The 72089-nt window shown below is 42.6% G+C and overlaps 1 protein-coding gene, 1 long non-coding RNA gene and 1 pseudogene across 2 annotated transcripts; all 3 read right to left on the bottom strand.

Annotated features, from left to right (window-relative positions):
• Positions 1-39516: 39516 nt before the first annotated feature.
• Positions 39517-41588, bottom strand: LOC129641133 (melanoma-associated antigen B2-like). The gene is made up of 3 exons (XM_055565922.1): positions 41321-41588; positions 40514-41275; positions 39517-40393 (listed from the first exon to the last, which is right to left on the bottom strand). Exons 1-3 carry the CDS (start codon positions 41586-41588, stop codon positions 40155-40157), a joined length of 1269 nt encoding a protein of 422 aa, XP_055421897.1. The 3' UTR covers positions 39517-40154.
• Positions 41589-48932: 7344 nt separating this feature from the next.
• LOC129641117 (uncharacterized) lies at positions 48933-50737 on the bottom strand. Its single transcript, XR_008709089.1, has 2 exons — positions 50478-50737; positions 48933-49594 (listed from the first exon to the last, which is right to left on the bottom strand). It is a non-coding gene; the product is annotated as an uncharacterized LOC129641117 (long non-coding RNA).
• Positions 50738-56800: 6063 nt separating this feature from the next.
• LOC129641126 (melanoma-associated antigen B3-like) lies at positions 56801-69434 on the bottom strand (annotated as a pseudogene).
• Positions 69435-72089: the final 2655 nt, after the last annotated feature.

Below are 72089 nucleotides of genomic sequence, written 5' to 3'. Positions count from 1 at the left end.
AAGCAGACAAAAAGAAAGACCATGAGAAAATACTTGAGGAGAAAATAGCTGAAAAATTCCCTAAAATAGGGAAGGAAATAGTCACCCAAGTCCAAGAAACCCAGAGAGTCCCAAACAGGATAAACCCAAGGCAAAACACCCCAAGACATATTTATCACACTAACAAAGATCAAACGCAAAGAACAAATAATAAAAGCAGCAAGGGAAAAGCAACAAATAACACACAAGGGGATTCCCATAAGGATAACAGCTGATCTTTCAGTAGAAACTCTTCAGGCCAGAAGGGAATGGCAGGACATACTTAAAGTGATGAAAGTGAAAAACCTACATCCTGGATTACTGTACCCAGCAAGGATCTCATTCAAATATGAAGGAGAAATCACAAGCTTTACAGACAAGCAAAAGCTGAGAAAATTCAGCACCACCAAACCAGCTCTTCAACAACTGCTAAAGGAGATTCTCTAGACAGGAAACACAGAACAGGTGTATAAACTCGAACCCAAAACAACAAAGTAAATGGCAATGGGATCATACTTATCACTAATTACCTTAAATGTAAAAGGGTTGAAAGCCCCAACCAAAAGACAAAGTTTGGCTAAATGGATACAAAAACAAGACCCCTATATATGTTGTCTACAAGAGGCCCACCTCGAAACAAGGGACACATACAGACTGAAAGAGAAGGGCTGGAAAAAGATATTCCACACAAATAGAGACCAAAAGAAAGCAGGAGTAGCAATACTCATACCAGATAAAATAGACTTTAAAATAAAGGCTGTGAAAAGAGACAAAGAAGGACACTACATAATGACCAAAGGATCAAACCAAGAAGAAGATATAACAATTATAAATATATATGCACCCAACGTAAGAGCACTGCAATATGTAAGACAAATGCTAACAAGTATGAAAGGGGAAATTAACAATAACACAATAATAGTGGGAGACTTTAATACCTCACTTACATCTATGGATAGATCAACTAAACAGAAAATTAACAAGGAAACACAAACTTGAAATGATACAATAGACCAGTTAGACCTAATTGATATCTATAGGACATTTCACCCCAAAACAATGAATTTCAACTTTTTCTCAAGGGCACATGGAACCTTATCCAGGACAGATCACATCCTGGGCCATAAATCTAGCCTTAGTAAATTCAAAAAAATTGAAATCAGTCCAAGCATCTTTTCTGACCACAATGCAGTAAGATTAGATGTCAATTACAGGAGAAAAACTATTAAAACTTCCAACATATGCAGGCTGAACAACACGCTGCTGAGTAACCAAAAAATCACAGAAGAAATCAAAAAAGAAATCAAAATATGCATAGAAATGAATGAAAATGAAAACACAGCAACACAAAACCTATGGGACACTGTAAAAGCAGTGCTAAGGGGAAGGTGCATAGCAATACAGGCTTACCTCAAGAAACAAGAAAAAAGTCAAACAAATAACCTAACTCTACATCTCAAGCAACTAGAAAAGGAAGAAATGAAGAACCCCAGAGTTAGTAGAAGGGAAGAAATCTTAAAAATTAGGGCAGAAATAAATGCAAAAGAAACAAAGAGACCATAGCCAAAATCAACATAGCCAAAAGCTCGTTCTTTGAGAAGATAAATAAAAGTGACAAACCATTAGCCAGACTCATCAAGAAACAAAGGGAGAAGAATCAAATCAACAAAACTAGAAATGAAAATGGAGAGATCACAACAGACAACACAGAAATACAAAGGATCATAAGAGACGACTATCAGCAACTATATGCCAATAAAGTGGACAACTTGGAAGAAATGGACACATTCTTAGGAAAGTACAACTTTCCAAAACTGAACCAGGAAGAAATAGAAAATCTTAATAGACCCATCACAAGCCTGGAAATTGAAACTGTAATCAGAAATCTTCCAGCAAACAAAAGCCCAGGACCAGACGGCTTCACAGCTGAATTCTACCAAAAATTTAGAGAAGAGCTAACACCTATCCTACTCAAACTCTTCCAGAAAATTGCAGAGGAAGGTAGACTTCCAAACTCATTCTATGAGGCCACCATCCCCCTAATACCAAAACTAGACAAAGATGCCACACAAAAAAAGAAAACTACAGGCCAATATCACTGATGAACATAGATGCAAAAATCCTTAACAAAATTCTAGCAAACAGAATCCAACAACATATTAAAAAGATCATATATCATGACCAAGTGGGCTTTATCCCAGGGATGCAAGGATTCTTCAATATCAGCAAATCAATCAACGTAATATACCACTTTAACAAATTGAAAGATAAAAACTATATGATTATCTCAATGCATGCAGAGAAAGCCTTTGACAAAATTCAACATCCATTTATGATTAAAAAAAAAACAGGACTAGAAGGAACATACCTCAACATAATAAAAGCTATATATGACAAACCTACAGCAAACATCATCCTCAATGGTGAAAAATTGCAAGGATTTCCCCTAAAGTCATGAACAAGACAAGGGTGGCCACTCTCACCACTACTATTCAACATAGTTTTGGAAGTTTTGGCCACAGCAGTCAGAGCAGAGAAAGAAATAAAAGGAATCCAGATTGGAAAAGAAGAAGTAAAACTCTCACTGTCTGCAGATGACATGATCCTCTCCATAGATAACCCTAAAGATGCCACCAGAAAATTACTAGAGCTAATCAATGAATATAGTAAAGTTGCAGGATATAGAACTAACACATAGAAATCCCTTGCATTCCTAGACACTAACAATGAGAAAACAGAAAGAGAAATTAAGGGAACAATTCCATTCACCATTGCAAAAGAATAAAATACTTAGGAATATATCTACCCAAAGAAACAAAAGACCTATAGATGGAACACTATAAAACACTGGTGAAAGAAATCAAACAGGACATGCACAGATGGAGAAATATACCATGTTCATGGATTGGAAGAATCAATATAGTGAAAATGATTATACTACCCAAAACAATCTATAGATTCAATGCAATCCCTATCAAGCTACCAACAGTATTTTCCCAAAACCAGAACAAAGAATTTCACAATTTGTATGGAAATACAAAAAACCTCGAATAGCCAAAGTGATCTTGAGAAAGAAGAATGGAACTGGAGGAATCAACCTGCCTGACTTCAGGCTCTACTACAAAGCCACAGTCATCAAGACAGTATGGTACTGGCACAAAGACAGAAATATAGATCAATGGAACAAAATAGGAAGCCCAGAGATAAATCCATGCACCTATGGACACCTTATCTTTGACAAAGGAGGCAAGAACATACAGTGGAGAAAAGACAATCTCTTTAACAAGTGGTGCTAGGAAAACTGCTCAACCACTTGTAAAAGAATGAAACTAACACACTTTCTAACACCATACACAAAAATAAACTCAAAATGGATTAAAAGTCTAAACATAAGACCAGAAACTATAAAACTCCTAGAGGAAAACACAGGCAAAACACTCTCCAACATAAATCACAGCAGGGTCCTCTATGATCCACCTCCCAGGGTATTGGAAATAAAAGCAAAAATAAACAAATGGGACCTAATTAAAACTTAAAAGCTTTTGCACAACAAAGGAAATTTTAAGCAAGGTCAAAAGACAGCCTTCAGAATGAGAGAAAATAATAGCAAATGAAGCAACGGACAAAGAATTAATCTCAAAAATATACAAGCAACTCCTGCAGCAGCTCAATTCCAGAAAAATAAACAACCCAATCAAAAAATGGGCCAAAGAACTAAACAGACATTTCTCCAGATAAGACATACAGATGGCTAACAAACACATGAAAAGATGCTCAACATCACTCATTATCAGAGAAATGCAAATCAACACCCCAATGAGGTACCATGTCACGCCAGTCAGAATGGCTGCTATCCAAAAGTCTACAAGCAATAAATGCTGGAGAGGGTGTGGAGAAAAGGGAACCCTCTTACACTGTTGGTGGGAATGCAAACTAGTACAGCCACTATGGAGAACAGTGTGGAGATTCCTTAAAAAACTGGAAATAGAACTGCCATATGACCCAGCAATCCCACTACTTGGCATACACATCGAGGAAACCAGAACTGAAAGAGATATGTATACCGCAATGTTCATTGTAGCACTGTTTACAATAGCCAGGACATGGAAGCAACCTTGATGTCCATCAGCAGATGAATGGATAAGAAAGCTGTGGCACATATACACAATGGAATGTGACTCAGCCATTAAAAAGAATACGTTTGAATCAGTTCTAATGAGGTGGATGAAACTGGAGCCTGTTATACAGAGTGAAGTAAGCCAGAAAGAAATATACCAATACAGCATGCTGCTGCTGCTGCTAAGTCGCTTCAGTCGTGTCCGAATCTGTGTGACCCCATGGCAGCTCAGCAGGCTTCCCCGTCCTGGGATTCTCCAGGCAAGAACACTGGAGTGGGTTGCCATTTCCTTCTCCAATGCATGAAAGTGAAAAGGGAAAGTGAAAGTGAAGTCGTGTCCAACTCTTAGCGACCCCATGGACTGCAGCTTACCAGACTCCTCCATCCATGGGATTTTCCAGGCAAGAGTACTGGAGTGGGTTTGCCATTGCCTTCACCAATACAGTATACTAATGCATATATATGGGATTTAGAAAGATGTTAATGATAACCCTGTATGTGAGACAGCAAATGAGACACAGATGTATAGAACAGTCTTTTGGACTCTGGGAGAGGGCAAGGGTGGGATGATTTGGGAGAATGGCATTGAAACCTGTACATTATCATATGTGAAACAGATCGTCAGTCTGGGTTCGATGCATGGGACAGGGTCCTCAGGAGTGGTGCACTGGGATGACCCAGAGGGATGGGATGGGGAGGGAGGTTGAAGGGGGGTTCATGATGGGGAACACATGTACACCCATGGCTTATTCATGTCAATGTATGGCAAAACCACTACAATATTGTAAAGTAATTAGTCTCCAATTAAAATAAATAAATTTATATTTAAAAAAGATGTTTCACATAGCAATCAATCAATCAACAAAATACCATCATAGGAAAAAGTGATGGGCATCCATGAAAGAAATAATTGATGAGCTAGATTTCATTCCCGTTAAATGTCTGCTCTGTAAAAATATACCATCAAGAGAACAAGAAGATGAGCCATAGTCTGGGAGAAAATATTAGCAAAAGACGTATCTGATGAAGACTCTAACTTAAAATATACAAAGAACTCTTAAAATTAATAAGAAGAAAACTCACATCTAATAAAACATGGACAAAAGACATGAATAGATACCTCCCCAAGGAAGATACACAGATGGAAACAAGCATATGAAAAGATGATCCACATCATATACCATTAGGGAACTGCAAATTAAAAACAAACAAACAAACAAACAAAAAAACCAAGCAGATATCAAAACATACCTTTTAGAATGGCCAGCATCCAAAGGACTGACAACACCAAATGCTGGTATGGATGTGAATCAACAAGAATTCTCATTCCTTAGTGGTGGTGATGCAAAATGTTAGAACCACTTTGGAAGACAGTCTGCAAGTTTCTTAGTAAACTATATGTATTCAACAATGCTGGTAGGAATGTAAATTGGTACACCCACTATGGAAAACAGTATTGAGGTTCCTCAAAAAATCAAAAATAACACATAATATTCTCTGCAATTCCACTACTATCCAAAGGAATTGAAATCAGGACCTCGAAGAGAACTCTGCACTTCCACATTCATTGCAGGGCTACTCACAATAGCCAAGAGAGGGAAGTAGCCTAAGTGTCCAGGGACAGATGAATGGATAAAGAAGATGTAAAATATACATACAATGGAATATCATTCAGCCTTACAAAGAAGCTAACCTCTCCAGTTATGACAGCATGGATATAACTAGAGGACATTATGTTATAGTGAAATAAGCCAGACACAGAAGGACAAATACTACATGACATTTATATGAGCAATCCAAAATGGTCAAAGTCAAAGAAGCAGAGAATAGAGTGGTGGTTGCCGGAGGCTATGGGAGGGTGGATGGGAAGGAACTGTAGATTTAAAAAACATTCACAACCTAAAAGTTGACAGTTATGTTCTATTTGGTAGAAACCTTTAGGACTTCTACCCTGGAGGCAGCATCTCAAGTAACCCTGAGGGTTCGAACTGCTCCAGGCAAGGGAGGGAGGGGAGGAGCCAGGTCATATAGAAGTTTTGCAACAAAGGGCGGGTAGTATGAATATCAAAAGATTATCATAAATGAAGGAAAACCAGATAACCCAAGTTAAGGAAGTTAGCACTCTTCCTTGTATGGGAAGATGCAAGAATCTGGGCTCACTGAAATCATTCCTTTGATATGCACCTCACCTATCTGTATCCCATAGTTTTACATCTTGTGTTCCCTCAAGGCTCACCATCTGTGGGGGCTGCAACTATTGATAACTGACAATGTTCTTTCACTGATATTGCAGACAGTATTCCAATTCTCAGTATTAATCAAAAGTTACAAAGTTTAATTATACAAAATGAATAAGTTCTAGGAAACTACTATATAATATAGAGCTTATAGTTAAGAATACTATATTGTACACTCTCTAAGAGGGCAAATACTATGGTACGTGTTCTTATCACACACAGAAAACATAAAGGATGAGAAGGCAACTCTTAGAATGGCTATGATCAAAAAAGCTACAAACAATAAATGCTGGAGAGGGTGTACTGAAAAGGGAACATTCTTGCACTGTTGGTGGGAATGTAAATTGATACAGCCCCTATGGAGAACAGTATAGAAATTCCTTAAAAATTAGGAATAAAACTACCACATGATCTAACAATCCCAGGATTGGGCATATACCCTTAAGAAGCCATAACTGAATAAGACACATGTACTTCAATGTTAATTGCAGCACTATTTACAATAGCTAGGACATGGAAGCCACTTAGATGTCCATTGATAGATGAATAGATAAAGAAGCTGTGGTATATATATATATATATATATATATATATATATATATATACAACAGAAAACTACTAAGCAATAAAAAGGAAAACATTTGAGTCAGTTCTAATGTGCTGGATGAACCTTGAGCCAATTGTACAGAGTGAAGTAAGTCAGAAGGAGAAATATAAATATTGTATACTGACGCATACATGTGGAATCTTGAGAGATAGTACTCTTAAAGGTATTTGCAGGTCAGGAATGGAGACGCAGATGTAGGGCTCAAACCACTGCTCTGTGATAACCAAGAGGGGTGAGAAGGAGTAGGAGGTGGGAGGGAGGTTCAAGTGGAAGGGGAAATATGTATACCTATTGTTGATTCGTGTTGATGTATGGCAGAAACCAACACAATACTGTAAAGGAACTATACTCCAATCAAAAATAAACTTTAAAAAGAGTGAGAGGGAAATTTTGGAGGTAATGGATATGTTTATGGCATAAACTGTGGTGGTAGTTTCACAGTAGACTTAACTCCAAACTCATCAATTTGTATACATTAAATATGTACAGGTTATTGTATGTCAATCATACCTTAATAAATTGTTTTTTTTTTTTTAACAAACTAAACATATTCTTGGGCTTCCAAGGTGGCTCAATGGTAAAGAATCCATCTGCATTGCAGGAGATATGGGTTCGATCCCTGAGTTGGGAAGATTCCCTGGAAAAGGAAATGGTAACCCACTCCAGTATTCATGCCTGGGAAATCCCATGGATAGAGGAGCCTGGTGGGCTATAGTCCATGAGGTTGCAAAGAGTCAGACATGACTGAGCGACTAAACAACAAACATACTCTTACCCTACGATCGTGGTCATGCTCCTTGGTGTTTAGCCAGACGAGCTGGAAACTTACATCCACACAAAACCTGCATGCAGTTCTTTATAGCAGCTTAACTCATATTTTCCAAAACTTAAAAAAAGCAACAATGGTGTCCTTTAGCAGGATAAGTAATGGAATACTGTTCAGTGCGAAAAATGAGTAAGTTTCCAAACCCTGAAGAGACATGGAGGAAACTTAGATGTGTATTACTAAGTGAAAGAAACTAATGTGAAAAGGCTACACACTGCGTGATTCCAACTACATGACTCTTGGAAAAAGCAGAACTGTAGAAACAGTAAAAAGACCAATGGTTGCCTGGGACTGGGTGCGGATGGGCAGAGGGAGGGATGAACAAAGCACAGAGAGGTTTTACTGTTGTGAAACTGCTTTGTATGACCTATAGGGGTGGATGCTGTTGTTTAGTCACTCAGTCATGTGCGATTCTTTGCGACCTCACAGATTGTAGCCTGCCAGGCTCCTCTGTTTATGGGATTTCTCAGGCAAGAACACTGGGGTGAGTTGCCTCTTTCTTCTCCAGGGGATCTTCCCATCCAGGGATTGAACCCATGTCTCCTGCATGAGCAGGTGGATTCTTTACCACTGACTCACCAGGGAAGCCCATAAGGCTGGATACAAGTCATCATCCATTTGTCTATATTCACAGTGGGTACAATACCAAGAATGAAGGTAATGCAAGTAAGCAAGTAAGTGTGCTAGGTCAGGACTGTTTGCTAAAGTAGCTTCCTAGATTGTAGCAAACAGCCCACTCTACTGGGGGCCACTGACAGTGGGGGAGGCTGTACACGTGTCCAGGAAGAACACATATGGGAACTCTCTGTACTTTCTGCTCCATTTTGCTGTCAATCTAAAACTGCTTTAAAAAAGGAAACTTAAAAAAATCTTTGGGGCCTGGGGTGGTGGCTCAGTCCCACACCCTTCTCTCAGGATCTCAGTCTTGAGTGCAGGGCCAGGCCCTCTTACCCTTCTATCCAAAAGTGGGTGGGCCCCTCAATCCTCAGTTAGCTTGATTTGGATGCAGGCAGGACCCGAAGCTCCCCTCTTTGTGGATCTGAGAACATTTCTGCAGAGAAAGGCTCTCACTTCCTGAGATCCAAAAGGATGTGAGGGTGGCTTGCTTGACCACACCTGTCATGCCATGAGTGACAACTGCATCAGGCAGGTTGGGAACGCATATGATGGTGATCCCACTGGGGGTGCTGACTCCATACCCTAAATCTGACTCAGGTGAAGGCCTCAGAGTTCCCCGTCTGCTGACCTGAGACCTCCATCTCAAATCAAGCTCATCACTTTTCTGTTACCCCTGAGAAGGATATGAGAACATCTCTTTCTGACATTTACAAGGATCTGCCATGGCAACCGCAGAAGGAAATGGCACCCCACTCCAGTACTTTTGCCTGGAAAATGCCATGGATGGAGGAGCCTGGTAGGCTGCGGTCCATCGGGTCGCTAGATTCGGACACAACTGAGCAACTACACTTTGACCCATTGGAGAAGGAAATGGCAAATCACTCCAGTGTTCTTGCCTGGAAAATCCCAGGGACCGGGGAGCCTGGTGGGCTGCCATCTATGGGGTCGCACAGAGTTGGACACGACTGAAGCGACTTAGCAGCAGTAGCAGCAGCATCCATGGCAACAGAGAGGAATCCATGAGATCTCTGCTGATATGGGCTTGGCACGGCTGCTCTCCTTCCTCCTGGCACCCCTTAGACATATTTCTCTCTACTGAACTGAGCTGGCCAACCTGTGCTGACCTGGGAACCCTCCTAGGTAGCAGTCACAAGTCCCTGAGAACCCTCAACCTTAAGTGAGCAATTGCTCAGGCTGAGAACTTTGCTTGGGGCATGTTACCCTCCCCAGCCCACCTAAGGGCCTCTTCCTTTTGGCTCCTGTTTCTTTTTTTTTTTTTAATTTAAATTTATTCTTTTAATTGGAGGCTAATTACTATACAATATTGCATTGGTTCTGCCACACATTAAAAGGCTTCCTGGGCAAGGCCACATCCTGGCAACCTCGACCCATTTCCCTATTGAAAACACTTCAGAGACTGCGTTCCCGTCCCTGGAGTGATGTGAAATAGGGAAGTTGTATGTCAAGGCAGAATGGATGTGTTGGCAAAGGATAAAACACTTTCATCTACCCCTTCTCTTTACTAGCCACACTTCACCTTTTGTATAACTTCTCTTTAAACAGTTTTAACTTCCAAATGCAAGGGGCTGTCCAGCATGATTTTCAGGGCCCCTGATCATTTGGGTTCTCTGACTTGGGATATGTAGATAACTGACCTAGAGCCAGACATCCTGGAATGTGAAGTCAAGTGGCCCTTAGAAAGCATCTCTATGAACAAAGCTAGTGGAGGTGATAGAATTCCAGTTGAGCTATTCCAAATCCTGAAAGATGATGCTGTGAAAGTGCTGCACTCAATATGCCAGCAAATATGGGAAACTCAGCAGTGGCCACAGGACTGGAAAAGATCAGTTTTCATTCCAATCCCAAAGAAAGGCAATGCCAAAGAATGCTCAAACTACTGCACAATTGCACTCATCTCACATGCTAGTAAAGTAATGCTCAAAATTTCCAAGCCAGGTTTCAGCAATATGTGAACCGTGAACTTCCTGATGTTCAAGGTGGTTTTAGAAAAGGCAGAGATATTTGGCAAAACTAATACAATTATGTAAAGTTTAAAAATAAAATAAAATTAAAAAAAAAAAAGAAAAGGCAGAGGAACCAGAGATCAAATTGCCAACATCTGCTGGATCATGGAAAAAGCAAGAGAGTTCCACAAAAACATCTATTTCTGCTTTATTGACTATGCCAAAGCCTTTGACTGTGTGGATCACAATAAACTGTGGAAAATTCTGAAAGACATGGGAATATCAGACCACCTGATCTGCCTCTTGAGAAATCTGTATGCAGGTCAGGAAGCAACAGTTAGAACTGGACATGGAACAACAGACTGGTTCCAAATAGGAAAAGGAGTATGTCAAGGCTGTATATTGTCACCCTGTTTATTTAACTTCTATGCAGAGTACATCATGAGAAACGCTGGACTGGAAGAAACACAAGCTGGAATCAAGATTGCCGGGAGAAATATCAATAACCTCAGATATGCAGATGACACCACCCTTATGGCAGAAAGTGAAGAGGAACTAAAAAGCCTCTTGATGAAAGTGAAAGTAGAGAGTGAAAAAGTTGGCTTAAAGCTCAACATTCAGAAAACGAAGATCATGGCATCCGGTCCCATCACTTCATGGGAAATAGATGGGGAAACAGTGTCAGACTTTATTTTTCTGGGCTCCCAAATCACTGCAGATGGTGACTGAAGCCATGAAATTAAAAGACGCTTACTCCTTGGAAGGAAAGTTATGACCAACCTAGATAGCATATTCAAAAGCAGAGACATTACTTTGCCAACAAAGTTTCGTCTAGTCAGGGCTATGGTTTTTCCTGTGGTCATGTATGGATGTGAGAGTTGGACTGTGAAGGAGGCTGAGCGCCGAAGAATTGATGCTTTTGAACTGTAGTGATGGAGAAGACTCTTGAGAGTCCCTTGGACTGCAAGGAGATTAGCCCTGGGATTTCTTTGCAAGGAATGATGCTGAAGCTGAAACTCCAGTACTTTGGCCACCTCATGCGAAGAGTTGACTCACTGGAAAAGACTCTGATGCTGGGAGGGATTGGGGGCAAGAGGAGAAGGGGACGACAGAGGATGAGATGGCTGGATGGCATCACTGACTCGATGGACGTGAGTCTGTGTGAACTCCGGGAGTTGGTGATGGACAGGGAGGCCTGCCGTGCTGATTCACGGGGTTGCAAAGGGTCGGACATGACTGAGCGACTGATCTGATCTGATCTGATCTGATATTGTCACTAAATATTACCTTTCTCTGCTTTATTCAGACTTCTCAATTATTTTGATGTGCTTATTGCTGTGGTTACATATTTCCATGCAGTGTTTTGGGCACAGAGTTCTCCTTTTTATCACCTGACATACATGCTGGACCAGTCGATCAGAAGGAAGGCAAATGAAAGAACACAAAGTTGGCATCAGGCGAGGAGGAATGGCAAAGTGTGGGCGTCAGACTTATTTAGGCCAGGAGTCTACTTCCAATCCTGTCATTTAAGAACTGTGTGAAACTGAATACCTTACTAAACTCTGTGAGCCTCAATTTCTTCATCTGTGAAATGGGTTTCAGAAGGTCTGTCTTGGGTACTGAGAATAATGCCTGTAAAATGCCTGGCCCGTTGCCGGGCCTGTCCTGAGACTGTCAAGGATGCCAGTCCTTACTGTGATCAATTGTCCCTGGAGATTCAACCCACTACACTGTGATTCAATTTTCAACCCAAGAGATGTCAAAGAATAAGCAGGGGTCTGGAAAATCCCATGGACGGAGAAGCCTGGTGGGCTGCAGTCCATGGGTCGTTAAGAGTCAGACACGACTGAGCGACTTCACTTTCACTTTTCATTTTCATGTTTTGGAGAAGGAAATGGCAACCCACTCCAGTGTTCTTGGCTGGAGAATCCCAGGGATGGTGGAGCCTGGTGGGTTACCATCTATGGGGTGGCACAGAGTCGGACACGACTGAAGCAACAGCAGCAGCAGCAGGGCAGAGAACCCTCTATCAGAAAAATCCTGGTTAGCAAGGAAAACTAGCATATCCCAGTTAAGAGTATGCCACTGAAGGTCACCATGAGGTAGACATCCTCAGTGGATGTAACACAAAGCTCCCAAATATTTCAAGGGCCCCAAACTTACCTATCTCTCACTTGCCCTTTTTCATAAACCACTCCCACTTTCATTCATTTAACCACCCACAAGTGTCTATTCCTTCCCTATTGTTTGCCAAATTACAGTCAAGATAACTTGATTTCAATTATTATTATTTTTTTAGTGGCGTGGGCCCTGGCTCCCCCACCCCAAGGGCAGAGTGCGCCAGTCCAGCGGCTTCAAGGCATCATCCCACCTCAGGGGAGTGCCACCCTGATTTCTGGGAAACTCCATAGACAGAAGACAACATTAATAAACTTTCTAATTTCCACAGGGTTTCCCTGTACTGGAATAGGAGCACAGGACACATTCCATGGCAGCTTCACATGATTTCTCTCTGATTTACTCACAATCACAAAGCACAGGCAGACTCAGAAAATACTGCAGGTTTGGGTCTCAACCCCGAAAGGAAAGTCCACATCACAATTGAGTCATATGAATTTTTTGGTTTCCCAGTGCTTTCATAAAATTTATGTTTATGCTATACTATAGGCTATTAAGTGGGCAATAGCATTATGCCTAAGGACAATATAGATATCTTAAATAAAAACACCTCTTTGCTAAAAGAAAAAAGATGCTAACCATTATGTGAGCCTTCACTGAGTCCATTATTTTTGCTGCTGAGGGTGTGAACATTGCAAGAGGTATCAACGTGACACACAGACATGAAGTGAGCAAACGGTATTGGAAACATGGAGCCGAAAGACTTGCTGGAAGCAAGGCTGACTGACACAAACTTTTAATTTGGTAAAGAAAAGAACAAAGAAAAGAAAAGCAGTACCTGTGAAATACAATAAAGCAACGTGCAACAAAGTGAAGTGTGTCTGTAACTGTTAAGGGCAGTTTCCCATCCCAGGCTTTGTCTTTAAACTATGCAGCCCACCATGTGAGAACCTGGTCCCTGGTCATGATTAGGACATCCTCATCCAGCCCACCATGCACTCAACTTAAAATTACTTCCCACCGGAAGACTTATACTTTCCCAAGGCCCACCACTACCTTGCATCAGGGAATTCACATTTGGCTGCTGTCATGTCACCATTTCCTTTACATGACAGCTGCTTCTCGACTCTATAATTTTATGGTCAGTGGCTACATCTTTTTCTTAGCTCTCCAAGTACTAGCATGGAGTCTTCTATGAGCAGAGGCTCAATTACTGTTTAGGGAATAAGTGAGCCTGTGAGCATGAGGATGAATTTTTAGAATTTAATTTTACATTTTTGAATTAACGAAGAATACATTGTCATTTATAATTTTGCAAAACACAGACTATAAAATATGAGGAAACAAAATCCCGTCCATCTTACTTTCCCTCTATTTCTTGATCCCACATATTGCACTGCTTAATTTTTTCATACTGTCAAAGAAAGAACATATTGTAATGCCAGGTTATCTTGCACCAGCTTACTAAATAACATGGAAGCTTTCCCACTTCTTTTACACAACAAAAACTCTTATCCTTAAGACCAATAAACAACAGTAAGTGTGACTGATGTCATTCATACACTTAGATTATAAGCTTTCATTAAGGAGCAACCTTTGAAAAGTAGCAAGAACATAAAAACACATATTTATCTCTAAGTTCCTCATACAGAACACAAACCCCAAGGAATTATACACTGGGCACCCTCTGGGATGCCCCATTCTATACTTCTTATAGAACACTGAATGCTATCTTCAGCCACAAAGTACAGAATTTGGCTCAGCTTCATTAGGTGTGGGAAGAATTGCTGGAGGAACACTGGGACGTCCGCTGGCTTGGGCCCTCTCTTCCTCACCTCTCAAAGCTGTGATACCCAGGATCTCTGATAGCTGACAGAAGGGGTGGGGTTGGCGGGGGGGAAGAATCCTGGCGGGGTGTTCTACAGTCCTCATTCAGAGTCCCCATCTTCATATCTCTCAGAGTCTGACACTCCTCCCTTTCCCGAACTGCGTCCACAAGCCTCCAAACAAAGTTTCACCTCTTAGAGTTCGGCAGGGGAGAAGTCCGGGAATTAAGTGCATGGGTGCCTCTTTGTGTCGCTATCTTTACTGCCCCATGCCTCGTTCGCACTCGGCGCTCTCCCGGTGACTGGAGTTAGGGACTAGGTTTCCTTCATTTACAGAATCAAGTAATCGCTTACCTTACAAAATATCTTAGATCAAGATATACCGAAGAAATCGGCCTAAGGGAGTTGTAGAACCGTCCCCTGCCGATCACAGAGATGAGACTTTGGGAGTTATCTTTGTTACAGGACGGGGGAATGGTCCCTGGAGTCCACATTCAGGTCCTCACCTTGCCTTCAGATCAGTCCTGGGAATCCACTCTTAGCCACACGAACACACTGAACATCAGTCCGAGCTCTTCACCACCAGCACGGAAGTTTTGCAGAGACATTTCCGGCTATGGCTGCCCTGTGCATGATCTCTGAGTGATGATGGAAGGGGCGGGGTTCTGTGGGGACCCCGACATTCAGTGTTCAGCAGTCCCTGGGTCATCCCTTAGGGTCCTCACCATGCCATCTGTCAGAGCCCAGGACCTTTCTCACTACGGACTGGAGGCCTCCTGCCACCAAACCAAGCCCTCACCTCTCCAAGTCCCTAGTGGGGAGTCAGGGCGCATCTCTGAGCATCTCTCCTCGACAGGGGGAGCGCCACTCAGTGAGCATTCCTCCTTGGTGGGAGAGACCCTCTCATTAGCACCGATGGTCCTCATCTTCCCAGTGGTGATGGCCAAGATGCCACCCTCCTAAGAACTGGGGTTCCATCCATTCCCTCGCTGAGACCAGATAGAAATGAAGAGGCTTCTCATCCGTATAACTCTGCCTGGAGCCTCTGGGGTTAGGAATAGGGGCAGGGGTCTGTAAAGCCTCCGCATTTGTGGGTCTAGTGATACTTCTTCAATCAGGGACCTCACCATGGTCCTGGCCAGTCCTGGGACCTGACCCTCCAACCTGAGATTCTCCCTCTACTGAACTGAGGCCATTCTTCTTAGAATGAGACTTTGACCTCACAGAGAACTACAAGGCTTACAAGAGGGAATGTCCTGTCTGGGCATTCTAGGCCTGAGAGCAAGTTTGGGCAGGTCTCTCAGTGACCTGTATTTTACGATGGTTGTCTCTCCAGTCCCCACTTCAGATCAGAGCAGTTGCTCAGTCGTGTCCAACTCTTTGCGACCCCATGAATCGCAGTACGCCAGGCCTCCCTGTCCATCTCCAACTCCCGGAGTTCACTCAGACTCACGTCCATCGAGTCAGTGATGCCATCCAACCATCTCATCCTCTGTCGTCCCCTTCTCCTCCTGCCCCCAATCCCTCCCAGCATCAGAGTCTTTTCCAGTGAGTCAACTCTTTGCATGAGGTGGCCAAAGTACTAGAGCTTCAGCTTTAGCATCATTCCTTCCAAAGAAATCCCAGGGCTGATCTCCTTCAGAATGGACTGGTTGGACCTCCTTGCAGTCCAAAGGACTCTCAAGAGTCTTCTCCAATACCACAGTTCAAAAGCATCAATTCTTCGGGGCTCAGCCTTCTTCACAGTCCAACTCTCACATCCATACATGACCACAGGAAAAACCATAGCCTTGACTAGACGAAACTTTGTTGGCAAAGTAATGTCTCTGCTTTTGAATATGCTATCTAGGTTGGTCATAACTTTCCTTCCAAGGAGTAAGCATCTTTTAATTTCATGGCTGCTGTCACCATCTGTAGTGATTTTGGAGCCCAGAAAAATAAAGTCTGACACTTTCCACTGTTTCCCCATCTATTTCCCATGAAGTGATAGGACCGGATGCCATGATCTTCGTTTTCTGAATGTTGAGTTTAAGCCAACTTTTTCACTCTCTATTTTCACTTTCATCAAGAAGCTTTTTAGTTCCTCTTCACTTTCTGCCATAAGGGTGGTGTCATCTGCATATCTGAGGTTGTTGATATTTCTCCCGGCAATCTTGATTCCAGCTTGTGTTTCTTCCAGTCCAGCGTTTCTCATGATGTACTCTGCATAGAAGTTAAATAAACAGGGTGACAATATACAGCCTTGACATACTCCTTTTCCTATTTGGAACCAGTCTGTTGTTCCATGTCCAGTTCTAACTGTTGCTTCCTGACCTGCATACAGATTTCTCAAGAGGCAGATCAGGTGGTCTGATATTCCCATGTCTTTCAGAATTTTCCACAGATTGTGATCCACACAGTCAAAGGCTTTGGCATAGTCAATAAAGCAGAAATAGATGCTTTTCTGGAACTCTCTTGCTTTGTCCATGATCCAGCAGATGTTGGCAATTTGATCTCTGGTTCCTCTGCCTTTTCTAAAACCAGCTTGAACATCAGGAAGTTCGCGGTTCACATATTGCTGAAGCCTGGCTGGAGAATTTTGAGCATTACTTTACTAGTGTGTGAGATGAGTGCAATTGTGCAGTAGTTTGAACATTCTTTGGCATTTGCCTTTTTTGGGATTGCCCCACTTATGGGGGCCCAAATTTTGTCTAGCTCTTGGATTAAAAGATTCCTGGGGAACACCACATGCCAGCAAACTCTTGAGCAGTGCCCCTAATGCAAACCTTACAGTTTCATGTCCCAGACTTGACCTGAGATGGGGAAAATAACACAGAAGGCAGGGGGCAGAATGGGGTGTGCTCCCAGAGAAAAATGCTGCTCCATCCTTTTGAAAAGCCAGAGTCAGGATGGGGAACACATATATACCTGTGGCTGATTCATTTTTTTTAATTTAATTTTATTTTTAAACTTTACATAATTGTATTAGTTTTGCCAAATATCAAAATGAATCCGCCACAGGTTTGGCAAAACTAATACAATTTTGTAAAGTTTAAAAATAAAATAAAATTTAAAAGAAAAAAAAAAAAAAAGAAAAGCCAGAGTCAGTCTCTACTCATGACTTGTTTTAATTGATTGACAGGCATACTTTTCAAACATTCTACTGCATGTAATCATGCTTCACAAATACTGTGTTTCGTTACAAACTGAAAGTTTATGGTAACTATGCATTGAACATGTCCATGGCATCATTTCCCAACATCATGTATTCACTTGGTGTCCCTGTTTCACATATTGTTAATTCTTTAAACATTTTAAACTCTTTCCTTATTTTATTTCTTATGGTGCTCTGATCAGTGGTCTTTGTTACTATTGTAACACATTTGTAAATTAAGCTATGTGCATTTTTTAGACATCTTCTAGTAAGTGTACAATAGGATTAACAACTTTTATAAGCACTGGGAATCCCCCAAATTCCTAATGATTTACTCTATGGCAATTTTCACTTTATGGCAGTGATCTAGAACCCAAGTCACCATATCTGAGATATGAGTACAATTCTAAAGGAAAAAAGCCATCCAAGATGGTTTTGTGCTATTCTGATTGAGGTTATTGGACACTGCACAGAGAGACGATCTTACTGTCCCTATCATCTGTTTCTCTTCTTTATTCCTGTCATTTATTGATGTAGCCTTCAAGGCTTTGTGCCTGAAGAAGTGTATTGGAATATATCCAGAGTCCTTGCTTTTATCCCAGGATATATTTGAGTGTTAAGGAACACAAGCTCTGCTTTAGGGCAAGAGGAATATAACAGCGTTGGATCTAGAGGAATTCAGAGAGGAATCTAATTCCAGGCCTGTCAGTTGCTAGTGTTCCCCAGTAAGGGCTCACTGCCTGATGCACATAGAGGCCAACACTGTGGAACAGGCTTTTGAGAGACAAACTTTAATCCAAGGTGGACTAGCAAGAGGACAGGAAGTGGGGCTCTCAAATCTGTCTCCTCAATCCAGAGTTTGAGGTAAAATGAAAGGGTTTAGGGGAACTGCAAACTTGGAAGCTAATTGGCTAGTCTTGAATTAGTTCATGTAAGCTATTCATGCTGCTAGAAGCCAGATTTTCCGTATTGAAGGACTTCATACAGTTCTTCCGTGGCAACATTCCTACTCTGAGAGTTCCACAGATTGAACCCTCTTGGTTCTACAGTCATCCTGGAAACGTAGGCTCCTTTTTGGCACATGCATAGTGCTGCCTCTAAAAATAACTCAAGGTTTGATTAATCAACAACCTGTTTTAAGGAGGCAAACCACTTTAAACTGGTCAATGCTTTATGCTTCAATTCCCCCATTTCTCTTTGTACATTCTTCAAGCTTGTGGGAAATCATCCTCAATTTGGTTAACGAGTCTCAAATTCTGTAAAAAATGATAATCCCAGGTCCCAAATTTTTGTACCAACAGGACTGGAGTGTTACATAAGGATTGACAAGGTTGGATTAATTGGTATTTAAGAAAGGTGATTATCAGAGGCTTTGTTTCCTTCACATGTCTCTTTACAGGCTACTGCTTTAAAGTTGGTGTTTTGGTGCCTGAATGGAATTTATTACTATTGGGTCAGCTGTCTTGGCTCTTCCTGGCCACTCATCAGCCCAAACTGAGCTCTGCAGTTGACTGACCAATTTATTCCACTGTAGTGCTCAAAAATTACAGAGGAAGGAACACTCCCAAGCTCATTCTATGAGGCCACCATCACACTGAGAGCAAAACGAGATAGATAAGCACACACACACACACACAAAAAAAAAAAAAAAAAAAAAAAAAAAAAACAAAGAAAAGAAAAGAAAACGACAGGCCAATATCACTGAAGACCACAGATGGAAAAATCCTGGACAAAATACTAGTGAACCAAAAAAGCCAGTCTCTTCAGTAAATGGTACCTTGAAAACTGGACAGTTACATGTAAAGTAATGAATTTAGAATATGCTATAACACCATACATAAAAATAAACTCAAAATGGATCAAAGACCAAAATGTAAAGCTAGACACTATAAAACTCTCAGAGGAAAACCTAGGCAGAACACTGTTTGACATAAGTTGCAGCAGTATTTTTTTCTTTTAGTAAAATGGTTTTTGATCCACTTCCTGGAGTAATGAAAATAAAAACAAACAAAAAAAAAAACAGGTGACCTTTAATTGAAGTCAAAAGCTTCCATACAGCAAAAGAAACCATAAACAAAAAGACAACTCACAGAATGAGAGGAAATATTTGCAAACAAAGCAAACAACAGCAGAATAATCTCCAAAATATATAAATAGCTCATGCACCTCTGTGTCAAATAAACAATCCCATAAAAAAGTAGGCAGAGTGTATAAACAAACATTCCTTCAAAGAGACATACAGATGACCAAAAAGCATATGAAAAGATGCTCAACATCACTAATTATCAGAGAAATGCAAATGATAAGTACACCAGCCAGGATGGTCATCATCCCCAAATCTGCAAACAATAAATGATGGAGTGTAGAGAACAGTCACTATGGAGAACATTATGGAAGTTCCATGACAAACTAAAAATAGAGTTACCATATGATCCAGCAATCCCACTCCTGGCACATATCCAGAGAAACCTATGATTCATAAATACACATGTACCCAATCTTCATTATAACACTACAACACTCATATCAACACTCATATGTAGAATCCAATTTTTAAAAATGACACAAATGAACTTATTTACAACATAGAAAGAGACTTTTGGATACCTAAAACAAGCTTATGGTCACCATTGGAGAAATGTTGAGGGAGGGATACATTAGGAGCTTGAGATAAACATATACAACTGTCGTGTTGGACTCTTTGTGACTCCATGGACTGTAGTCCAACAGGCTCCTCTGTCCATGGAATTTCCAGGCCAGAATACTGGAGTGAGTTTCCATTTCCTACTCTAGGGGATCTTCCCGATCAGGGGACCGAACGTGCTTCTCTTGTGTCTCCTCCATTGGCAGGTGGATTCCTTACCATTGCACCACCCGGGAAGTCCACATACACAACTATATATACTAGAGATAACCAAAAAGGACCTACTGTATAGCAGAGAGAACTCTACTCAATATTCTGTAATAAACTGTATGAGAAAAGAATCTGAAAATGAAGGAATACATGTGTATGTATAACTGAGTCACTTTGTTATACACCTGAAACTAACACAACACTGTAAATCACTTATACTCCAGGAAAATAAGACAAAAAAATAATACCACCATAATATTCAGCAATCCCACTCCCGGGAATATATCCAGAGAAAATCATAATTCGAAACAGGTACAGCACCCAATGTTCATTGCAGCATTATTTACAATACCTATGACATGGAAGCAACCTAAATGTCCATCAACAGAGGAGTAGATAAAGATGTGGTCTGTAAATACAAAGGAGTACTACTCAGCCATAACAAAGAATGAAAGAATGCCATCTGCAGCAACATGGGTGTCCCTAGGGATTGTAACACTAAGCGAATCAGTCAGACAAAGACAAATATATCCCTCATATGTGCAATCTAATTTTAGAAAATGATAAAATGAACTTTTTTACAAAACAGAAAGACAGATGATGAAAACAAACTTATGGTTACTAAAGGGGAAACGTAGTGAGGGAGGGAGAAATCAGCAGCTTGGGATGAACATACACACACCATTATATATGAAATAGATAACCAACAAGGACCTCCTACGTAGCACAGGAAACTCTAATCAATATTCTGTGATAACCTATATGAAAAAAGAAACTGAAAATTAATGAATGTACATATATGTATAACTGAATCACGTTGCCATATACCTGAAATTAACACAATATTGTAAATCAACTGTACTCCAATAACATTTAAAAAATAGACTACCTGGGCATATATCTGAAGAAAACCATAATTCGAGTAGGTACAAGCACACCCATGGTCACTGCAGCACTGTTTACAATAGCCAAGACATGGAAACTACCTACAGGTCCATGAATAAAAATGTGATACGTAAATACAATGGAATCATACTCAGCCATAAAAAAGAATGAAATAATGTCATTTGCAGCACCGGATGGACTTAAGAGATTTTCATAATGAATGAAGTAAGTCAGACAAAGACAAATACCATATTATATCACTCAAAGGTACTACCTAATTTTAAAAAATGACACAAATGTACTTATTTAAAATACAGAAACAGACTCTCACATTCTGAAAACAGACTTATGATTACTAAAGGGGAAACATGGGGGATGGATACATTAGAAATTGGGATGAATATACACAAACCAGCAATATATAAAATAGATAGCTGAAAAGGACCTCCTATATAGCATAGGCACTCTACTCAATATTCTGTAATAATCTATATGGTAAAGAATCTGGAAAAGATTGAATATATATGTAACTGAATCACTTTGCTGTGCACCTGAAACACAAGATTGTAAATCAATAATTCTCCAGTAAAGGTATTTTTTTTTTTTTTGAAAAAGGATATCCATCTGTAACAATATCTACAGGCAATCACCTTCAGTTCAGTTCAGTCACTCAGTCATGTCTGATTCTTTGTGACCCCATCAACCGCAGCACGCCAGGCCTCCCTGTCCATCACCAACTGCCAGAGTCCACCCAAACCCATGTCCATTGAGTCGGTGATGCCATCCAACCATCTCATCCTCTGTCGCCCCCTCTCGTCCTGCCCTCAATCTTTCCCAGCATCAGGGTCTTTTCAAATGAGTCAGCTCTTCGCATCAGGTGGCCAAAAGCATGAGTAAAAAACTCCATCACCTCCATAAAGCAAGGTTTCCAGTCCAGGAGCAAGGCGTTTATCTCCCGATTCAGAGGACCCTCATTAATAACAGGTTTAATAAAAATTTTGTCACAGTCATCCAATAGCCAACTTCCTATTAGCCAATCCTGACACATATAACAGTCAGACATAGTTAAACATAGGCAAATAAATCCAAAGACCTGGGACCTTAACGTAGTGTTCGGGGCTCTAACCCAATCCTTGAATACCTCAGCAGCTCTAACTTCTTGCACTGTCCCCTCAGGAGGGTCCATAACCAACCCCTCATCCTAGCCTCTGGATTTTATCCAGATGGAAGAAACTCCACTAGGCGGGACCCTAACCCACAGTGTCGTCATTGTTCAGTTGCTCAGGTGTGTCTGACTCTTTGCCACCCCATGGACTATAACATGCCAGGCTTCCCTGTCCTTCACTATCTCCTGGGGTTTGCTCAAACTCCTTTCCATTGAGTCAGTGATGCCATCCAGCAGTCCAGTCCTCTCTAACCCACAGTCCTGATGAGATTATTAGACTACTGATGCTGCTGCTAAGTCGATTCAGTTGTGTCCGACTCTGTGCGACTCCATAGACGTCAGCCCACCAGGCTCTGCCGTCCCTGAGATTCTCAAGGCAAGAACACTGGAGTGGGTTGCCATTTCCTTCTCCAATGCAGCAAAGTGAAAAGTGAAAGTGAAGTCGCTCAGTCGTGTATGACTTTTAGTGACCCCATGGACTGTAGCCCACCAGGCTCCTCCATCCATGGGGTTTTCAAGGCAAGAGTACTGGAGTGGGGTGCCATTGCCTTCTCTGTTATTAGACGACAGGCACATACTAACTACATATAGCACATTTAGCTATAGGAACATTATAATGAGGTTACTCACCCCAAAGACATATGATCCAGGAGCTATTCCTTTTCTTAAAAGGAAAGGAGCCAAAGAAGCCCAAGGAGCCCAGAGTGCCATGGCTGGGAAACAGGAACCTGAGAGCCAACTTTCTAGACAAACTCAGTCGAGGTGGCTACCCAGGGTTGGTGTTGAGAACCAACAGGGGCTAAGTGCATCAAGCAGATGGTCACAAGTCCTAAATTTCAACTAGGCTGCCCAAACTCACTGAACATGGGCTCACTGACAGATGTGCACAGAAGCCAATACTTATGGCAAGAGCTTTTGAGAAAAGAGCTTTACTGCAAGGCCGACCAAAGCAGGAGGCAAGGTATCAAATCTCTCTTCAATCCAGCAGCCTGGGTGAAATCTAAGGGGTCACGGGAATTTCTAACTTGGAAGCTAATTGGCTAGTTTTAAATTAGTCCATCAGCTACTCAGGTTACAGGAAGCCAGGCTTTCCTTATTGAAGGACTTCTCATTTTGCAATGGCCCTTGGGGCAACATTTGTATTCTCTGAGTTCCCCCAAATTGAGGATCTTGGCTCCAGGGTCATCCTGAGGTCATGGGTTCCTTCTTGGACACATGCAGTTCTTTCTTTGTAAAATGACTCAAGGTGTGATTAATCAACCATCTCTTTGAGGAGGCAAAAGCAGTTTAAGCTGGTCAATTGTTTCACATGCTGTTTCACTAGCCTTCTGAACTCCAGCACATTAACCAAACTCCAAGACAAAGAAAATCACAGTGAATTAAAATGTTGCCAATCATGTAATAATCACAGCAGAGGATCTAACATAGAATGTGCTTGAGGTCGAATCTTTCCCAGTTGCAAACAACTCAAAGTTCTTAGAATTTTTGTCATTGACCAGTATCTTCCCTCCTAGCTCCCCTTTCATCTAAATTACCAATATTTCCACGTATCTAAGTACCAACAAAAAATCTAGAACTTGCCTAGAATTTGCCCAATTACACACAAGATAAAAATAATCGAGTATCTTCTTAATGGAAACGTCTCTGGCTCCCTCAACCCAGGGTAAATGTCACCAGTGCAGGAGTCTCTGGACTCTCTGAGGCCCTCCATCTGAGAATCTGGCCATGCCCACCACTCCCACTGTCTCTCTAGCCCACGAGACAACTTCACTTAATATGACTTCTCACTGAAGGCTCTGCATTTTCCTAAGGCTCCAAACCTAGACATTGAATTAATAAACAGAGACATCATTTTGCTGACAAAGGTACCTATATCTATGGTTTTTCCAGTAGTCATGTACAAATGTGAGAGTTGGCCTATAAAGAAAGCTGCATCGAAGAATTGATGCTTTCTGACTGTGGTCTTGGAGAAGACTCTTGAGAGTCCCTTGGACAGCAAGGAGATCAAGCCAGTCCATCCTCAAGGAATCAACCCTGAATATTCATTGGAAGGACTGATGCTGAAGTCGAAGCTCCAATACTTTGGCCACCTGATGCAAAGAGCCAACTCATTGGAAAAGACCCTGATGCTAGGAAAGAAAGATTTGGGGTAGGAGGAGAAGGGGGCAGCAGAGGACAAGATGGTTCAATGGCATCACTGACAATGCACTTGAGTTTCAGAAAACTCTGGGAGATAGTGAAGGGCAGGGCGGCCTGGTGAGCTGCAGTCCATGGGGTCACAAAGAGTGGGACATGACTTAATGACTGAACAACAACAAGGCTCCAAACTGCCTCACCGCAGGCCATTTACACTTGCTTTCAACTCCAACTGCCTGCCCTCCTTACCCCTGCTTTTGACTTGCTCTTTCAGCAGTCCCCAACCTTTTTGGCACCAGGGACTGGTTTTGTAGAAGACAGTTTTTCCACAGACTGGGAATGGGGCATGGTTTTGGGATAATTCAAACACATTACATTTATTGTGAATTTTATTTCTAATCTAAATGCTGCTGCTGATCTCACAGGAGGTGCTGGTTGGAGGCCTGAAGTTTGGAGAACCCTGCTTTTGGTCATAGAGAGCATCTCACCATCTTTTCATATAATAGTACCTCCTAGACTCTAAAATTCAATGCACAGGATCTTGTTTTGGAGGTTGCTGTTGTTCCAGTTTTTTAAAAAGCATCCACAGTACTAGTAAGCCTACCAAAAAGTTCATTCTCAGAACTTCTCTGTTGGTCCACTGTTTATGACTCCCTGCTCCCAATGCAGGGGCATGGGTGGGTTCGATCCCTGGTTGGGGATGGTCCAGCATGCTTCACAGCCAACAGAAAAAATAAAGAGATCCTTCTCAAATAATAATTGGGAAATAAACAAGAAAATAAGCATGCAGCCTAATCCATTAGAATTTATCTTACATTCCTAAATAATATAAGCAAATACAAGCATGTAACTTTAATTTTTAGAAGAAAAAGCACAAGAAGGATTTAGGTAAACCAAAAATTAACAGTCTTTTCCTTATTTATACTCTTTCTTTCTGCTTTCATTGATTAAATATAAAGTGCCTACTGTACACTTTGCAGATGGCACCCCACTCCAGTACTCTTGCCTGGAAAATCCCATGGATGGAGGAGCCTGGTGGGCTACAGTCCATGGGGTCGCACAGAGTCAGACAGGACTGAGCAAATTAACTTTCACTTTTCACCTTCATGCACTGGAGAAGGAAATGGCAACCCACTCCAGTGTTCTTGCCTGGAGAATCCCAGGGACGGGGAGCCTGCTGGGCCGCCGTCTATGGGGTTGCACAGAGTCGGACACGACTGAAGTGACTTAGCAGCAGCAGCAGCAGCACACTTTGCATTATGCTCAGACTACAACCCCAAATAAGACCAAATATCTGCTGTTTTTTTAAAAAAACACTTTATTGAGATATGATTATCATATTAAAAAACTGTACTCATTTAATGTGTACAACTCGATGTTTGGAAATAAATAAACACTTCTGAGAATGAAATGGCTGGATGGCATCACTTACTCGATGGACATGAGTCTCAGTGAACTCCGGGAGTTGGTGATGGACAGGGAGGCCTGGCGTGCTGCAATTCATGAGGTCACAAAGAGTTGGACACGACTGAGCGACTGATCTGATCTGATCTGATCTGATCTGATACACTTCTGAACCACCGCTACAATCTATGCCATAAACATGTTCATTACCTCCAAAAGTTTCCTCCTATACTCTTTATTGATTTACTCATTTATTTTTGTGGAGGTGAGGAGGAGCAAGGACAATTAACAATCCTTTTAGCAAAACTTTATGTATCCAATATGGAATTGTTAATTATAGGCTCTATGCTACACATTACATTTCTAGAAATTATTCATCGTGTATAACTGAAAATCTGTGTTCTTTTATCAATCACTTCCACATTACGCCTCCTCCCAGGCCCTGGCAATCACCATCCTACCCTGCTTCTATCAGTTTGCCTGTTTTAGATTCCTCATTTAAGTGGTATCATGTATTTGTCATTCTGTGTCTGGCTTATTTCACTTAGCACAATGTCTTCTAGGTCATCTCTGTTATTGCAAATGAAAAAGTTTCCTTCTTTTTAAGGTTGAATAATACTCCATTATGGGCTTCCCAGTTAGCTCAGTGGTAAATAATCCACCTGCCATTGCAGGACACACAGGAGACTCAGGTTCAATCCCTGGATTGGGAAGATCCTCTGGAGGAGGAAATAGCAACCTGCTCTAGTATTCTTGCCTGGAAAATCCCATGGTCAGAGGAGCTTGGCAGGCTACCTTCCATGGGGTCGAAAAAGAGTAAGACACAACTGAGTGACTGAGGACACACACACACAACACTCCATTTTACATATATATATAGCATATATTTATCCATTCATTCATCAAAGGACATTTAGGCTGTTTCCCTGTATTGGTTATTGTGAATAATGTTGCAACAAATATGGGAATGCTGATACCTCTTGGAGAGTCTAATTTTAACTCCTTTGGATAGATACCCAGAAGTGGATTTGCTGAATCATATCATAATTCGATTTTTAATTTTTGAGAAACCTCAATACTGTTTTCCACAGTGGTTTCACCCATTGACATTCTCATTAACAGCATAAAAGAGTTCTGTTTTCTAAATGGTTGAGCTTACTCAGCTTACTCTCTACTGGAGAGAGAGCAAAACAATCATCTTGTCAAATTATTGTTGTGGCAAAAACATTTAACATCAAATCTACTCTCAAAATTTTAGGCACACAATACAGTACTGTTAAATACAGGCACAATGGTGCACAGCAGATTTCTGGAATTTATTCAGTGCATAACTGAAACATTATATCAAGTGAAAAGCAACTAGCCATTTCTCCCTCCCGTGGCCCCTCTGTGTTTCTATGTGTTTAAAAACTTTAGATACCTCATATAAGTGAAACCATGCAGCATTTGTCCTTCTGAGACTGGCTTATTTCATTTAGAATAATGTCCCTGTGGTTTCTCCATGTTGTCCCATATAACAACATTTCTTTCCTTTTTAAGGTGAAATTATATCCCATCGTCTGCATCTACCACATGTTCTTTATCCATTTATCTGTTGGTAGATGTTGGGGTGTTACCAAATCTTGGCTATTGTAAATAATGGTGCAATGAACACAGGAGTGAAGATGTCTCTTTGAGATACTGACTTCACTTCCTTTGGATGTACAATTGACCCTTGAACCATGTGGAGTTTAGAAGTACCAACTCCCATGCAGTCAAAATCCCTGTATAATTTTGACTCTGCCCAAACGTAACTAATAATAACCTACTGTTGACTGGAAGCCTTACTGATAAACAGTCAATGCATATTTTGTATGCTATAAGTATTTTCTACTGTATTCTTATGATAAAGTAAGCTAGAGAAAAAATATTATTAAGAAAATTATAAGAGAAAATACATTCACAGGACTGTATTTATCAACATTGTAAGTTTACAGCATCCATTTATAAGAAAAATTGGCTCCAAGTCATCTATATTGTCTTATATGACACAAAAGACTATACATATGAGACACTACATATCAAACATGAAAAAATAATATGAAAAGAAATTCATATTTATTTACAGGTATAATGACTCAAGCTTTAATAATGAAGCAGCAATATGACTGCTTTATAGTAGCCTAGTGTAATCGATAGGATTGCTTCATGGTAGCGGAGCATATACAGTAATGAATGAATAGCTAAAACTTTTTATAGCATACACTATTTTGGCAATACTTAAAATACAGTACTGAAAACATTGTTACTTTAAGAGAAAACACTTACCTGTGATGACAGGCTGATAGGCAGTTTATCCATTGACAAGAGAGAGCTGGGACAGTGTGCAATAATACAAATCTTTGAAACTAAAGTTATAAAACAATAATAAAATGAAACATTATTAATTTTATATTAAATATCACTCACCTTCTGCTTATGCAATGGTAGGCTATCCATTTCAGTACAAGTCTTGCATGCAAATTCTTCATGATGAATACTTAGCTGGTGGTGATGATGAAGATGATGCCACAGAAACATCTCATACAGTCCTTGCCTACAGTTATTAGCTCTTAGAACAAAGACACTCACACACATACTCAACAGATAAGTTGATTACCCATACGGCACAATGATTATTTACTACTCATTGACTGGAAGTGGCTCATCATGAAGGTCTTCATTCCTGACACCTTCTTGCTGAGTAGGCTGAAGAGCAGGAGGAAGAGGAGGGGTTGACCTTGATGAGTGGCAGAGATGGAAGAGTGGAGGAGGTGGAAGGGGAGGCAGGGGAAGCAGGCACACTCAGTGTATCTTTATGGAAATACATTGTAATTTCTGTCTGAAGATTTTGCGTTTTCATTTCTCTAAAAATGTTTCTGTGTGTTATCAGTCCTCCTTCCACCATTTGCTTTCTTTTCAGTGCCTTTATCATAGAAGGGTCCATGCCATACAAGAGTCAAAAGCAGTCTTGAGTCCTCAGAACGCTTCTGCCAGATTGTCTAATGTCAATTTGTTCTTGGCACTGCTTCTTCTACATCTTGTTCCTCATCATCCAGCTCTGGTTCGGAACCATTCATCTCCATCCAGTCGTATTTTGTTAATTCCTCTGCTGTAGGGTCTGTTAGCTCTTGGGTTTTTCCAAGATCTGTATTTTGGGACTCTGCACCCCCTCCCACCCTTTCATGTCTTATCCACAGTCTCTTTCTTGATTTCCTTGACTGACTCTGTCACAAATCCTATGAAGGCATGCAAAACACCTGGAGAGTTTTCTTTAGCAAGAATTTATTGTTTGGGCTTTCATGGTCTTTGTGTGTGTGTATGTGTGTGTGTGTGTCTGACAACAGTTGCATCTTCAGTTGTGTAATCCTTCCAGACTTCATGATATTCTATCAGGGTTCTCTTCCATAGTATTGATGATCATTTTCATAGAGTACCGTGTGTAATGACCCTTAAAGGTCCCTTTGACCCTCTGATCTATAGGCTGACTTGGAGATGTTGTGTTTAGGGGAAAGGAGACACTTTGACGCCTTCAGTGTTGAACTCATGGGGTTCTGGGTGGCCAAGGGCATTGTCCAATATCAAAAGAATTTTAAAAGGCAGTCAATAACCCCCAAGGTACTTCCTGAATTCAGGGATGAAGCACTGATGACACCAATCCCCACAAAGGTTCCTGTCTTCCAGCCTTCTCGTTGTACAATCAAAAGACTGACAGATGGTGTCTATCGTTTCCCTTGAAGGCTCAGGGTTAGCAGCCCTATAGGTTAGGGGAGTCCTGATCATTTGTACAAAAACCTGACAGCATTTGCACAAAATCACAGAAGTAGCCTCTTTCTGTCACAAATCCTGGAGTTCACTTCCCTTCTTTACCAATGTATGTACTTTGTGGCAAATCCCCCACAATAGGGCACTTTCATCTGCATTAAAACCTGTCCGGACAGATCTGTTTTCTCCTCAGTGATTTTTTTTTTTTTAATTTCTTGGAATACAGTTGATTTACAATGTTGTATAAGTTTCAGGTGTACTACAAAGTGATTCAGTTATACCTATACATATATCCATTCTTTTAAAGAATATTTTGTCATACAAGTTATCACAGAATATTGAGTTTCCTGCTCTATAGAGTAGATACTTGTTGGCCATCTACCTTATATACAGTATGTGTATATACCCATATATGTTCATCTCAAGCTTCTGATTTATTGCTCCCTGCCCCATTTGCTCTTTGGTAACCATAAGTTCATTTTGTATACCTGTTCAGTCTGTTTCTACTTTTAAAATAAGTTCCTTTGTATCATTTTTAAAAATTATATTCCACATATGAGTGATATTTGTCTTTGTCTGACTTCACTTAATATGAAAATCTCAAGGATGTCCATTGTCTCCACTTTTACTCAACATGATTTTAGAAGCCCTAGCTGTGGCAATCAGAGTAGAGAAGATATGAAAGGAATCCAAGTTGAAAAAGAAGTAAAACGCACTGTTTGCAGATGACATGAAACTATCACATCATGACAAACAGATGGGGAAGCGATGGAAACAGTGAGAGATATTTTTTTTTTTTTTTTGGCCTCCAAAATCACTGCAGATGGTGACTGCAGCCATGAAATTAAAAGATGCTTGCTCCTTGGAAGAAAAGCTTTGATCAACCTAGACAGCCACAGGACTGAAGAGGTCAGTTTTTATTCCAAATCCCAAAGAAAGGCAATGCCAAAGAATGCTCAAACGACCGCACAATTGCACTCATCTCACACGCTAGTAAAGTAATGCTCAAAATTCTCCAAGCCAGGCTTCAACAATACGGGAACCATGAACTTCCAGATGTTCAAGCTGGTTTTAGAAAAGGCAGAGGAAGCAGAGATCAAATTGCCAACATCCATTGGATTATCAAAAAAGCAAGAGAGTTCCAGGAAAACATCTATTTCTGCTTTATTGACTATGCCAAAGCCTTTGACTGTGTGAATCACCACAAACTGTGGAAAATTCTTAAAGAGATGAGAATACCAGACCACCTGACCTGCCTCTTGAGAAATCTGTATGCAGGTCAGGAAGCAACAGTTAGAACTGGACATGGAACAACAGACTGGTTCCAAATAGGGAAAAGAATATGCAGTCATGGTGGCAACTATGACAGCAGACCCGAAGTGTGGTACACAACAAGTAATTCAACTTTTTCATATAATGTCATGACTTCTGTTTCTTGAGAGCACTTCCAGCACCACTAGCAGCACTTCATATGAGTTCAACGGTGTTATTCAGGGTTACGGTCTGGTACTAAACACAATGAGAAATACCTGAGAACCACTGGTGATCACTTTTTTTGAGATCACAGTTTACTACAGAAACTGCTCATCAGAGATGAATAGTGCTATTCATGGTCCATAAGTGTGTGTGTGTGTCTGTGTGTGCACAACTTTTGATAAATTTAACCTTTTCATATTTGTGTATATTTTATGGCAGTAAGTGATAAAATAGACTAGTATCTATATAAATTTTATGCATTCATGACACTTTTCCCTTAATTTTTTATATTTCTAGGCTATGCGTGTCACCTGTGAGTTTTTTCAGGTTATCTCAAATCTCGGAATAGTTTTCCAATGTATTTATTGAAAAAAAATTCATCTATAAGTGGACCTGCACAGTTCAATCTTGTGTTGTTCAAGGGTCAACTGCATACTCAGAAGTAGAAATGTTGAGTCGTACGATAGTTACAGTTGTGATTTTCTGAGGAACCTCCACACTGTTTTCCATAGTGGCTGTGCCAATTTATATTCCCAGCAACTGTGTGCAAAGGTTCCCTTTTCTCAACACTCTTGCCAACACTTCTTATCACTTGGCTTTTTGATAATAGCTCTCCCAACAGGTATGAGGTGACATGTTATTGTGGTCTGGATTACCATCTCACTGATGATTAGTGATGCTGAGCCCCTGTTCACATAGCTGTTGGCCATTTCTATGTCTTCCTTAGAAAATATTTAGGTTTTTTGCTCGTTTTTTAGTTATTCTTAATTAATTAGTCTGTAATTGAGTTGAATGAGTTCCTTTTATAATTTAGATATTAACTTATCAGATATATGGCTTGCAAAGTTTTTCTATTTCACCTTTTCATTTTGTTGATTGTTTCCATTGCTCTACAGAATCTTTTTAATTTGATGTAGCCCCACTGATTTTTCTTTTTCTTGTCTGTGTTTCTGTTGTCAAATTAAAAACAAAAAAACACAAAACACTGCCATGACCAATGACAAGGAGCTTTCCCCTATGTTTTCTTCTAAGAATTTTATGATTTCTGGCCTCATTTTAAAGTCTTGAATCCACTTTTTGGAGTATGATGTAAGATAAGACTCTAGTTTTACTCTTTCAGGCAGATTTTCCATTTTTTCAACACTATTTGTTGATTGAGGATACATTTTTTTTTCCTTTTGTATTCTTAGTGCCGTTGTTAAGGATTACTTGCCTATATATGTGTGGGTTTATACATGGCTGTATTCTGTTCCGTTGGTCTGTGTGTCTATGTTTATCCTGGTATCACACTGTCTTGTACTATAATTTAAAATCAAGAGGCACCGTACTTACACCTTTGCTCCTCTTTGTCAAGATTACTTTATCTATTCAAGGTCTTTTGAGGTGTCATATGAATTTTAGCGTATTACTCTGGAAAAATCCTCTGGAATTATGACACCATTACATTAAATCTGTAAGTCACTTTGGGTAGTATTAATATTTTAACAATGTGAATTCTTCCAATCCGTATACTTGGGACATCATTTTATTTGTGTCTTTTCCACTTTCTTCAATCAATGCCTCCTTGTTTTCAGAGTATAGATCTTTTACTTCCTTGGTTAAATTTATTTCTAAGTTTTTTATTTTTTTTTGACGTTTTTGAAATAGAACTGTTTTCTTAATTTTTTTTCAGATAGTTTGTTGTTAATGTTTACAAACTCAACTGATTTTTGCGTGTTATTTTGTGTCCTGCAGCTTTCTTGAATTCATTTCTTAGTTCTAACATTTTCCTGGACACTTGGAACATTCACCCCACTCTCACTTTCCCCCACCAAGAAAGGTCACCATCTCTCTTGGTACTGAACTGTGCCAGCCTGAGACAAGGGCTAATGCCAATAAAGTCAAATTGCTGTTCTTACCCATTTCAAGTACAGCTGATCTAAGCTATATGCTTACCTGTGGTAATGCAATTTCTTAATTGCATTCTGGACCTTCTATAAAGGTATTTTGTTACTTATACAATGTTAAAATCTGGGCTGCTGAGGGGACACAGGGGCTGGGAATTCCCATTCCACTGTATTACAGATGCCACTCAGCCAGGACCGTTTTCTTTATTTCCTGATACCAACAATTTTTCTGTGTTCATTCACATTGGCAAGCAAATGCCAGTTCTCTTGACATGTTATCTTGTTCTGAAACACAAAGGGAGATTCAAGGACTTGACTCATTATACAAAATACCAATACCTTTATACTTACACTGAAATACAGCAATAAGTGGGATATACTTTGTTCATAAACACAGATATGGAAGTCAAATAAACTTTCAATTACAAGGAAAAGTATTTTAAAAGTACCAAAAAAGAAAAAGAAAGCCCTAAACAGAAAAAGATACATCTCCCAGTTACTGAGGTCAAGTAAGAACAAAAGAAGACATGAAATACGTTCCTTTCAGCTCCATCTTGCACTCAATTACTTGGAATACTTTTCTTTTCAATCACAAGATGAAGGAGATGCCCTGGATGTCGCTATGCGGGAGGAGCTGGAGGACTTGGTTCTGGAACGTGCCCTGCCCATGGCAGTAGTGCTCTGTCTTTCTCAGCTCTCAAGGCCTCTCTCTTCCTCATCCTATGATGGAATTCAGGACCTCTCAGGGCTGATATCATAAATGGACGCTACAGAACCCCCATGGTGCTGGGTGGCTATTTCTTTCACTTCTTTTGAAGGGGCTTTACATATATATCTGACAATTCCTTCTCTGACCTGAGATCGCCTTCCTTAGACCAAAGGTCTCAAGCCCCTGACAACTGTACTGTGAGCGAGATATTCAGCTTGAGAGCTCTGCCTGGAGCCTTCTTATACCTAATATTCTGGGGGTGTTGCTTTCCTCAGTCCAGATGCATGGCTATCTTCCTATAGGCCCTTGCTCCTTTGATAAATGGCTTCTTGGGAAATGTCACATCCCTGAAAAGCCCCAAGCAGTTTCCCTACTGCAAGTGTTGCAGAGAAGGAGACCCTGTCCTAGGAGTGAGGAGAGATGGGAAATCCATGGCATAAGTAAGGGGGCCCAGGTAGAGACCCGTGAGAGAAACAAACATGGTAACCTGTGTCGGGAGCCGTGTTAGGCATTACTGACAAAATGGAGGCATGGCCCCAACCCCCTCTCCTCATCCCACAGGCACAGTCCTGGGATGAAGGGGTTAGGTTTTGTGATTCTGACTTGTTCTTTCTTCGGTTGAGTTGGCTGGAAAGAACGTTAAGGTGCTTATTGTTCTTCAGAGAACTATGAGAAAGCACAAAGCCTTCTGCAGTTGTGCCCAGAAAATAATCTATAAAGTAACCACTGGCATTTGTTCAAGGATTTTTACAAAGAATGTCCCAGGGTGAGCATGTAGGCCGCAGCTTGAGGCCATGGGAAGGATTGTTATCTGAGACCTGTTTGTGAGGGAAATGTTGATGGCAAAGGAAGTTTGCTGAGTTTAGGGTTTAGGAATAATTAAGAATAGCTAGAAGCCTTTTTAGGAGACAGTAAGCTTAGGATACTAGGGGCAAGCAGGATTTCGAAACGTAAGAAATAAACTGAGGGATGTGGTATGCAGCCCAGACATAAGCATGAGTTACAATGTAATCACAAGTAAACACCATTCTGAGAGAATCGCTGAAACAGGAACTCTGCTTAAAGGGCAACAATGAGACAATAATTCTGGGTGAGGGGGAACTGAAAAATGTCAAACCTCTGACCTAATGCTTTTCTCAAAGTATAAAAGAAGACCTGATGCTTGAAATAAACATGTAGTCCCCTACCTCGAGCCAGAGGCTACATCATTCTTGGCCGGCACCGCTCATCCCTTCAGGCTGATTCCCTGGCTGCTGGAGCTGGACTCCGGCAAACCTGTCCCTTCTCTCCTTCAGCCAGACTTCACAGGGAACTTATGTTCAAATACATAAACTTTATATTTTATGTCTAATAGATATTTCTTTATACAAAGAAATGGCTCTGAGATGACTTGTTTTTGAATCCTGATCTTTGGAGCTTATGTGTAACTGTAAAGCTTTCAGATCTTTTAAGCTTATCTGAGACTTCATATATATGGACAGATGATCCTATTGTCAGCAAACATCATTGCTTTGTTTCTTCTCTTCATATGTCACATTTATTTTAGTTTTATTATTATTATTGCTCTAGCTATGTATTACAATATAATAGTTTGACCTGAGAGTCCTTCTTCTTATTGCTTCTGATACATTTCACAGTAATGAAAATAAAAGGGGAATTAAGGGCACAAGGTCAGCTCAGGCTTGCAGGAGTGAGAGGGTGAGCTTTAGACTAACTCAACTCAAGGGCCTACGACCATCCTTGCCACTTACCAGCCATGGGAAGTTTGTCAGGTCATTAAACTCTCTGAGAGCACCTCAGGCTCTTTATCTGTGAAGTGAGTTTGAGAAGCCCTGTCTGGAAGCACTGGTGGCATGTGGTGGTAATTGTAAAGCATCTACCACTGTGCCTGGAAGGCACCATATGCCTCCTTTCTCATGACTGGTGGCTGCACTTTCCAGCAAAGATCTGACCTCCCTTAGGCCTGAAATAGGGCCACTCTAGTGGCTCAGCAGTAAAGTATCTGCCTGTGGTACATACAGGAGCTTCAGGAGACCTAACTCAGTTCCTGGGTTGGGAAGATTCCCTGGAGGAGGAAATGGCAACCCACTCCAGTTTTTCCCTGAAGAATCCCATGGACAGAGGAGGCTGGGGGGCCACAGTCCATGAATCAAAAAAGAGTCAGGCATGACTTAGTGATTCAACAATGACAAAAAGAAGGCCTGATATAAAGAAGTAAGGGAAAGCCTTGCCTGACAGCCCTCCCCGGAGCTTTCTAGAACTGATATCAAAGGGTATGGCATGACACTCTTTGTCTCTATTCAAGGATGGGTACACCCCTCAGTTTGCACTCAGGCTCCAAAATTTGACTTCTGGTGGGGCCTGGGGAATCCCCTCCTTCTGGACCTGAGGCTTATCTCCTCATAGTAAGACCCATACCTCCCTGTGAGCCTGGAGGAGGAAATAACGGTGGCCTTATCTAGCTACCCCTGCCCATAGTCTCACAAGGATGAAAGCTCTAGAAGCGGGTTGAGGATAAAAGACAGTTCCTCTCAGGGTCCCAAATCAGGGTTCCAAATCAGGGTCCCAAATTTGACTCTCAGCCAAGCCCAAGATCCCCCCCTCTGTTGACATGGGACCACCACCATCAGACCAAAACCCTAACTTTCCTGCTACTCCTTGGTCAGAACTGAAGGGTCCCTTGAGCTGACAACTCTGCCTGGGGCCTTCTAGCCCGATAGTAGGGAGGATTCTATCTGGTCATCCTGGTATGTGGGTTCCCACATTCTTTACCATCCTCACCCTGACTTAGAAATAACCTTGAAATACTTACAACCTGGAAATATTCACTGACTTACCTTAAGGCTTCTCCCCTCAAGCCCCCAATTCCCTGAGACCCGCGAGGAAGAGGTGGAATTTGCCTCATTGGGCCACCACAGCCTGTGGTCTTCCGAGGCTAACAGTAGTGGAAGGAGTAAGTTCTGCCCCATTGTTTTGAGCTGGGTGGTCTTTTCAGTCATCAGGGTCCTTACCTTGGCTTCTGGCACAATCAGGAAATCATACTTCTATGAGCTGTGGCTGCTCCCTTTGATCAGGATGAGGTGCCTTACCTCCATGAGATGTTCTGGAAGGAAGTGAGTAGGACTCACCATGTCACCAGGCCTAAGTGGCACAGTCTAAGATCTAACGGGGACAGTGCCCTCCGAGGCCCCCTTCTTTCTGAGAGGGATCCTTCATTGTCAGTCACTGCCATCGATTGAATACTATTAGGAACTGGGTACCCTACATCAGCTAAATGAGGCCTCCCCATTAGCCCAAGGACTTTAAGGCCCTGAAGCCATTCACCTTCAGAAAATAAGGGATAAACTTAGTCTGAAAGCCCTGCCTGTTCCCTCCCAGGGCCCATTACATTTGCAGGACTTTCTAAGAATTTATCTGTAATGGGGTAGTTGCCTGCCGCACTCCTCAGACAAGTGTGCCACTGTCATACCTGGGATTTCCACTCTCTGATGAACAGCCAGCCTATAAACCAAGGTCCTCATCTCCTTGACACCAACCAGGCAGAAGTCACGGGGCCCTTGAGCTGGCCAGCACTTACCTATGCCTCCCAGGGCTAACCGGAGAAGATGAGCTAAGTGTAGTCCTGTTGGCTGTGAGTTGAGGGGCTTCCATATCCACACCCTGGGTCTTCACTTTGACTATGCACCCTTCCTGGGGCCCTATTCTCTGCTGATCTGAGGCTGAGGGCTCTGCTGATTCCCAAAATCCCTACCTTCCCGGCACCTGAGTTGAAAGTGTTAACCACAGCAGCCCGGATTGTTCTGGACTTCATATACTTGCCAATAAGGACAAGTATATCTTTACAGGTTCCTACTATGGGGCTGCATCTTTCCATCAGCCTCATTCAGGTTAATCACTGTCATTTCTGAGAGATTGATCCTCTCTCCTCTACCAACCTCAGAACTCTGCACCAAGACCAAGTTTCTTAGGTCTCTGAGAAGCCTGAAGAATAAGCGAGGCCATGCTTAGCCCAACAGTTCTGAGATCCCCTGTGACTGAGAGCAGTTGGGAGTGCTGTTCCAGTGACCAATATCCATATTCTGGGGTGTTGCTCTCCTCAGTCCTACATGGGGCCCTCATCTTGCTTTCTGTGTCTTGGATTAAAGGCTTCTGGGGAAATTCCACATCTCTGCAAACTCTTGAACTGTGTTTGCTCTGCAATGCTACGGAGAATGAATGGGTCCCTGTCCCAGGAATGATAGGAGATGGAGAAGCTACAGCCCAAGGCAAGAGTTCCAGAATAGGTGGTCATCCATCAGAGAAAAAAAGTACATAAATCTATCTCATCAGCCAGGTGAAGATTCTCATGTCATTTCTGTTCTGGTAGATTTACTTTCTACAGACAAGAGACTGTAAGCATGATATGGAGAGCCCTTGGTCTTCAGAGCTTATCTAACATGGCCAATGCACATGCTAATACTGTCACCGAATAGTGTCTCTTTCATTTATCTATGAATAATGAATAAGGGATACGCATTTCTGGTTAAATATATTTGGTATTCTTACTGCTCTGGCTACATATTCTGATCCAGGAGCTTGAGCACAAGGACATTCTTGTTTATCACCTAGGACAAATTTTGAAGTACTGAGAAAAACACTGAAATAAAAGATACAGGGTGGGGACTTTCCTGGTGGTCCAGTGGCTAACACCTTAGGCTCCCAATGCAGGGGGCCCAGGTTCTATCCCTGGTCAGGGAAGTAGACCCCATGTGCTGCAACTAACATCTAGCACAGCCAAATAAATAAGAAAAAGGACAAGTGAAAAGTGAAAGTGAAGTTGCTCAGTCGTGTCCGACTCTGTGACCCCATGGGCTATAGCCTATCAGGCTCCTCTGTCCATCAGATTTTCCAGGCAAGAGTACTGGAGTGGGTTGCCGTTTCCTTCTCCAGGGGATCTTCCCAACCCAGGGATCTAAATAGGGTCTCCTGCATTGCTGGCAGAGGCTTTTACCATCTGGACTTCCCTGGGCCATCAGGGAAGTCCAAAAGAGAGAATTACCATGTGAAAGTGAAAGTCACGTCCGACTCTTTGTGACCTCATGGACTGTACAGTCCATGGAGTCCATGGAATTCTCCAGGCCAGAATACTGGAGTGGGTAGCTTTTCCCTTCTCCAGGGGATCTTCCCAACCCAGGGATCGAACCCAGGTCTCCCGTGTTGCAGGAGGATTCTTTACCAGCTGAGCCACAAGGGAAATGAAATATCAAATGTTAAAAGTACTTTTGTTTAAAAGACAAGACAAGGGTATGTCTCAGGGTTGGGGGAGAAGAACAGTATGTACGCTAGAGTAGTTTAGGGCAGGAGTCTAGTCCTAGGTCTGTCATTTACCAGCCTTAAGTATTTTGGCACAAAACCAAACTCTAACTCTATGAGCCTTGGGCTCTCCCCTGTGAAGTGACTTTGATAAACCCTGCCTTGTCAGACTGGTGGAATATATGTATTTATGGAAAGCATCTGTCATAGCACCTGTCTCTATTGAGAAATTAGGGGCAATCGCAGTTATTACGATGATCTTCACCTCAGATGTTACATCAGCTGGGTTTCTTTTCTTTTTTTGCATCTATCAGATGTCAGAAACTATGCAGCATTCTAACTGAAAGAAAAAAAAAATGACCCAACCTCCCCAATCAGCCAAAATTCTGCTTAGCAATGAAACCAAAGTAATATATTCTCTCCACCCGCTCTTTACCCTGCTTCTTTTTTGTTCTTCTTGAAGTAGAGAGTATCTCAGCCTCTTCCATAGAATGACAGCTTCCCTGGAAACTATAATTGAATGGGCAGAAACTGGGAGTTTCTTTGACTAAACATCGCCAGTACAGGCATGAAAGACTTCTTAAAAGCAGATGCTCAATTAATGTTTGTGTAAAAAAAGAGCCACAAATAAATCATTTGCTTTAATTTATATTCTCAAACATTCTTGAAAACCATAAGCAGATCCAAGCATATATCTTTTATATTTACAAAAAGGGAGACTAAACAGAGAGTAAAGCAAACCAAAACTTGAAGAACTTTTGGCTATCTCTCTATGTGTCTATGTTCTGAGCTTCTATTAGTGTGGTGTCTTTCACATTTCTAAGGATATTCTTATCCTAAAGTGATGTTATTCTCATCCGGGATCGCAAAAGTGATATGAGGATTTCCAATATGCATTTCAAAAAACAAAATTGTTACTCATAAATGTGGCAAACAGCAAACTGTGTGTGACCCATTTTACTCAAATACTTGTATCATGAACCTAAATAAACTTTCTGTTGAAAAAAGAAAGAACTGAAAACTAGGGGGGGAAAAATCAACAGGAACACAGGTTGACAGGCTTTTCTGACCACAAAGTGAAGAACGGCCTTCAGACCACACTAGGGGCGAGATGAGTGGCTGGATACGGCCCCAGCGTGGGCACTGGCTGAGGCAGAAGGGCCAGCACTGGCTGCAGCAGAAATGCCAGGCCTGGCTGAGGCAAGATACTGAGCCTGGGCTGCAGCAGAAGGGCCATCCCAGACCGAGGCAGACATGCCTGCAGTAACCCAGGCAGACATGCCAGCCATGCCCGAGGCAGAAGTGGCAGCCATGCCCGAGGCAGAAGTGGCAGCCATGCACGAGGCAGAAGTGGCAGCCATGCCCGAGGCAGAAGTGGCAGCCATGCACGAGGCAGAAGTGGCAGCCATGCCCGAGGCAGAAGTGGCAGCCATGCCCGAGGCAGAAGTGGCAGCCATGCCCGAGGCAGAAGTGCCAACCCTGGCTGCAGCTCTGGCCCCGGTGCCCTCTACTTCCTGTCTGAAAGACTCCTCATATTGCGCCAGGAAGGCATCAGTGACCGTATCATTGACCTTGGCCAAAAACTCCATGACTTTATTCTTGATGGTTTCTGTAAGCGCTTTAGGACCCCATAGGAACTCACAGCGAGGGGGATTGCTGCCGGGTACCTGGCGGTACTCCAGGTACTCTTCCCGCACCAGATCTTCTGTGATGAGCTTCCTGGTGTCTCCAAAGATGAAGTGCCTTCTTCCATCATAGATGCCCAGAATATTCAGGAACTTCCAGATGTGCTCCTCAGAGATACGGGGGCCATTCAGGTAGATGAAACTCAGCAGAGGCATCAGAAGACCATTCTTCGGCAGCCCCAAGTCACCTCTCATAGACTCACTGTCGCTGAAATCTAGGTTGCTCACCAGGGTATAGCAGTGACTGTTGGGTCTAACTTCCTTCAGCACCAGGCCAAACACAACCTCCATGTGCTCAGAGGCCCTGCTGAGGATCTCTGGGAATTGCTTCATGTAACTTCCACTGATTGCCTTCAGCATTTCAGACTTCTTAATGAGCTCCCTCTTCTTATACTTACACAGCATATGCTGCACCAACACCTGTGCCTTCTTGGTCAGAAGATCTCTGTGAGAGCTCGCCGCAGCAGCTGAGGCCTGGGAGGAATTTTCACGTTCCTGAACTTGGCCCTTGGCACCTACACCAGATCTCGAGCGTGCTGCGCCACCACCACCAGATCTCGAGCCTGCTGCGCCACCACCACCAGATCTCGAGCCTGCTGCGCCACCACCACCAGATCTTTTGGGTATAGCACCTGCAGCAGCACTGGTGGTGCCTTGGGCTCCCTGAGGCCCCTTGGGGGTGCCAGCAGCAGACGAGCTTGAGGGAGCACTCTCTGAATCAGGAGGGGAGGAGGAGGTGGTCTCTTCTCCCCGAGATGTGGTGGCCTGATCATGAAGACCCTGGGTCTCAGACCGGGCCTGGTGACGTTTCTCACGAGCACGGACCTTACTCTTCTGCCCACGGGGCATGATGGCTGTGGTCAGGGACCGCAGGCAGGATTCTGGGCCAGTAGACAGGAGATTGGGGCACCTGGAAGATGGAGAATGAGGTGACATGAGCACCTTAAAACAGGGAGACTCTACCTTGGCCTAATCAAAGGCCACCTCTGCAGGTGTCCTTGAGGACACTGCCCTAGGAATCCACAAGCCTCCTGTTTTCCTGCTCACCTGTCCCCACAGAATCCCACAGAGGAAGAACAGAGGCCTTAGACTTTTCCTCTGCATCCTCTCAGCCCTGCTTTGGATTTACTGACGTGACAGCAGGTCCCGGCAGTGGGGTCCTCTCAGCTCATCTTTCGTATTACCATGTCAAGTCCTGGCGGAGCCTGGGCACCCTTCTCTCTGCTACTCTGATACAGACACTTTAGACCTCCACATGATCCAGAAGCAAGTGAAAGGATGCCTCAGTCCACCTCCCTCCAAGGGGATACCCAGTGCTGAGAGCTCAGTAGGGTTTTTTCCATCCCAAGTTCACTGGGATCATCATTCAAGGTCCTTACCTTGGCTCCTTAAAACATCGGGCACCATTCTCCATTTGCTGACTGGTGGCTGCACCTTCAGACTAGACATTTCCCCTCCCCTACACTTGCTATAAAGCAGTGAAGTAGATGCTCAACCTGACAGTCCTTCCCTGAGATTTTCTGGGCTGAAATCCAAGGGTTGGGATAAATGCATTGAGTACTCACTCAGGTTCCTCAACTGGGCTCCTGGCAGAGAAGCTCCACTTTCTCCTGAATTGATGCCTGTGTGATAGTAAAAGCCAATCACTCTGTGTCCCAACAGGAGGAAGTAAGATGACCTTACCTTACCAAACAGTCTTCTAAGAACAGTTGCTGTTACAGGCAGGTTGATGTCCCTGTGGTCCCACACAGATCCCAATTCAAGGCCTATAGTAGTTTTTTGCTTCTCTTTTCTTCTCTATGTCTTTTTAAAATTAAATGTATTTACTATTGATTGGAGGATGATCACTTTACAGTATTGTATTTGCTTCAGCCACACATCAGTATGAATGAACCATAGGTATAGCTTATGTCCCCTCCCTCTTGAAACTCCCTCGCACCTCCCACCGCATCCCACTCCTCTAAGCTATTACAGAGCACTGGGTTTGAGCTCTCTGTGTCATACGACTAATTCCCACTGGTTATCTATTTTATATATGGTAATGCGTATGTTTTCAATGTTACTCTCTCAGTCTGTCCCTCCCTCTCTTTCCCCCACTGTGTCCACGAGTGTGTTCTCTATATCTGCATCTACACTGCTGCCCTGCAAATAGGTTCATCAGTACCATCTTTCTGAAATCCATGTATATGTGTTAATATACAATATTGGCTTTCCTCTTTCTGACTTAATTCACTCTGCATAAAAAATTAGGACTAAAATTACCACATCAGCCAACAATCCCATTACTGTGCATATACCCTGAGGAAACAGTAACTTACAAAACACTTGTACTCCAATGTTCGTTGCAGCACTCTTTACAATAGCCAGTACATAGAAGCAACCAAGGCCTACATTTGACTTATGACAGGGTCTAAAATTTCTCAATCTGCTGACCACACACCTCGGACCAGGGTGGAGTGGTCTGAGGGGAGTTGCTTTCCCCCTTTGGCCTGCAGTGGGAACCGCCATGTATTCTTGAGGTCTCAAAGGGATGATGACAAGGAGGATGTGGTCTGAATGATGTGGTGAGGAATATCCCCACAGCCCCTGAGGTTCTCACCATCCCACAAGGGAACCTGAAACTCTCCCTTCCCAACCTGAGGCTCCCCGCTTTGACCTGGTCTCTCACTTCCCTGAGATGATCTGGGAAATCTCATGTCAAAACGCCCGATTCTCCCAGTCCTCAAAATAGGACTGGCGCTTTCTGTGGCTCTATTTCTTATGGGAGGAGCCCCCATCCTCACTCAGCGTCACAGCCATTAATATTGTTGGGGACTAGGTCCCTTTGTTGAACTGGGTTTATTCCATTACAACAGGGCTCTCACTTCCCCAAAACCACCTCCAGTGGACACCACGGGGCACCACAGTTGGCCAGCTCTACCCGGGGTATCCTAGAGCCCAGTACAGGGGGGCCGCTCAGTGTGGCCCCCTTGGCGGGGTCGAAGTCCGCTCATCAGCCCTCAGGGCCCTCCTCTAAGTCCTAGAGCTCCTCCGGGGGTAGAACCCGGGCCTACCACCACAGACCAACGCCTTAGCCTGAGACACTCTAGACCACATTCAGCCGATAGCTCCGAGGTACCTGTAAGAGCCGTATCACAGGGGTGGGATGTGGATGGGTCACTTTTGTTACTGGGAGGGTTGGGAAAGTCCCTTCAGCTCCATTCAGGTCCTCACCTTGGTTCTGGACGAGTCCTGGATAGTAAGTCTCCGCCAAACGGTCACCGCAGTTACTAGTCAATCCGCAGGCTTTCAAAGCGGAAGTGGAGGGGAGCTGCGTAAGGTCCTACGTGGGGTCTCTCAGGGATAACGGCAGGGACAGCGTGCTACGGGAACCCCAGTAGCTCAATATTCATCCGTCCTTGGGTCCTCCGCAGGCTTTCAAAGCGGAAGTGGAGGGGAGCTGCGTAAGGTCCTACGTGGGGTCTCTCAGGGATAACGGCAGGGACAGCGTGCTACGGGAACCCCAGTAGCTCAATATTCATCCGTCCTTGGGTCCTCCTTGTGCAGTGTATCAAAGCCCAGGATGCCCCCTCCTATGAACCCGAGTCTTCCAGCTCCCAAACAAAGCCCTTGCCTTCCCAAGTGCCTAGAGGTGGGAGGCCAGCTCTGCTCTGAGCATCTCTGCTTGTCAGGTGGGTTGCCACTCTGTGAGCCTCCTTCGTTGGGGGAGAGATCCTCTCACTAGCACTGATGGTCTTCACCTTATGTCCGGTTATGTTCAAGACATCCCCATCTGCAGATCTGGCTTCTGATCTGGCTAGAGGAGACTCTGCCCTCCCTAAGATCACACAGGTTGAATGAGCGGACCACTCAGAAGCAGCTCCTGTGGGCTTCTCAGGGATAAGAATTTACAGAATTCTGTTTGGCTCCCTCTGCAGGGGTCCCCGCTAACACTCAGCATGGCATGTGAGGTGCTCCTTGGATTCAGGTCCCTCGCTCTGCGAAACTGCAGCTGATTGTATTAGACAGAGGTCTCACCTCGCTAAAACTTTCTAGACTGAAATCAACTGGACATCTGTGCCCAGAGCTTCCTGGGGACCACAGCATCAGTGATTTTCCAGGGCCTCCTTTTATAGGGTGTGCTACTGTGAGTCCACTTTCAGGTCTTCACATTGACATATGACGAATCCTGTAACTCCACTCTCTGTTTTATGAAGCTTCTTGTCTTACATCAAGGTCCTAGTCTCCTGAGAATTCCAAGTTGGAAGTCAGGATGATCCTCATGTGATCCTAGTCCATCAGGGCCTCTGAGAATAGACAGTGGGGATGCAACTTGAGTCCTTCTGATTCCTCTTGCTTAGCATCCTCACTACATCTACCACAGCCTGGGACTGCTCCTTCTACTGAGCTAAGATTCCTCTTCTTAGTCTTTGGGTCACCACTATTTTCAGGGGTGATTGTCTCCTCAGTCCTCCTTCATGGAGGTTCCCTTATCAGCTTCTGTCCCTCGATTAAAGACTTCAGGGGGAATGCATATTCCTACAAACAGTGAGCGGTTACCCTCTAGCAAATCTTGGAGAAAATGGGTCTCAGTCCCAAAAGTGACGTAAGATGAGGAAAATGCAGCAGAAATTGAGGAACTCAGGACATATGTTATGATGTCAAAGAGATAGAGGGGATATATTCCTGCTCTTCAGCCAGATTTAGGGTGTCTGCTTAATCGCTCAGTCATGTCCCTCTCTTTGTGACCCCATGTACTGTAGCTCGCCAGGCTCCTCTGTCCATGCAGAATCTCCAGGCAAGAATACTGAAGTGTGTTACATGCCCTCCACCAGGGATTGTGCCCAACCCAGAGACCGAACCCAGGTCTCCCGCATAGCAGGCGCATTCTGTACCATCTGAGTCACCAAATTTAGGGTAGTTCTAAAATATTTACTCTCGGCACCTCCCTGTTGGTCCAGTGGTTATGCGCTCCCAATGCAGGGGTCCTAGGTTTGATCCCTCGTCAGGTAACTTGATCCCACATGCCACAACTAAAAATCTCACGTCCAACAACTAAGAGTTCTCGTGCCACAACTAAAATCTCACATTCCACAACTAAAGAGCCTGCATGTGGCAACAAATATTCCAAGTGTCACAACTAAGACCCAGAGCAGTCAAAAAATAAATAGAAGTAACTATTTTTAATTAAAACAAATAAAATGTTTACTTTCTACATAGAAGGATAGCGCCAGATAATCTTGTAAGCCCTTGATCACTTGAGGGTGTCTGAATTTGCACATGCAGGTGATCATTTGCTAACTGAGCACTATCTTCTTCTCTCCTTTATTCACACCTCTTAATTATTATGGTGTTTGTATTGTCTTGGCTATGTATTCCATCCCAGTGTTTTCATCACAGAGTCCTTTCTGTCACTCAAGATACATCTTGGAGTGCTAGAAGACAGTGAATTAACTGACTCATGAGCACCTCAGGCCAGGACAAGTGGAACGGTACATGCTCTGGACCAATTCAGAAAAGCGCTCTAGTCCCAGCTCTGCCTCTTATCAGTTGTGAGGACTTGGGTCCATCCCCAAAATCGGGGAGCCTCAGGTGAAGTGGCTTTTGTAGGGCTAGTGGCATGTAGCTAAAGCACCTGGACCACACTGAGACTTTACACAATATCTGTTTTTACTATAAGTATGATTAGTTTCCTCCTGGAGGATACCACCGACCCTGAGGAATTTTTTAAATCCAGGAGATGTCAGAGAATCTGTGGCATTCTCGGACATGAAACACCAAATCAGTCCAAAATGCTGTTTAGAAAGAATCTTTCATTTCCACCACTAGATCGTATTTTGAGTGTGGGGGTACTTTTTTAACTGAACGAAATTCAAAGAATCTAAATTTGATTCTGAGACTAATTCTGTCTTCCTGCCCGGCTGCTCTTTCATCTGTACAACTCCTAGAGACTTCCTTAGTGGTCCAGGGGTTAAGACTCTGCACTCCCAATGTAGGAGGCCTGGGTTCCACTGCTGATCAGGGGACTAGGTCCCACAGGCCACAGCTTCGCTGCAACTAATAGTTCAAATGCCACAACTAAAGATCCTCTATGCCACAACTGAAACATTCCTTATTCTGCAACTGAAGAACTCTCAGGCTGCAAGGAAGATCAAGGATCCTGCGTGCCAAAGATAAGACCAAGCATAGCCAAATAAATAAGTAACTAAAATAAGCCCCTATCAATTTCATCATCACCTAAAAGAGACTCACCTCACAGACTTTGGTAGAATTATCAACGTAGCCAAAAATGCTGAATGGAATGCCCTTTCAATAAAATGAGCTCTGTTTCCATGAGTCACAGCACAGTGTCAGCCCACTGGCTTCTGAGTTTCCGGTTTCTTTCCATTATTACATTTATTGCACAGAATCTCCTTGGAGATGATGTGCACGAAACATCTAGGTTGTGCACTGTGTTCATGGGCACTGGGACAGGAGCACAGGGCACATTCCATCCCCACCCCAGGGGGGATTTCTCTCTGGTCTACTCGTGTTGCTGTTTTGTCCCTCGGTCATGAATGACCCTTTTCTACCCCATGGACTGAACAGATTGCTCTGTCCATGGGATTCTCCAGGAAAAAATACTGCATTGGGTAGCCATTTCCTCCTCCAGGGGCAGCTTCCTGACCCAGGGATTGAACCCATGTCTCCTGCATTGGTGGGCGGGTTCTTTACCACTGAGCCATCTGGGAAGCCCCATAAATTCCAAAGCATTTGTTCAGGGTAGTTTTCCATTCCAGGCTTAATTCTCTCAACTTTGAGACCCGCCATCTGAGGGTCTGACCCCTATTCAGTGTTTCCACAGCCTCCCTGGTGGGCTCGCCCTGTAGCCTAACTTAAAACTACCTTCCGCTGCCAGACTTTTATTGTCCTAAAGTCTCCAAGTGCCTTGCCTCAGTGTATTTACACTAGACTCCTCATGAGGAAGCCCTCAATCCCCTCACCTCCTTACACCTCATTTTTATTAGGCCCCTAGATCTCAGTTCACCAGCTACTTTATATGAATGCTGCTCTTAGACTCTAGAATTCTATAAGAAGGGGTTGAGTTTATTTTTCTTAGCATCCCCAAAACCACCCAGAAGCCTTCCAAAGAGCAGATGCTAAATTGATATTTGAACAATTACAGTGCAAGTGGGCAAGAAAGCAATTTACTGGGATTTCACTTCTCCCACATTCTTAAATAAGCGAAGCCAATCCAGGTAAATAAACTTCAATTTTACAAAGAAAGACTAAAGCAAATAAAACAAACGAAGAAGTGAATACTTCTTAAAATTTTTTTCTGTATCTGATAATCACACAGACTTCACTGTGGAAAAATTTCCATATTCACAAAAAAATCCATATTGCAATATCATGTTATCTTGTTCTGAATGACAAGAAATGATTCAAGGATTTCAGTCTGTGCTACGTAATACAAAAATCCTTAGTTTTCAACTGGATAATCTGCAGTACATGTCAAAGCCGTGCCATTAGTATACTTGGACTCTGAAGCTAAACACATGTTTAATTAAAAGGAACAATACTTAAAAACAGAAACAAGAAAAACCTCCAATTTGTGCATATTGTATAGGAACACAAATAAATACCTTATATGCTGAATTTCCATGAGCCCCACCATGGCCCTCCGCTAGTGGGAAGATTGCCTGCTTTCTTGAAAAGCAATGTGAAGTATCTGCTCAGACTTCACTAGGGGTGGGAGGAAATTTGGACATGCTCCAGAAAGTGCACTGGCCCTGGCACCATAGGATCCCTGGCGGCAGCTCTGGCTCTGGCTCTCTCTTCTTCAGCTCTCAAAGCCTCCTCATACCAGAATGGGAAGGCACTGGACTTGGTATCATCGACATTAGCCCCAAACTCCCACATTCGTTTATATATCTCTATCTATCATGGAAGCACTCCATATTAGTTTACAAAATTGTACTCATTCCTTTTTATAGCTTCGTAGTACTCCACTCTGTGGATATATCATGTTCCCTCAATTAACATGTGCCTGGACATTTATGTATTTTCATATGGTTGTGGATGTCTCTTCAGAATTAATTTCTGAAAACACTGAATTACTGGCTCAAATGTAAAAGCACATTTAATTTTCTGACATTACCGAATTGTATTTATGCTCTAATCTCATTCTTCAATATGTAGCTCTCAAAGAATGAGATCAGTATATTCTCTAACACTATATACAGAAGTAAACTGAAAAGGGATTAAAGACCTAGCTATAAGAGTGGAAACCATAAAACTCTTAGAAGATAATATGAGCAGAACACTCTTTGACACAAATCATAACAATATTTTTTTGGATCTGTCTCTGAAAGCTAGGGAAATAAAAGCAAAAGTAAATAAATGTGTTGTAATTACAGTTAAAAGCTTTTGCACAGCAAAGGAAACCATCAACAAAATGAAAAGCCAACCTATTATATAGGATAAAATATTTGCCAATGATGTAAGCAATAAGGGGTTAATATCCAAAATATATAAACAGTTGATATAACAGTTTAAAAAAAATCAAGAAAAAGATGGGAGGAAGACTTAAATACACATTTTTCCAAAGAAGACATACAAATAGCTGAGAGGCAAATGAAATGATGTTCAACACCATTAATCATCATATGAATGCAAATTTAAACCACAATGAGGTATTATCTTATACCTATCACAAGGGCTATGATCCAAAAGGAACAGAAGTAACAAATGCTGGTGAGCATGTAGACATGATCTATGCACTGTTGGTGGGAATATCAATTGGTGCAGCCACCATGGATAACAGTAAGGAGAGTCCTCAAAATCTAAAAGCAGAACTAACACATGACCCAGCATTCCCACTCCTGGTTGTGTATCTGAAAAAAAAAAGAACCCACTAATTTGGATGGTCTCCATCACGTACTCGATGCTTGTCTGAGTCTAAGGGTTTCCACTGCTCGTCCCCCCTTCCCCTCCAGCCTCATCTACTCTCTGCCAGTGACCCCACCCCAGGCCAACCTCCCTGTTTATTAAGAAGGCACCTGTGACTGGCACAGCCAGTGTGAGAAGAAGAGATAGTCCTTCCCAGCCACCAGATAATCAGGAGTTTTGGCCAGACCTTTGAGCACACACTGAGACAGTGAGGAGTCAGACAAAAAGCACAGACTGTGGCACTGAAATGGATTAATAAGGAACTTAGTGATGTGGCCAGTGACCCTCCAGCACAAGATTCTGCAGGTCCAGTTGGGGATGATACACTTCATTGGCAAATCACAATTACGAAAAAGAACGACAACCCATATCAAGGCAGTTTATTCTCTGTGACAATTCATTTTCCTAAAGACTACCCGTTCATACTACCTAAGGTTGCATTTGCAACAGAATTTATCATCCAGACATGAACACTAATGGCAACACTCGGTTCGCTACTCTAAGATCACTGTGGTCTCTTGCTTTCATGATTTCTAAAGTTCTGGTATCCATTTGTTCACTGCTATGTGATCTGAACCCAGATGATAGCCTACCCAGTGCCAGAGGTTGCACAGATCTATAAAACAGAAATAAATACAAAAGAATTTTTCAGGAATGTACTCAGAAGTATGCCATGTGATGCTACCTTAAGTCAGAATAACCTGCATTGAAGCTTGAATTAACTTTCAGTTCAGTTCAGTTGTTCAGTCCACTCTTTGTGACCCCATGAATTGCAGCATGCCAGGCCTCCCTGTCCATCACTAACTCCCGAAGTTCACTCAGACTCACATCCATCGAGTCAGTGATGCCATCCAGCCATCTCATCCTCTGTCACAGTCTTTTCCAATGAGACAACTCTTCACATGAGGTGGCCAAGGTACTGGAGTTTCAGCTTTAGCATCATTCCTTCCAAAGAACACCCAGGACTGATCTCCTTTAGAATGGACTGGTTGGATCTCCTTGTAGTCCAAGGGACTCTCAAGAGTCTTCTCCAACAGCACAGTTCAAAAGCATCAATTCTTCGGCGCTCAACTTACTTTAAATTACTGCTAAAAATGAAAAAAAAAAAAACCCACTAATTTGAAAAGATCCACACACACACAATGGCATATTACTCAGTCAGAAAAAAGAATGAACTTTTGCCATTTTCAAGAACATGGATTGATTGGAAGGCATTATGTTAACTGAAATATGTGAGATAGAGGAAGACAAATGCTGTATAATTCCATTTATATGGAGAATTAAAAAATAAAACAGACTAGGGAGATGAAGCAGACTCACAGCGAACAAGCTAGTAGTAGTTACCAGGGGAGAGTAGCAAGGGGAGGGTAAGGGCAGGCATAGAAGATTAAGAGGTGCAAACTCATATGTATAAAATAGATAAGCTATGAGGATATATTGCAAAACAAGGGGGATATAGCCAATATTCTATAACAACTATAAATGGAACATAACATTTACAAATTGTGAATCACTTTGTTGTGTCCTTGAAACATAAAATATTGTACATCAACTATGAAAATGAAGTGAAAGTGTTAGTTGCTCAGTCTTGTTCAACTCTTTTTGACCCTAAGGACGGTAGCCTGCCAGGTTCCTCTATCGATGGAATTCTCCAAGTAAGAATTACCCACTGGAGTGGGTAACCATTCCCTTCTCCAGGGGATCTTCCTGACTAAGTGATCAAACCCAGGTCTCCTACATTGCAGGCAGATTCTTTGCCATCTGAGCCACCAGGGAAGCCCACAACAACTATAGCTCACTTTAAATATATATATATATTCTCCCAAATCATCCCACCCTCTCCCTCTCCCACAGAGTCCAAAAGACTGTTCTATACATCAGTGTCTCTTTTGCTGTCTCGTATACAGGGTTATTGGGACGACCCAGAGGGATGGTATGGGGAGGGAGGAGGGAGGAGGGTTCAGGATGGGGAACACATGTATACCTGTGGCAGATTCATTTTGATATATGGCAAAACCAATACAATATTGTAAAGTTAAAAAATAAAATACAATTTCAGTAAATATTCTCTCAGGAACTTTCACATATACAATACAGTATTATGAACTATGCGCTTCCCTGGTGGCTCAGTGGTAAAGAATCTGCCTGTTGAGCAGGAGATGCGGGTTCAATTCCTGGGTGGGGAAGATGCCCTGGAGGACGACACGGCAACCCAATCCAGTATTCTTGCATGGAAAATTCCAAAGACAGAGGAGGCTGGCAAGCTACAATCCATGGGGTTGCAGAGAGTAGGAAACCACTTGGCCACTAGCAACAGCAACGATTAACTACAGTCACAATGCTGTACATTATATCCCTGCTGCTGCTGCTGCTGCTACGTCGCTTCAGTCGTGTCCGACTCTGTGCGACCCCATAGACGGCAGCCCACCAGGCTCCCTCATCCCTGGGATTCTCCAGGCAAGAACACTAGGGCTTCTTTATTTTGTAAGTGAAAGTTGTGAATGTTTATGCCATTTGGACACTTACACCCATTTCATCCATCCTCCAACCCTCTCCTGTGACAACCGCCAATCTGCAACATGATGGACCTAGAGATCATTACTGATTGAAGTGACTCAGACAGAGAAGGAGAAATATTATATGACATATCTTAGATGTATAATTTAAGAAGAGATGATACAAATGAATTGAACTACAAAATAGAAAGACTTACAGTCTCAGAGAACAAATTTATGGTTGCCGCTGGGGAAGGATGTGGGACAGGGATAGTTAGGGGATTTCTGATGGACATGTACACACTGCTATATTTAAAATGGATAAGCAACAAGAATGTACCTTGTAACACAGGGAACTCTGCTTAGTATTATGTGGCAGTATTGATGGAGGTTTGGGGGAGAGTGGATACCTGTATATGTATGGCTGAGTCCCTTCACTGTTCACCTGAAAACTTTCACAATATTGTTAATTTGCTATACCTCAACACAAAATAAAAAAGCTAAAATTTTACAAACACTGTGCCTGCAGTGCAAGGGCTGTGAGTTCAAACCCTGGTTGGCGATTTAAGATCCCATGTGCCACATAGCAAACCAATCAACAAAATATCATCACAGAAAAAGTGATGGGGATCCATGAAAGAAATAATTGATAACCTAGATTTTATTCCCTTCAAACTTCTGCTCTATAAAAATACATCAAGAGAACAAGAAGATGAGCCATAGTCTAGGAGAAAATATTTGCAAAAGACATATCTGATGAAGGCTCTAATCTAAAATATACAAAGAACTCTTAATATTAATAAGAAGAAAACATCTAATTAAAAAATGGACAAAAGATAGGAATAGATACCTTGCCCAGGAAGATACAGAGATGGAAAACAAGCATATGGAAAGATGCTCCACATCATATACCATTAGGGAACTGCAAATTAAAAAAACAAGCAAATACCACGACATCCCTTTCAGAATGGCCAGCATTCAAAGGACTGACAACACCAAATGCTGGTAAGGATGTGAATCAACAAGAACTCTCATTCCTTGGTGGTGGTGATGCAAAATGGTAGAGCCACTTTGGAAGACAGTTTGCAAGTTTCTTAGTAAACTATACATATTCAACACTGCTGGTAGGAATATAAATTGGTACAGCCAATTTACAGGGAAAACAGTGTAGCAGTTCCTCAAAAAATCAAAAATAACACATAATACTTTCCACATTCCACTACTATCCAAAGGAAATGAAATCAGGACCTCGAAGAGAGCTCTGCACTCCCATGTTCATTGCAGCACTACTCACAATGGCCAAGAAAGGGAAGCAGCCTAGGTGTCCAGTGACAGATGAATGGATAAAGAAGATGCAAAATATACATATAATGGAACACCATTCAGCCTTAAAAAGAAGCTAACCTCTCCAGTTATGACAGCGTGCATAAACCTAGAGGACCTTCTGCTACAGTGAAATAAGCCAGACACAGAAGGACAAATACTGCATGCCATTTAGATGAAGAATCAAAAATGGTCAAAGTCAAAAAAACAGAGAGCAGAGTGGTGGTTACCATGGTCTATGGGAGGGTGAATGAGAAGGAATTATAGAATTAAAAAACATTCACAGTCTATACATGAGACAGGGTGTTCAGGGCTGGTGCACTGGAATGACCCTGAGAGATGGGATGGGGAGGGAGGTGGGAGGGGGGTCAGGAAAGGGAACAATGTACACCCATGGCTGATTCATGTCAATGTATGGCAAAAGCCACTACAATATTGTAAATAGCCTCCAATTAATATAAATAAATTAAAAGAAAAAAAAAAACATTCACAACCTAAAAGCTGACAGGTATGTTCTCTTTGGTACAAACATTTAGGACTTCATCCCAGGAGGCAGCGTCTCGAGTAACCCTGAGAGAACTGCTCCAAAGAAGGGAGGGGAGGAGCCAGGTTACATAGAAGTTTTGCAACAAAGGGCAGGTAGTCTGAATATCAAAAGATTATGATAAATGAAGGAAAACCAGATAACCCTGGTTAAGGAATTTAGCCCTTTTCCATATATGGAAAGATGCAAGAATCGGGGCTCACTGAAATCATTCCTTTGATATGAACTTCACATATCTGGGGCCCGTTTCCTGTATTTTTACATCCTGTGTTCCCTCAGGGTTCACCATCCGTGGTGGCTGCAACTGTCGATAACTGACAGTGTTTATTCACTGATACAGCAGGCAGTATTCCAATTCTAGTATTAATCAAAAGTTACAAAGTTTAATTATACAAAATGAATAAGTTCTAGGGATCTACTATATAATATAGAGCTTATAGCTAAAAATACCATTTTGTACACTCTCTAAGAGGTCAAATCTTATGGCAAGTGTTCTTATCCCTGACATAAAACATAAAGGGTGAGAAGGCATCTGTCAAAATGGCCATCATCAAAAAGTCTATAAACAATAAATGCTGGAGAGGGTGTGGAGAAAAGGGAACTCTCTTGCATTGTTGGTGGGAATGTAAATTGATACAGCCTCTATGGAGAACAGTATAAAGTTTCCTTAAAAATTCGGACTAAAACTACCACATGACTCAACCATCCAACTACTGAGCATAAACCCTTAGGAAACCATAACTGAATAAGACACATGTACTCCAATGTTCATTGCAGCACTATTTATAACAGATAGGACAGAGAAGCAACCTAGATGTACATCACCGAATGGATAAAGAATTCTGGTTTCTGTATACAATGAAGTACTACTCAGCCATAAAAAGACCATATTTGAGTGAGTTCCAATGTAGTGGGTGAACCTAGGGCCTATTATACAGAGTGAAGAAAGTCAGAAAGAGAAATATAAACATCATATCCTGACACATATACAGGGAATCTAGGAGACAGCATTGATGAATGTATTTGCAGGGCAGGATGGAGATGCAGACGTAGAGGACAGACTTGGTGACACAGGGGTGGACGAGAGGGAGGGACAAACCGAGAGTAATACTGAAACATACACATTACCATATGGAACATCGACAGCCAATGGGGATTTGCTGTGTGATGCAGGGAGCTCAAAATGGTGCTCTGTGATAACCTAGATGGGTGGGGAGGAGTGGGAGGTGGGGGGATGTTCAAGGGGGAGGGGACATATGTATACCTATGGCCGATTCATGTTGATGTATGGCAGAAACCAACACGATATTGTAAAGCAACTAAACTCCGATAAAAAATAAACTTAAAAAAGGATGAGAGGGAAATTTTGGAGGTAATGGATATGTTTATGGCATAAACTGTGGTGGTCATTTCACAGGAGTAGACTTTTCTCCAAACTCATCAATAAATAAATCAGAAAAATACTGGTTAGCAAGGAAACCTAGCATATCCCAGTTAAGAGTATGCCACTGAAGGTCACCATGAGGTAGACATCCTCAGCCGATGTAACACAAAGCTCCAAAATGTTTCAAAGGCCCCAATCTTACCTATCTCTCACTTGACCTTTTTCATAAACCACTCCCACTTTCATTCATTTAACCACCCAAAAGTGTCTATTCCTTCCCAATTGCTTGCCATATTACAGTCAAGATAACTTGATTTCAATTATTATTATTTTTTTAGTGGTGTGGGCTCTAGATCCCCCACCGAGGGCAGAGTACGCCAGTCCAGCGACTTCAAGTTATCATCCCACCTCAGGGGAGTGCCACCCTGATTTCTGGGAAACGCCAAAGACAGAAGACAACATGAATAAACCATCTAATCTGCACAGGGTTTCCCTGTACTGGAATGAGAGCACAGGACACATTCCATGCCAGCTTCACATGATTTCTCTCTGATTTACTCATAATCCCAGGCAGACTCAGAAAATGCTGCAGGTTTGGGTCTCCTCCCCCAAAGGAAAGTCCATATCACAATTGAGTCATACAAATTTTTTGGTTTCCAGTGCTTTCATAAAATTTATGTTTATACTATACTATAGGTTATTAAGTGGGCAATAGCATTGTGCCTCAGAACAATATAGATGTCTTAAATAGAAACACCTCTTTGCTAAAAGAAAAAAGATGCTAACCATTATGTGAGCCTTCACTGAGTCCATCATTTTTGCTGCTGAGGGTGTGAACACTGCAAGAGGTATCAAAACGTGACACACAGACATGAAGTCAGCAAAGGTGATGGAAACATGGAGCCGAAAGGCTTGCTGGAAGCAAGGTTGACTAACACACTTTTAATTTGGTAAAGAAAAAGAACAAAGAAAAGAAAAGCAGTACCTGTGAAATACAATAAAGCAACATGCAACAGAGTGAAGTGTGCCTGTAACTGTTAAGGGCAGTTTCCCATCCCAGGCTTTGTCTTTACACTATGCAGCCCACCATGTGAGAACCTGGTCCCTGGTCACGATTACCACAGCCTCATCCAGCCCGCCATGCACTCAACTTATAATTACTTCCCACTGAAAGACTTACACTTTCCCGAGGCCCACCACTACCTTGCATCAGGGAATTCACATTTGACTGCTGTCATGTCACCATTTCCTTTACATGACAGCTGCTTCTCGACTCTATAATTTTATGGTCAATGCCTAGATCTTTTTCTCAGCTCTCCAAGTACTAGCATGGAGTCTTCTACGAGCAGAGGCTCAATTACTGTTTAGGGAATAAGTGAGCCTGTGAGCATGAGGTTCAAATTATTAGAATTTAATTCTACATTTTTGAATTAACCAAGCATATACTGTCATTTATAATTTTGTAAAACAAAGAGTACAAAGGATGAGGAAACCAAATACGGACCATATTCCTTTTCCTATGTTTCTTGATCCCACATATTTTACTGCTTAACTTTTTCAAATTTTCAAGGAAATAACATATTGCAATGCTATGCTATCTTGAACCAGCTTACTAAATAAGATGGAAGCTTCCCCATTTGCTTTACACAATATAAAAATCTCTTATCCTTAAGACTGATAAACAACTGTAAGTGTGATTCATGAATTCATACACTTAGATTATAGGCTAGATAAACTTTCATTTAGTAGCAACATTTGAAAAGCAGCAAGAACATAAAAACATAGATTTATTTCTAAATTCCCTATACACTACAGAAACACCAAGGTATTTTACACTATGAACCCTTGGTGAGGTCCAGTCCTATACTACTTGGAACACTGACTCCTTTCTTGAGCCTCAAAGTGCAGAATTTGCCTCAGCTTCACTATGTATGGAAGGAACTGCTGGAGGAACACTGGGACATCCGCTGGCTTGGGCCCTCTCTTCCTCATCTTTCAAAGCCTCTTCATACCAAAAGTGGAAGGCACTGGGATCCAAACAGTTAATCCTGGCCAGGAACTCCAGGACTCTCATCTTGCTGTTTCAGTGTGTGCTCTTGGACCCCACAGGAACTCATAGCATGCTGGATCACTGCCAGGCACTTGCCGATATTCCAAATACTTCAGCTGCACCAAATCTTGGGTGATGAGCTTCTTGGGCTCCCCAACTAAGAAGTGCCTCTCCCCAGCATAGATATTCATCTTACCCAGGAAATCCCAGATGTCTTCCTCTGTGACGCAGTTGCCCTTAATGAAGATCACACCCAGGAGATTCATCAGGAGACCGGTCTTGGGAAAACCCCTGCCACGGTGCACGATCCCATTGCGGGGGAGATTCATCTTGCTGACAAGGACATAAGAATGCTTGGCAGTGTTGTCTTTCTTCATGTCAATACCAAATACCACCTCCATGCGCTCAGAAGCTCTTTTGAGGATCCTGGGGAATCTATGTGGTACTTTTTATCGATGATCTTCAGCATATGCACGTTCCTAATGGGCTTTTTCATCTTATATATGCATTAACAGGAACTACACCAACAGACTCGTTGGCCTGGTTAGTGAGTGTCTTCCAGACCGCACATTGGAGAGAGGGGCCTGAGAGGAATTATGTGTTTTCCTAAATTTCCCAAGGGCTCTTTTGGATGATCTTGTGGGAGAAACACCTGCAGGCACAGTGGTGGTGGTCAGGGCCCTCCGAGGACTCTTGAGATGGTTACCAGACCTAGCACCGGACTTTCCCTTAGCATCAACCCCAGGACCAGGATTGGAAGAAGATGAGAGTGCTTCCATCGTGGTGGCAGTGACCTGAGTGCCCCTCAGATCCTGGGTGCCATGCTGAGCCTGGCGGCGTTTCTCACAGGTGTGGAGCTTAGCCTTCTTACCCCGAGGCATGGTGACTGTGGTCAGGACAACAGGCAGGAGTGCAGGTAGAACAGCACGTGATCTGGGCAGAGAGGAGAGAGGATGAGAGGGTGTGAGTGCCCGCGGCAGGGAGGCACCACTCGGCCTTTAAGAAGGCCCACTCTGCAGGTTTCCATGTGGGCACTGCTCTACAAACCCAGAGGACTCCTGATCTGATCACCCTGTCCTCTTGAGAACTCTGTCAAAATAATTGAGACTCAGGCTGCAGCCTGCCAGCCCTGCCAGCTGCCTCCTGGGGCTGAGGAGCAGTGGGCCAGTCCTTGAGGTTAACCCTTTCCATTCTGGAGGGTGGGGGTCCTCTCGGTTCATATTCAGGACAATCGTATCAACTTTCGGCAGGCGCAGGGCCCCCTCCTCTGTGCGGCTCTAAGCTTTTACCCCAGAGGCTGGTCCTCATCTTCCTGTGATACCTGAAGAAGTGAAGAGGTACCTCAGCCCAGTGTCCCTGGCAGGGGGCATCCACAGCAGTCAGCTCTAGGGAACTCTGTCCTGGGCTCACTAGGGTTTTCCGTCCTCTTTCAGGGTCTTTCCTTGGCTCTAGGTAGAGCCTTGGACACCCGTGTCTGCTGCCCTGGTGTACTCCTCTCAGACAAAGGCTCTCACCAATCCCATACCATCAGAATGGAGGGTTCACATACACCTGACTTCCATGCCTGGGCTTCTCAGGGCTGTGCGGTGGGTGAGGGTGGTGCAGAGGGTACTCTCTATTGATTCCCCTGTTGGTGGGTGAGTGCAATCATCAGTTCTTTTAGGGTCCTCACCCTGACTCCTCTGAAGCCCTGGGCCTCCTACCTTGGCATAATTGAGGTCATTCACTTAGTCCACCACCCTCGCTTCTCTGAACTCTCCAGACGGAAGTGAGAAGACCGCTCATCTTCACAGATACTCTAGGTTTCTGCATGGAAAAGGGCCAAAATTTATGAGAACTTAAGTTTAGAGTCGGTGTCCACCTTAGTCCTTGCTCAGGTGTGGGTAGAACTCAGGACTCCTCCCACCAATAACCTGGGTAGTTCAGCCTCAGAGCAAAGTCCTGAATACCACGAGTCCCTGGAGGGGCAGTGAGGGTACTACATATGTGACTACCCCCTCGCCGGAGCCTCCCAGATACATAGCCGCTCTGCTTTATGATACCACCCCTAAATGGGGAGGGGTCCCCAGTCAGTACTTAGGGCACTCACTTCACTGCAGTCAGGACTGAGGTATCCTCCATCTGCAAGCAGGGGCTACTTCTGACCAAAGCCCTCCCATCTCTGAGACTTCCTGGGCTGAATTCAGTTTTATGGCTCTGCCAGGGCTTCCCAGGGCTTACAGCAGCAGTGAGACTTGGTGTGGCCCTCTTTGTTATGGGCTGAGTGGCCCCTGCCTCAATCCTGACTCAGTCTTCACCTTGACTCTGGACCAGCACTTGGAATCCACCCTCCACTGGCCAGAGGCCAGGCCCTCGACCCGAAGTCTGTACTTCCTGGAAACTGTAGAACAGAAGTCAGGATGACTCATATCCCACCATGATGCTCAGGGTCTCAGACAGTACAGTAGGGGTGGGGGAGAATCTGGGTGGGCGTGGTTGTTCTGTGGTCCTCATTTGGCATCCCCATCTTCCTATCTATCAGAGAATAACACACCTTCCTTTACTGAACTGTGTCCACAAGCGTCCAAACAAAGCTTCACCTCCTAGAGTTCAGCGGGAAGTCCGGGAATTGAGTGCAAGGGTGCTGCTTTCTGTCACCATCTTTACTGCCCGTGGCCTGTTAGCACTCAGGGCTCTCCCTGTGACTGGATAACTCCAGGGCCTAGGTTTCCTTCATTACAAGAATCAAGTAATCTCTTAGATCTTAAAGAAGCTCTTAGATCAAGATTTACCAAAGAAGTAAGCCTAACAGCGTTGTAGGAACCGTCCCCTGCTGACCACAGAGGCGAGCCTTTATGGGTTTTGCTTTGTTACAGGAGGGGCAACGGTCCCTTGACTCCACATTCAGGTCCTCACCTTGCCTTCAGGTCAGTCCTGGGAATCCACTCTCGTTTAAACAAACACCCTGAACAGCAGTCAGAGCTCATTGCCACCAGCACGGAAGTTGGGGGGAGCCAATTCCAGTGATGGCTACCCTGTGTGGGATCTCTGAGGGATGATGGCAGGGGCAGGGCTCTGTGGGGATCCCATCGTTCAGTGTTCAGCAGTCCCTGGGTCATCCCTTAGGGTCCTCCCTGCACCGTCTGTCAGAGCCTGGGACCCTTTGCACTATGGACTTGAGTCCTCCTGCCCCCAAACCAAGCCCTCACCTCTCTGAGTCCCTAGTGGGGAATCAGGGCACTTCTCTGAGCATCTCTCCTTGACAGGGAGCGCCACTCGGTGAGCCTTCCTCCTTGGTGGGAGAGACCCTCTCATCAGCACTGATGGTCCTCATTTTCCCGATGGTGATGGCCAAGATGCCACCCTCCTCAGAATTGAGGTTTGATCCTGATAGAAAAGGCCTTTCCCTCACTGAGACCAGATAGAAATGAAGAGGCTTCTCATCCTTATAATTCTGCCTAGAGCCTCTGGGGTTAAGAATAGGGGCAGGGGTCTGTAAAGCCTCCTCATTTGTGGGTCTAGTGATACTTCTCTCTTCACTCAGGGACCTCACCATGGTCCTGGCCAGTCCTGGAACCTGATCCTCCAACCTGAGATTCTCCCTCTACTGAACTGAGGCCATTCTTTTTTGACCTCACAGAGAACTACAAGGCTTATAAGAGGGAATGTCCTGTCTGGGCAATCTAGGCCTGAGAGCAAATTTGGGCAGGTCTCTGAATGACCTATATTTAAGGGTGGTTGTCTCTTCAGTCCTCACTCATGGGGGCCCTCATTTTGTCTATCTCTTGGATTAAATGATTCCTGGGGAACACCACATGCCTGTAAAATCTTGAGAAGTGTCCCTAATGCAAACCTTACAGTTTCATGTCCCATACTTGAGGTGAGATGGGGAATTGCCACAGAAGGCAGGGGGCAGGATCAGGTACGTTCAGAGAAAAATGCTGAACCATCTTTTTGGGAGGTGGGAGGAGGATTCAGGATGGGGGGGCACATATGTACACCTGTGGCTGATTCATGTCAACGTATGGCAAAAACCACCAAAATATTGTAAAGTAATAAGCCTCCAATTAAAACAAACTAATATTTTAAAAAAGGCAGAGTCAGACTCTTATGTGAATTGTTTTAATTGATTAATAGGCATACCTTTAAAAATTGTACTTCACTTAATCATAATTCACAAATACTGTGTTTTGTTACAAAATGAAAGTTTATGGTAACCCTGCATTGAACATGTCTACGGTACCATTTTCCCAAAACCATGTGTTCACTTGGGGTCCCTGTGCCACATTTTGTTACTTCTTTAAATATTTTAAACTCTTTCCTTATTTTATTTCTTATGGTGCTCTGATCAGTTCTCTTTGTTACATTGTAACTGTATTATAATTTAAGATTGCTGCTACTGCTGCTAAGTCGCTTCAGTCATGTCCGACTCTGTGCGACCCCACAGATGGCAGCCCACCAGGCTCCCCTGTCCCTGGGATTCTCCAGGCAAGAACACTGGAGTGGGTTGCCATTTCCTTCTCCAAATTTAAGATTAAGGTATGTATAGTTTTTAGACATTTTCCAGTAGGTGTACAATAGGGTTAACAACTTTTATAAGCACTGGGAAACCCTGAAATTCCTGTGATTTACTTTATGTCAATATTCACTTTATTGCAGTGATCTAGAACCCTACCCACCATATCTGAGATATGCGCACACTTCTAAAGGAAAGGAGCCATCCAAGATGGCTTTGTGCTGTTCTAATTGAGGTTATCTGACACTGCATAGAGATAAAATCTTATTGTCCCTATCATCTGTTTCTTCTCCTTATTGCCGTCATTTCCTTAGGTAGCCTTCAAGGCTTTCTGCCTAAAGAAGTGTAATGGAGTATATCCCGAGTCCTTACTTTTATCCCAAGATACATTTGAGTGTTAAGGAACACAAGCTCTGCTTAGGGTCAAGAGGAGTCTAACAGTGTCGGATCTAGAGGAATTCAGAGAGGAATCTAATTCCAGGCCTATCAGTCACTAGTGTTCCCCAACAAGGGCTCGCTGCCTGATGCACATAGAAGCCAATACTATGGAACAGGCTTTTGGGAGAAAAAAATTATTCCAAGGTTGAATGGCAAGAAGACATGAGGCAGGGCTCTCAAATCTGTCTCCTCAATCCAGAGTTTGGGGTAAAATTAAAGGATTTAGGGGAACTTCCAGAGAAGGCAATGGCAACCCACTCCAGTACTCTTGCCTGGGAAATCTGATGGACAGAGGAGCCTGGTAGGCTGCAGTCCATGAGCTAAGAGTCAGGCACGACTGAGTGACTCCACTTTCACTTTCACTTTCATGCATTGGAGAAGGAAATGGCAACCCACTCCAGTGTTCTTGCCTGGAGAATCCCAGGGACGGGGCAGCCTGGTGGGCTGCTGTCTATGGGGTCGCAAAGAGTCGGACCTGACTGAAGCAACTTAGCAGCAGCAGCAGGGGAACTGCAAACTTGGAAGCTAATTGGCTAGTCTTGAATTAGTTCATGTAAGCTATTCATGCTGCTAGAAGCCAGATTTTCCATATTGAAGGACTTCATACAGTTCTCCCATGGCAACATTCCTACTCTGAGAGTTCCACAGGCTGAACCCTCTTGGTTCGGGGGTCATCCTGGAAACAGGGGCTCCTTTTTGCACATGCCCGGTGCTGTCTCTAAAAATAATTCAAGGTTGCATTAACCAACAACTTGTTTTAAGGAAGCAAAACAAGTTTAAATTGGTCGATGTTTTATGTTTCAATCCCCTCCATCTCTCTTTGTACATTCTTCAATCTTGCGGGAAATCATTCTCAATTCTCTGAAAAGTGAAAGAGAAGTCACTCAGTTGTGTCTGACTCTTTGCGACCCCATGGACTGTAGCCCACCATGCTTCTCCATCCATGGGATTTTCCAGGCAAGAGTACTGGAGTGGGTTGCCATGATAATCCCAGGTCTCAAATCTTTGTACCAACCAGACTGGAGTATTATATAAGCATTGACAAGGTTGGATTAATTGGTATTTAAGAAACGTAATTATCAGAGATTTAACTTCCTTCACATGTCTCTTTATAGGCTATTGCTTTAAGTTTGGAGTTTGGGTGCCTGGATGGACTTTTATTCCTATTGGGTTAGCTGTCTTGGCTCTTCCTGGCCACTCATCAGCCCCAACTGCTCTGCAGTTGACCGATTTCTTCCACTGTAGTGCTCAAAATAGTTTACATCTTGGCCAGCAAACAGAGCCTGGACAATCTGCCTCAACCAATGCTTGATGCCTCTTCACAGCCTTCATGGATTGCAGCTGACATCAACCAGCATTCTTATCAGGAGCTTGAGGTCTCTGGATGAGGCAGAAATGTTGGCTTCCCCTGGAAAACCCTTGCATTCATAAGAGCTGTAGGAAAGCCATCAGGGCTTGTCTATCTGTGGCTCAGAGCACTTTGTTCCTTTCTAGGAAGAAAAAGGCAAAGTAGAGGCATCTCCCTTAATTTAGGACCAAATTCCATCTCCTAGTTTGGTTTCTGGGAAGCCTTGGCTGTATGAATTCTCTGGAGAAGCCACTAAAACGAATAGACAGTCTCAAAAGTGACCAGCTTGGATCTGAGGATTCACTTAAAGAACCTTGATAAGTTTTGCATTAGAGGTGGCTGTCCAACTGTAGCTTGAGAGTTACACATGCTACCCAACTTCGAAGGAATCTGTCCCACCAGTTCCAAGACTGGAGCCCATTTGGTCAGAGGCTCCTAATATTTCTGCCCTGCCATGTGCTGAGGGCATGCTTGTCTACTGAAAAGGTCCAATGGAATTTCAGGCTCTGTCTCACTCTCCACCTTGAAAAACATATGGCATGAGGAGGACGGTGGAAGATGCATTGCATCACATTGAAGAAAGTGAAAGAGAAAGCTGTTTTATTTTTTTTTATTTAATTTTATTTTTAAACTTTACATAATTGTATTAGTTTTGCCAAATATCAAAATGAATCCGCCACAGGTATACATGTGTTCCCCATCCTGAAGCTGTTTTAAACTCAGTCAGAGCTTAGTTTCAGAGAGCAATTCAGGCACACATACATTTAACACCAATTTTCTCACCCTCTTTCTGAGCATGTTGTGGTTTAATCTTTCTGGTAGATGACCAAAACATTTTATCCCTCCAGCAGAGATCACAGACAAGCAAATCTAGACGTCTGAGCAATTTGCAGGTGGAATACATTCACCTCAAGCCTCTGTGTAGCCCGTGGCTTTAACATCACAACCAGTGGCTGTTTCTCCTGGTAAAATTTCATTTTTAACATCACACACACACACACACACAAACAAACATAAAAGCAGTTCAAGCTAACTCTCTGCTATTCTGGTTGATACAGAAGGGGACTAGAATTTTTAGTGAGGAAACACCAGAATGTGTCCAATTGTATGAAATTCCTTTAACCCGGGCTCAAGGTACATTCTTCTGGGGGTAGGGACGAATTTTCCTGCTTTACACTCCCTCATTTTACCTTTATGCCCTCGCCACAACAAGGTAATCAGGGCTGGTTTCATTAAGAATACATTTATGTGAAATTCAAAGGATCATAAGTGACTACTACAGACAACTATATGCAAATAAAATGGACAAACTAGAAGAAATAGACAGATTCTTAGAGGTACAGCCTTCCAGGACTGAACAAGGAAGAAATAAAGAATATGAACAGACTGATCACAAGTATTGAAATTGAAACAGTGATTTAAAAATTTCCAATAAAAAGTCCAGGGCCAGATGCTTTCACAGGTGAATTCTATCAAATAGTTAAAGAGTTAGTACCTATCCACGTCAAACTCTTCCAAAAACTTGCAGAGGAAGGATTACTCCCAAGCTCATTCTACGAGGGCACCATCACCCTGATAGAAAAATGAGAGAACCACCAAAAAAAAGAAAGAAAATTACAGGCCAATATCACTGACGAACATAGATGCAAAAATCCTCAACAAAATACTAACAAACCAAAAAAGACAGTCTCTTCAATACATGGTGCTGTGAAAACTGGACAGCTACATGGAAAAGAATGAAATTAGAACACTCTCTAATACCATACACAAAAATAAACTCAAAATGGATCAAAAACTGAAATGTAAACCCAGACACTATAAAATTCTCAGAGGTAAACCTAGGAAAAACACTCTTTGACATAAATTGCAGCAGTTATTTTTTTTTCTTTTAGCAATGATTTTTGATCCACCTCGTAATCAAAATAAATAGGTAGCATCTAATTAAAATTAAAAGCTTCCACAAAGCAAAAGAAACCATAAACAAAAAGAAAGCTCATAGAATGAGAGAAAATATTTGCAAATAAATTAAACAACAAGGGATTAATCTGCAAAATATATAAAAGGTTCATACACTCTGTCAAATAAACAATCCAGCCATTAATGGGCAGCTGATATAAATAAACACTCCTTCAAAGAAGAAATACAGATGACCAAATAGCACATGAAAAGATGCCCAGCATCACTAATTATCAGAAAAATGCAAATCCAAACTATAGTGAGGTATCACCTCACACCAGGCAGAATGGTCATCATCCCCAAATCTACAAATAATAACTGATGGAGTGGGGAAAAAAGGGAACACTCTTGCACTCTCGGTGGGAATGCAAATTGACACAGCCACTATGGAGAACATTATGGAAGTTCCTTGAAAAACTAAAAATAGAGTTACCATATGATCCAGTAATCCCACTCCTGGCACATATCCAGAGAAAACTATGATTCATAAATATACATGCACCCAATCTTCATTACAGCACTATTTACATTAGCTAAGACATGGAAGTAACTTAAATGTCCATCTACAGAGGAGTGAATAAAGCAGATGTGGTACATATATACAATGGAATATTATTCAGCCATAAAAAAGAAATAATGCCATTTTCAGCAACATGGATGGACCTAGGGAATGTCATACTAAGTAAGACAGAGAAAGACATATCATATGATATCAATCATACGTGGAACCTAATTTTTTTTTTTAATGACATAAATGAACTTGTTTACAAAAGAGAGACAGACTTCTGGATATCAAAAACAAGCTTGTGGTTACCACTGGAAAAATGTTGGTGAGGGATACTTTAGGAGCTTGAGATAGACATACACAACTCTTGTGTCTGAGTCCTCCTGACTCCATAGATTGTAGCCCACCAGACTCCTCTGTCCATGGAATTTTCCAGGCCAAAATACTGGAGTGAGTTGACATTTCCTGCTCTAGGGGATCTTTCCGATCCAGGGATTGCACCCACTTCTCGTGTCTCCTTCATTGGTAGGTGGATTCTTTACCACTGAACTACCTGGGAAGCCCACATACACAACTACTGTGTATAATGCTGCTGCTGCTCAGTCGCTTCAGAATAACCAAAAAGTACCTACTGTATAGCAGAGGGAACTCTACTCAATATTCTGTAATAACCTGTATGAGAAAAGAATCTGAAAATGAATGAATATATGTGTAGGTATAACTAAATCACTTTGTTAAACACCTGAAACTAACACATTATAAATCAATTGTACTACAATAAAATAAAACAGAAAAATCATTTTACCATAATATCCAGCATCTGAATCCCGGGCATATATCCAGAGAAAACCATAATTTCAAAAAGGTGCAAGCACCCCAATGTTCACTACAGCCTTATTTACAATAGCCAAGATATGGAAGCAACCTAAATGTCCACCAACAGAGGATTAGATAAATACATGGTCCATAAACACAAAGGAACATTACTCAGCCATAACTAAGAATGAAAGAATGCCATTTGCAGCAACATGGATGGACCTAGGGATTGTCATACTAAGTGAAGTAAGTCAGGCAAAGACAAATATACCCCTCATATGTGGAATCTAATTTTAAAAAGTGATAAAATGTACTTATTTACAAAACAGAAAGAATTACGGACATTGAAAACAAAATTTTGGTTACTAAAGGGGAAACACAGTGAGGGAAGGATAAAACAGGAGCTTGGGATAAACTTGCACCTCTATATATAAAATAGATAACCAATAAGGATGTCCTGCATAGCACAGGGAACTCTAATCAATTTTCTTTGATAACCTATATGAGAAAAGAAACTGAAAATGAATTAATGTATGTATATATATAACTGAATCACTTTGCTATACACCTGAAACTAAAACAACATTGTAAATCAGCTTTACTCCAATAAAATTTTTAAAAATAGACTATCTGGGCATGCATCTAACAAAAACCATAATTTGAATAGGAACAAGTACCCCCGTGTTCATTGCAGCACTGTCTACAATAGCCAAGACATGGAAACAACCTAAAGGTCCATCAACAGATGAATAAGATGTGATACATAAATGCAATGGAAGAATACTCAGCCATAAAAAAGAATGAAAGAGTGCCATTTTCAGCAACATGGATGGACCTAGAGATTGTCACACTGAGTGAAGTCAAAGACAAAATACCATAGTATATTGCTCATAGGTGCAATCTAATTTTTAAAAATGACACACATGTAATTATTTACAAAACAGAAATACACTCACACAATTTGAAAACAGACTTATGATTACCAAAAGGGAAGCTTTGGTGGGAGGGTTACATTAGAAGCTTGAGATGAACATACACACACCACCAATATAGAAAATAGATAACCAAACAGGACCTCCTATATAGCATAGGCAACTCTACTCAATATTCTGTAATAACCTATATGGGAAAAGAATCTGGAAAAGATTGAATATATGTGTAACTGAATCACTTTGCTGTACACCTGAAACTAACACAAAAATGTAAATCAACAATTTTCCAATAACTTTTTTTTAAAAAAATAGAATATCCATCTGTCACAATACCTCTGGGCCATCACCTTAGGCATGGGGAAAAAACCCCATCACCTCCATAAAGCAAGGTTTCCAGTCCAGGAGCAAGGTGTTTTATCTCCCGATTCAGAGGACCCTCATTAATATCAGGTTTAATAAAGTTTTGTCACAGTCAACCAAAAGCCAACTCCTATTAACCAATCCCAACACAGCAGACATAGACAAACAGGCAAGTAAATCCAAAGGCCTGGGACCTTAACCCAGTATTCGGACCTCTAACCCAATCCTTTGAGTACCTCAGCAGGTTCTCTAACCCATGGTTGTAGCCTTAGGATTCTAACCAAATGGAATAAACTCCCCTAGGTGGGACTCTGTCCCACAGTGTTGTTGTCATTCTTCAGTTGCCCTGTCATGTCCGACTCTTTGCGACTCCATGGACTGCAGCACGCCAGGCTTCCCTGTCCTTCACTATCTTCTGGGGTTTGCTCAAATTCAAGTCCATTGAATTGGTGATGCCATCCAACCATCTCATCCTATCTAACCCACAGTCCTGACAAGATTACTAGACTACAGGCACATTTTAACCACATTTAGCACATTTAGCTACAGGGACATTTTAATGAATTTACTCACCCCAAAGATATCTTATCCAGGAGCTGTTTCTTTTTTTAAAAGTGAAAGGGGCCTGAGGATCCCGGAGTGCCATGGCGAGGAAGCAAGAACACGAGAGATGACTCTAGACAAACTCAGTCGAGGTGGCCACTCAGGGTGGGTGCCGAGAACCCACACTCTGCCAGGGGCTACAGTGCCTCAGGCAGATGGTCACAAGTCCTAAATCTCAACTAGGCTGCCCAAACTCACTGAACATGGGCTCACTGACAGATGCGCACAGAAGCCAACACAAGAACTTTTGAGAAAAGAGATTTACTGCAAGGCCGACCAGTGCAGGAGGCAAGGTTTCAAATTTCTCTTCAATCCAGCAGCCTGGGTGCAATCTAAGTGAAGTGAAGTGAAAGTTTCTCAGTCATGTCCAGCTCTTTGCGACCCCATGGACTATACAGTCCATGGAATTCTCCAGGCCAGAATAATGGAGTGGGTGGCCTTTCCCTGCTCCAGGGGATTTTCCAAACCCAGGGATCGAACCAGGTCTCCCGAGTTGCAGGCAAATTCTTTACCAGCTGAGCCACAAGGGAAGCCCCCGAAATCTAAGGGGTCAGGGGAATTTCTAACTTGAAAGCTAATTGGCTAGTCTTCAATTAGTCCGTTTCAGCTACTCAGGTTACTGGGATCCAGGTTTTCCTTATTGAAGGACTTCTCACTTTGTAAATGGCCCTCGGGGCAACATTTCTCTTCTCTGAGTTTTGCAGACTGAAGATCTTGGCTCCGGGGTCATCCTGAGGTCATATGTTCCTTCTTGGACACATGCAGTTCTTTCTTTGTAAAATGACTCAAGGTGTGATTAATCAACAATCTATTTGAAAAGGTCAAACCAGTTTAAGCTGGTCAATTGTTTCACATACTGTTTCACTAGCCCCCTGAACCCCAACACATTAACCAAACACCAAGATAAAGAAAATCACAGTGAACTAAAATGTTGCCTAGCAAGGACAATCATGTAACATTCACACCAGAGGACATAACATAAAATGTGCTTGAGGTAGAATCTTTTCCAGTTGGAAACAACTCAAAATTCTTAGAATTTTTGTCACTGACCAGTATCTTCCCTCCCAGCTACCCTTTCATCTAAATAGTCAATATTTCTGCGTATTTCAGTTAGTCAGCTCAGTCGCTCAGTCGTGTCCGACTCTTTGCGACCCCATCAATTGCAGCATGCCAGGCCTCCCTGTCCATCACCAACTCCTAGAGTTCACCCAAACTCATGTGCATCAAGTCAGTGATGCCATCCAGCCATCTCATAGTCTGTCGTCCCCTTCTCCTCCTGCCCCCAATCCCTCCGAGCATCAGGGTCTTTTCCAATGAGTCAACTCTTCACATGAGGCGGCCAAAGTATTGGAGTTTCAGCCTCAGAATCAGTCCTTCCAATGAACACCCGGGACTGGTCTCCTTTAGCATGGACTGGTTGGATCTCCTTGCAGTCCAAGGGACTCTCAAGAGTCTTCTCCAATACCACAGTTCAAAAGCATGAATTCTTTGGTGCTCAGCTTTCTTCACAGTCCAACTCTCACATCCATACATGACTACTGGGAAAAACGATAGCCTTGACTAGACGGACCTTTGTTGGCAAAGTAATGTCTCTGCTTTTGAATATGCTATCTAGGTTGGTAATAACTTTCCTTCCAAGGAGTAAGTGTCTTTTAATTTCATGGGGGCAATCACCATGGCTGCAGTGTTTTTGGAGCCCCAAAAAATAAAGTCTGACACTGTTTCCCCATCTATTTCCCATGAAGTGGTGGGACCAGATGCCATGATCTTAGTTTTCTGAATGTTGAGCTTTAAGCCAACTTTTTCACTCTACTCTTTCACTTTCATCAAAAGGCTTTTGAGTTCCTCTTCACTTTCTGCCATAAGGGTGGTGTCATCTGCATATCTGAGGTTATTGATATTTCTCCCGGCAATCTTGATTCCAGCTTGTGCTTCTTCCAGCCCAGCATTTCTAATGATGTACTCTGCATATAAGTTAAATAAGCAGGGTGACAATATACAGCCTTGACGAACTGCTTTTCCTATTTGGAACCAGTCTGTTGTTCCATGTCCAGTTCTAACTGTTGCTTCCTGACCTGCATATAGGTTTCTCAAGAAAGCGGTTTCTCAGAAGTGCAGCAGCTATGAAGAACTGCACAGAAGCATGGCCAAGAGGAGCTACCCCACACCCAAGGTCGGGGGCGGTGGCCAAGAGGAGCAACCCCACGTCCAAGGGGCAGTGGGGCTGAGAGGAACTACTACATGTTCAAGGTCAGGAGGGGTGACGTCGTCCAAGGTAAGGAACGGTGGCTTCATTTTGCTGGAGCAGCCATGAAGAGATACCCCATGTCCAAGGTAAGAGAAACCCAAGTAAGATGGTAGATGTTGCAAGAGGGCATCAGAGGGCTGACACACTGAAACCATAATCACAGAAAACTAGTCAATCTAATCACATTAGGACCACAGCCTTGTTTAACTCAATGACACTAAGCCATGCCCGTGGGGCAACCCAACATGGATGGGTCACGGTGGAGGGGTCTGACAGAATGTGGTCCACTGGAGAAGGGAATGGCAAACCACTTCAGTATTCTTGCCTTGAGAACCCCATGAACAGTATGAAAAGGCAAAATGATTGGATACTAAAAGAGGAACCCCCCAGGTCGGTAGGTGCCCAATACGCTACAGGAGATCAGTGGAGAAATAACTCCAGAAAGAATGAAGGGATGGAGCCAAATCAAAAACAATACCCAGTTGTGGATGTGACTGGTGATAGAAGCAAGGTCCGATGCTGTAAAGAGCAGTATTGCATAAGAACCTGGAGTGTTAGGTCCATGAATCAAGGCAAATTGGAAGTGGTCAAACAAGAGATGGCAAGAGTGAACATCGACATTCTAGGAATCAGTGAACTAAAATGGACTGGCATGGGTGAATTTAACTCAGATGACCATTATATCTACACTGTGGGCAGGAATCCCTTAGAAGAAATGGAGTAGCCATCATGGTCAACAAAAGAGTCCAAAATGCAGTACTTATATGCAATCTTAAAAACGACAGAATGATCTCTGTTCGTTTCCAAGGCAAACCATTCAATATCACGGTGATCCAAGCCTATGCCCCAACCAGTAACGCTGAAGAAGCTGAAGTTGAACGGTTCTATGAAGACCTACAAGACCTTTTAGAACTAACACCCCAAAAAAAGATGTCCACATATT

The sequence above is a fragment of the Bubalus kerabau genome, unplaced genomic scaffold (genome assembly GCF_029407905.1).
Source record: "Bubalus kerabau isolate K-KA32 ecotype Philippines breed swamp buffalo unplaced genomic scaffold, PCC_UOA_SB_1v2 scaffold_76, whole genome shotgun sequence".
NCBI classification, from domain to species: Eukaryota; Metazoa; Chordata; class Mammalia; order Artiodactyla; family Bovidae; genus Bubalus; species Bubalus kerabau.
The sequence above is the reverse complement of the archived record's forward strand: the minus strand, read 5'-3'. Positions and strand labels throughout refer to the sequence as shown.

Bases quoted from the DNA above. Each gene is read 5' to 3' on its own strand.
- LOC129641133 (XM_055565922.1), bottom strand. From the start codon at position 41,588: ATGCCCCGTGGGCAGAAGAGTAAGGTCCGTGCTCGTGAGAAACGTCAC. The intron at 41,276-41,320 runs GTGGTGGTGGCG...GTGGTGGCGCAG, and splicing joins CGCAGCAGGCTCGAGATCTG to CACGCTCGAGATCTGGTGTA. The intron at 40,394-40,513 runs GCATGGCTGCCA...CTTCTGCCTCGT, and splicing joins GGTTGGCACTTCTGCCTCGG to GCATGGCTGCCACTTCTGCC.